The sequence below is a fragment of the Pituophis catenifer genome, unplaced genomic scaffold (assembly GCF_029215685.1).
Source record: "Pituophis catenifer annectens isolate HBS135680 unplaced genomic scaffold, rPitCat1.0.hap2 SCAF_5, whole genome shotgun sequence".
Lineage (NCBI taxonomy): Eukaryota > Metazoa > Chordata > Lepidosauria > Squamata > Colubridae > Pituophis > Pituophis catenifer.
The window spans coordinates 10,662,266-10,734,354 of NW_027256885.1; the positions used below are offsets into that span (position 1 = coordinate 10,662,266).

The 72,089-nt window shown below is 45.8% G+C and overlaps 1 protein-coding gene across 1 annotated transcript; it reads right to left on the bottom strand.

Annotated features, from left to right (window-relative positions):
* Positions 1 to 23,547: 23,547 nt before the first annotated feature.
* RPL18 (ribosomal protein L18) lies at positions 23,548 to 42,382 on the bottom strand. Its single transcript, XM_070944357.1, has 7 exons — positions 42,312 to 42,382; positions 35,811 to 35,897; positions 34,690 to 34,797; positions 34,102 to 34,200; positions 33,015 to 33,138; positions 32,834 to 32,903; positions 23,548 to 23,685 (listed from the first exon to the last, which is right to left on the bottom strand). The coding sequence occupies exons 1-7, from the start codon at positions 42,312 to 42,314 to the stop codon at positions 23,610 to 23,612; spliced, it is 567 nt and encodes a 188-aa protein (XP_070800458.1). The 5' UTR covers positions 42,315 to 42,382; the 3' UTR covers positions 23,548 to 23,609.
* Between the last annotated feature and the right edge of the window lie 29,707 nt (positions 42,383 to 72,089).

Below are 72,089 nucleotides of genomic sequence, written 5' to 3' on the forward strand. Positions count from 1 at the left end.
ACAAAGCATTGCAAGTACTGATGCTAACCCTCATCAAGGAAGAAGGTTGTTAAAGAAACAAATCGCTTTAAGGATAAGGAAAATCCCATGCAATAGAGGACGATGGACTTCAAAGGAAAGGATAACCCTCTCACTTGCACAGCTATTGAAATCTGATCCTTTATTAATAGATCTACTCAGATATGAAAAACTTCCCCAGCATAGCAATTGTGTTTAACTAATACTGCATTTTGACAGCAATACTATACCGAACGCTGTAATGAAAAGAAAAGGATCCCTGCTCAGATTTGAAGTCATTCCTGCAAGAGTCTTCTCGAGTGGGCCTATTAAACCACTTTTACAAGGACTTAACCAAACATCAAAAATGGTACCTAGGAACCACTCTGCTACCTCCAGGGTCTTTCCTCCAGAATCCGGAGAAACTATGGAGGCAGGCCAGATCAGGGAGGTCCCACATATGAAGGCAAGCACTGACAAACCAGAGGATGTTATAATCAGCGAATTTGTCTCCTTGTCTCCAAAGGAGCAAAGGTCGATGTTAATTGAATTTGATTTATTAAGATCTTCGCTAGCAGAAGCCTGTAGTTCAACGAGAAGGCTATCCAAGTCGGAAGAACGGGGAAAGCATGTGCAGACAAGGCCTAAAGTCGTTAAGTCCGTCCAGCGGGATAGAAGGGAAGGCAAAAGTCTTTTCAAAGAAACAAAGACCATGAACGTAGCGGCAGAAGTTCACCCTTCCCCAACAGTGCAACTGCCCTCACCTGTCTCATCTTCCTTAAGAACGGAGGAGGCACTTCCGCAACAAACAGAGGCCACTTTTGACTCCTTTGGCACTCCAGAGAAGGCGGTGGTAGTAATTCCGGACCCCTCCACCAGAAGGGTGGAGGAAGAGACACAAGGAGTAGTGCCTCGGGGTGACTGACTAGACAACAAATGGCCAACAACTAGGGTATCTTATATCCCTAGCCTTTCCCTCCTGTCCTGGAATATAGCGGGCTGGAAAGGCATTGCAAACCGGATGGATTTTATAAAATTGATTTCAACACATCATCTCATCCTCCTTCAAGAAACCTGGCTGACTACTAATGATCCACAGATCAGCTTACCGGGTTTTGCCTCATGGCATAAACCGGCAGGCAAAGTCAATTTAAGAGGGAGGGCAATTGGGGGCTTAACCACGTTGGTCAAAAGGGATACGGGATGGAAGGGTGAAGAAATTTCTTTAGATCCTCAATTCCAATATATTCTGCCTATTAGATGTACGTTCAGGGGGATGGACTTAATCTTGATTAATGTATATATCGCTCCATTTTCATTCCACCTTCTAGGAAGGGATTTGTGGGATGAATTAGATTCAGTATTAGCTACCTTAAAGGGACGCTTTCCCCAAGCAAAAATTATATTAGCTGGAGATACTAATGCAAGACTAGGTCCCTCAATGAAGAGCTATGCTAACCGAGGCCTGGTACCAACTGGTTACTTTTATAATGAATTCACTTGGTCCTCAATGGACAAGAGGACCAATAAATATGCCCAGAGGTTAATTTCCCTGCTGTTTATGAATGATATGCAAGTACTTAGTGGCTCGAGTGATGGGTATATATATCCCTATACTTTCTCGTCCAACAAAACCTCAACCTCTATCGATTATATCTGCACTTCCTCTAGTTTAGTACACCATTTTTCAGAAGTAAGAGCTATATTTAGAGAGGAAAGTGACCACTTTCCCATCACGGCTCTGGTTTGACTCTCTTCAGAAGTTAGGCCTCATTCAAGAGAGGAAATTGACACCTTAGCAAACGCCCGGGTTTATAACTATAAAAGGTTATATTGGCACAGACTTGATGTCAAATCTGTCACCACTTATTTGGGCTCAGATGAAGCCAGACACCTAGCAAGGGAAATCTCCCAATCTAAGCCCGGAGACAACACCCCAATGCCAGTTTATACAGAGCTAACTTCTACTCTTAAGAACTTAATGATCCAGAACGATAGAAAAGTAGATGGGATCTCTAGAAAGTGGTTTGATGATGATTGCCATAACTTGAGGTCAAATCTAAGAGCCGCAGTTAAGAAAGTTAACCGATCCAGACAGGATGGTGATTATTCAAATATGGTTCAACTCAGGAGAGCATACAAATCCCTACTGAAAAACAAGAAAAGTAGCTATAACACCAGGATGTGGAAAGAGGTAGAAATGGCAGCGAAATCCCAATTCCCTACGATCTTTTGGCATAAGATAGCCGGTATATTAAAACAACGTTCCCCATTTATGGACACTGATATATCAGCAGTAAAATGGGAGAAGCACTATCTTGCTTTATTTGATGGTAACAATACAACAAATGTCTTGCAATTGGATATCCTCCAGCAAGAATTAAGGAAATGTCTGGAATGGACACCAGTTACCCCTACCAAAGTTAAGAATATAATTCAATCCTTAAAGGCCGGGAAGGCCCCTGGAGAGGACTTGTTGCCTCCTGAACTCTTTAGGTCCAACATTGACTTTTGGGTACCGGTGCTGGTAGCACTGTTTACTTATATCGATAAAGTAGGGATAATCCCTGAAGGGTGGAGGTTAGCTTTAGTTTTTCCAATTTTCAAAAAAGGTGACAGAGCCGCCCCATCCAACTACCGCCCCATCAGTCTTCTTAATATAATTTCAAAAATGTATACGAAACATCTCCTAAATAAAATAGAGGACTGGTGCTTGGATAAGGAAATTCTGGCAAATGAGCAGGCAGGTTTTAGATCAGGTAGGTCTACCATAGACAATTGTTTTGTCCTTTCCCACTTAATTAATAAATACAAGACCCAGGGGAAAAAGCTGTATACCGCCTTTATTGACCTTACTGCTGCTTTTGATTCTATAGATAGGAACCACTTGTGGAGGAAACTACAAGTTATGGGGATGGACCCCAGACTTATTTTGTTGATCAGGATTCTCTATACTAATATGGCAATTAGAGTCAGATATGCAGCAAATGGGGCCTCAACAAACAGCATACCGACAACTAGAGGAGTGAGGCAGGGCTGCCTGCTGGCCCTACTCTTTTTAACCTTTATATAAATGATATCCCAGCACAGCTGGATGATCTTCTGACGCACAGCTCCCAAATAGGCTCTAGATTTATTAACGTATTAATGTATGCCGATGACTTAGTGTTGTTTTCTAGAACCCAAATAGGAATGAGGAGACTTCTTGACAAGCTCACACGTTACTGTACTGCAAACCACTTGACTATAAATGTAGCTAAATCGAAAGTTTTAGTCTTTGGCAATAAGAATAAAAAGCACAATTGGCAGATTAATGACACAAAAATTGAGCAAGTTACCCAATATACTTATCTCAGAATTGTTTTTTCCAGTGCAGGAGGTTGGACTCCGCACCATCAATACCTTTCTCAAAAGGTCAGAGCAGGAGCAAGCCTTGTATCCAAATTAAGTAAACGAATCCAACCAACCTCCATTTTACCTCTTCGTAAAGTCTTTCAGGCTAAACTTGTTCCGATCATGCTCTATGGTGCTGAAATTTGGGGTCTTACAGAGGCCCCCATATTAGAGAGAACTCAAAATAATTTGTTAAGGAGGATGCTTGGGGTAAACAATTCCACTTCAGCTGCAGCCGTCAGAGCTGAATTGGGACATTTCTCACTGTACACCTATACAATCACTAGGGCAGTAGCCTACTGGCTAAAAATGACCCAGATGGATGCCAGCAGACTCCCTAAAATATGTCTAGAGGAACAGCAGATTTCAAATCCTCAAAGGTATTCCTGGCTAACCCGGCTGTCAGAAATATTGAACCGATATGGCGTAGGGTTCCCGTTGTGTGACACACTGAACCAAGTTAAACAATGGATTAAAGATATACATGGGCAAATGGACATGGCAACCCTTTCAACTAATCATTCCCTTAAACTGCTGACAGCAGTTAAAACAACTTTCACTCTGGAAAAGTATTTACATTTAGAAATGCCATCAGTGGAGAGACAGTTATTTGTTAAGTTTAGATTCGAACTTCTAGATACCAACGTTAGATTCGGCCGCTATCGGAAAATCCCGTATGACAAAAGAATATGCATATGTGGGGTAAACGTCGTGGAAGACACGGCGCATATAATATTCGAATGTAGTCTCTATCAAGAAGTAAGAAAACAATATCTGTCCCCAATTATAAATAAATTTCCCCACTGGAATATAAGCCAAAAATTAGCATTTCTGTTGAGGGCTGACTCTCCTCCCCTGGTAAGAGCGATCACTCGATACCTTAAAAGAATGACGGCAATACGAGCCAGTTATATCAAAAAACATTTTATCGATTGTAAGGAAGATGAGCTCAGTTAGAGAGGAGCTATCCTATTTGGGTTATCTAGTCTTGGCAACTTAGCTATTGAAATTTGATATTGTAAAATTTTAATGTCAACTATCATATATTTTTAGATTGCTATTTTTGTAACTGTTTTATCTTTTTCCCTTTTTCTTTTCTGTTTTGTTTGAAAAGGCCTTTGGGCTATTCAATAAACTATACTATACTCTTCAAAGAAAAAAATGATGGAACTATGAGATTGTGTGTGGACTTTTGAGATATCAATGCCGTGTGTGTACACAATCTATACCCCCTCCCCCTCATGAAGGACATATTATCTCACCTGGCCAAAGGAAAGGTCTTCACCAAACTAGACCTCAGAGAAGCATACTACCGAGTACGCATCAGGGAGGGAGATGAGTGGAAAACAGCATTCAACTGCCCCCTAGGGAGCTTCCAATTCAAAGTGAATTTCGGACTGCAGGGAGCTCCAGCGATGTTCATGCAATTAATAAATGAGGTGCTGCATGAGCACCTCTACAAGGGGGGTTCTTCACTACCTAGACAATATCCTCATTTACACTGAGACCATGGACGACCACATATCCCTTGTCCGCCAGGTACTGGAAAAACTTCTGGCAGCCAACCTGTATGTCAAGCTGTCAAAATGTGAATTCCACCATGCACGGCTAGACTACCTGGGTTATTGAGTGTCAAATGAGGGAATAGAGATGGATCCAGCCAAAGTGCAAGCCGTCCTAGGTTGACAACCCCCTCGCACCCGTAGACAGCTACAAAGCTTCCTAGGGTTTGCAAACTTCTACAGGCAATTCATCTCCTCCTTTGCGAAGATAGCCAAACCCATGATGGACCTCCTAAAGACAGGGAGCCCAGGAACAAAACCCTGTCCAGGACAACCTCTACAGTGGGACCTAACCTGCCAAGAGGCATTTGAAACACTAAAAGAAATGTTTGCGAAGGAACCAGTGTTGAAGCATCCTGACCCCGAACAACCCTTCATCATCCAAGCAGACTCCAGCGACGTGGCAGTTGGAGCAGTGCTACTCCAAAGAAATAGTCAAGGAAAACTACAACCCTGCGCCTACACCTCCCGCAAGCTCACGGACACAGATGATGGGCAGCATGGGAGAAGGAGGCGTTCGCGGTGAGATGGGCACTGCTAACCTGGCGACACCTGCTGGAAGGGGGCCAGAAACCATTTGAAGTCTGGACTGACCACAAAAACCTGGAGGCCCTCAGGACCCCGCAAAAACTATCACTCAAACAAGTCCGTTGGGCTCAATACTTCAACTGTTTCGACTTCGTGCTAAAGCACATTCCAGGGGGGAGGAACTTTCTAGCCGACGCCCTCTCCCGCATGCCCCAGTACAAATGCGAGCGGGAGCAGGTAGTGGAAACCATCGTTCCCCCTACCCAAATAGCAGCCCAAGTAACCACCAGACGACAACGCCGTGACCGGCACGACCAACCAACAAGCGATCTAATGGCAAAACTCAAAATTGAACTGCTGGCAGACCCCTGGTTCTGAGACAATCAAAACATCCTGACAAAAAGGGATGACCTCACATGGAAGGGGACGAAGCTCTACGTCCTGGAATCCCTATGCACCCTGATCCTCCAGAGGAGCCACGATGTTAAACTGGCAGGCCACTTCAGATTCCTAAAGACTTTACAATTAGCATGGAGGCAGTTCTGGTGGCCCAGCATAAAGAAAGATGTGGACAGTTATGTGAAAAGTTGCACCATCTGCACCACAATGTAGAAATGACCAGGAAAACCCCCCCAGACTGCTACAATCAGTAGCAGAGCCAACAAGACCATGGGAGGAGATTGCAATGGACTTTATAGTGGAGTTGCCGAAAAATGGGGGAAACACGGTGATCTGGACTGTAATAGATATATTTTCCAAACAGGTGCACTTCATACCCTGCAGCGGACTACCGTCAGCCCACCAGTTGGCCAAACTGTTCCTGAAACACATCTACCGCCTGCATGGAGTACCAAGAAGAATTATCTCAGACAGAGGGGTCCAATTCACAGCTAAGTTCTGGAGGGAGTTCCTACGGGCCATTGGGTCATCCCAGGGCCTTAGCTCAGCCTTTCATCTGAGCACCAATGGGAGTGGGGGGCAGAGAGGCTGAATGCCATGGTGCTATGTGAACTATCAGCAGTCCAATTGGGCGGACCTCCTGTCTTTCGCTGAGGTCGCGTATAATAATGCTGTTCACAGTAGCACAGGGCTAACCCCATCCAAGGTAGTGAGCGGCATGGACTTCGTCCCAATGCCTGAGTACCAGGAGTGAAATCTAAAATTTGTTACTACCGGTTCTGTGGGCGTGGCTTGGTGGGGGGGGGGGGTAATGTGACTGGGTGGGCGTGGCCAACTTTTTTTTTTTTTTACTTTTAAAAGCATTTTTTCTACAACCTTAAGATGTTGCAGGAAAAAATGCTTTTACAAACCTCTGACGATCCCAGCTGAGCCACACGATCATCAGAGGCTTTTTTTTTTACTTTTAAAAGCATTTTTTCGTCCAAAGAGCCTCTGATGATCGCGGGCTCAGATGGGCATGGGGGGGGATTTTTGCTACCGGTTCTCCGAACCACCCGCCACCATCACTACCGGATCGGGTGATCCGGTCTGAACCGGGAGCATTTCACCCCTGCTGAGTACCCAAGGGAGCCCCCTTCCTCAGTCAGCTTGACTGATTGGATGGCGACACTGAAAGCAACCTGGGTGTCGAGTCCCAGCCGGGTCTCGCCACTCACAGAACTGGAGGGGAGGAGGTTACCAGCTGTTCAAAAGGTCCACATGCGAGGTGGCTTGTCACATGGTCTCGGGGTGTCGCAGCACAGCACAGAGGACAGCGCGGAGCAAAGACCGAGGGCACGGTGCTCTCCTATGACATCAGGGAAGCTCCGGCTTTTTCACCGCCGAACTGCTGTTGGGAGGGGTTTTGCCTTTAACTGCCGGATGGTGGTTAGAGTGGGGAGAGATGTATAAATAGCGCCACACAGTGGCCGCGTGTAGCGCTGACTTTACACTTATGATCCGGCTTGTTCTTTTCTGCTGGCTGTGTTGCTGAAATGACCAAAAGTAAAAAGCATTGCGAATCGCTCTTTCGTCTGGTTCTTTTGGTGCAATCCGGGCTGGCTGGGTGATGAGCTGAGACTGGGAGAATGTCAAGAAAGCACTAGCTAAAGCAGCACAAACCTATAAGAAACAGGCAGACTGTTAAAGCGAAAATCTACCTCGATACTCCCCTGGGATAACTGCACTTAATTAGAGGCAGATGGATCTTGTTTTCCATGCTGTATCCTTTAAAGAAAGAAAACCTGAATATATTCTAATAAATATTTTATTATAAAAGAAAACAAACGTACCAACTATATCTTTACCGGCAGCTTATCACATAGACGAACAGAGACATGCGCAACAGCTCAAAAAAACATCACAAGGCTAGTGTTATATCTGTTGCTAAAAGGAATGTAATAAAGGTCTCTGGCAGGCTACCGTAAATCTTAGAACAGATGCTCGGCTGAGAAACACATAACGCAGTGACAACCCCTTCTTTGTCAGTTGAGCGGATGTCAGGTAAGGCACATCAGGTAAGGCACATCTTCTTACGCAGATACTCGTGCTGAGCTGCTGGAAGTGGTTTGTTGAGCATATCAGTGATCTGATCATGTGTAGGCACATACTGCAATTTAACAAAACCTTGTTTCACTAATTGTTTTATATTTTTATAACGGATGTCAATGTGTCTGGACCTAGAACCCGTGAAACGGGTTTCAGAAATATAAACCACAGATTCGTTGTCTTCCATCACGGTGATAGGTCGGATCAGGTGTGTCCAGATATCTGTGACTAAAGCATCAAACCACGTTAAAGAATTACATGCATCTGAAACACAAGCATATTCCATTTCAGTAGATGAACAAGAAATAAAATTCTGTTTACGTACATACCAGTAAACAGGACATCCATTTAAAAGCATCATATAACCTGAGGTACTTTTACGTGATTTCTTATCACTCGCCCAATCGGAATCTGTATAACAACACAAGTCTGCATAATCAGTATGTGTCGGTTCCAACAATAAGCTCATATTTTTAGTGTGCTTTAGGTATTTCAATAATTTCTTAACACATGTCCAATGAAACTGTTTTGCCTTACCTATGTGTCGAGACAAGAGATTAACACTAAGTGCAATATCAGGTCTAGTCCAACTACTAATATACAGCAGTGACCCAATAACTGAATGATAAAGTGTTTGATCCTCGAACTCAGGACTTGGTTCATGTGCCAAGTTGTGAAAAACTGTTTGCAAGGGTATACGTACTGCATTAGCATCCTTCATGTTGCACTGATGCAAAAGTTGCTCAATTTTATCCTCTTGTGAGAGACTAAACCCATTCTGAATTTTGGCAACTTTAACACCTAAATAAGTGTTAACATAACCTAAAGATTTCAATGTGAAATATCTCTGCAAAGCTTTAGCAAACTTCTCACTCATCTGCTCATTTGGACCAATATAAACAATATCATCAACATAAACAAGAATTATCTCATATATATTGTTAGATCTTTTTGTAAACACGCATTCATCAGTTTCGGACTTAATAAAGCCCATTGAATTTAGTTTGTCAGTAAGACGTAAGTACCACATTAAACCAGACTGTTTCAGACCATAAAGGCTTTTGTGTAGAAACCAGGTATCCCCTTCTTGCTGTCGGAACCCTGGAGGACCTTTTACGTAAATCTCCTCATCTAGGTCAGCATGTAAATAAGCCGTTTCAACATCGAACTGGAAAGCTTCTAAACCAAGGATAGTGGCAGTGGCTAAAGCAATTTTTACACTCTTAGTCCGGACTGTCGGTGAGTAGGTATTTGTGTAGTCCTCAGGATAACGTTGAGCGAAACACTGAGCTACAAGTCTAGCCTTGTACAATGACTCACCATTTGGCTTCTTTTTGATTCTGTAGACCCATCGAGTGCCAATGACTGTTTTGTTTGCTGGAGGGTTTGCAGGCGTAAACACCTTAAGTTTCTTTATACTGTCCAGTTCAGCCTGCATTGCCTCATACCATTTCTCTTGTTCTGAGTCAGGAAGATGCTTGATTTGTGCGAACTTATCAGGAGGAAGTATAACAGTACAAATCAAAGGCAAAGGTGCTTTTGTCAGTTGCCACAAATATCGTTTTGGAGGGATCCCCTTTGTGGCCCTCTTGGAATGCCTCGGAACAACCGTCCATTCTTCTTCCATTTCATCCTCGTCTTCATCATCGTCGCTAGCGTCAGCATCGGCAACTTGCGAAGACAGAACATCAGGTTGAGAAGAACTAGTGGATGGAACATTTGCCTGTGAATCTTGAGCATCAGGCTGCGAGACATCAGCAGCATCATCTCTAGGAAAATAAACTCCAGGATCATTGGAATGAATCCTGGACCAGTCAGCATCTTCTTCAAAAATAGTGGATTGGGAAATCACTATTACATGTGTGGAGTCTACAAATTTGCTCCATTTTGAATTATCATCAAAACCCATAAATCTCATCCTCTTTGCTGCTGGACCTCCTTTCTTTCTTTGAGCTAGGGGAATGTTCACCATAGCGTATGAACCAAAAATATGAAGGTTTTTGAGATCGGGCTTGTACCCATACAACATGAAGAAAGGAGACTGATTTATTACACTACTCCAAGTACGGTTGACAATATAATTTGCATATTTAATAGCTTCACCCCAGTATGGGATACTGAGGTTGGCGTCTTCTAGGAGACAACGCATCATGGTTTGCAGAACCCTGTTTCGCCTTTCTACCACCCCATTCTCAGCCGGCATATAAGGGGCTGAGGTTTGGTGCAGAATTCCATTTTTACGCATCCAGTCCTGAAACCGGTGAGACATGAATTCAGCACCACGATCACTTTGAATTCTGGCGATGCAAACTTCGTGTTGGTTATAAACAAGAGCGGCAAAGTCTTTAAAGATCTGAAAGGTCTCAGATTTTTCTTTCATAGGAACTACATATCCATATCTAGAGTAATTATCAACAATTGTTATAAAATATTTTTTACCACCAAGTGTTGGTTCAAAAGGACCTACTATGTCAGTGTGTACCAAATCAAAAATGCATGTTGACAGGCATGTAGTGTGTTTTGGAATGGCTGCTGCTTTCGATTTGGACTTTTTGCAGACAGCACAATCCAAAAACACCTTACACCCCTTTAGATCCAAACCTCTCGTGATCTCCGGCATCTTCCTGAGAACACGGAAACTGACATGCCCCAATCATCTATGCCACTTATGGATACACCTGTAATGCAAAGGTTTACCTATTAGTGAATGTTCAACATTAACAATTTTATCAGGAACCTCAGGCTTGCTCTGAGCAACCTGTTTCTTAATTTTCTTTTTGTTGGCTTTAAGAGCCTTTGGAGTAGCAACAGGATCTCTCTCTGGGACATCTCTTTCTGGGCCTGTGCTCTCCTCCTTTGGAGTTTGTATACTTGCCTGTGCTTGCGGTTTAGACTTTGGCTTTATGTAATAAATGCCACCAATTAACATGGTTTCAGAAACAATAACCCCATTTTTAACTATATAACTTGCTTTTTCGAAGTGATGGACCTGGAACTTTGATACTCTTGACAAGTTACTCTGACTAAGCAAACTACTATTTGCTGTTGGTATATAATAAACATCAGGAATAAATGCATCGAGCTCTTCAACATAAACAGTTCCTTTTCCCATGACCTGACAAGGATGATTTGAAAAAGAATAAAGTTCATGTAGTTCAGGTTCAGGCTCGTGCATCTCTGTATAAAGTTCCTTTCTGTAGGTAACATGCAACGCTGCGCCACTATCCAAAGTCCACAGAGGTCGTCTGTCATACTCTGGATGAGGTTGTGAATCGTTGGTTACAGCCAATGTGGCGAGTGGAGCTTGCGGACCACGCCTGGGACCACGACGACCTTGTCTTCCACCACTGCCTCTGCCTCCTCTGGAGTCTGTTCCTCTGGGTTTGTCACTGCGTTTTTTGTGTTTGCCAGCTGTGCTTGAATTCTAAGACTTACGGTAGATGCTGAGCACCTTATCTCTAAGCTACTGCGCATGTACACATTTTTTCACTTCTTCTAACTTTTCTTTGTTCACCTGCCAAGAGGTAAGGCAGAAACGCTGCCAAGATGTAATTAATAGCTAGTAAGTTTGTTTTTTACTTCTTTATAATAAAATGTGTTTTATTAGAATGTATCTCGGGTTTATTTTCTTAAATTATACTTCAAGGAAAAGCCAGGGTCTGTCTCTAATTAAGTGCAATTACCCCCCGGGGGGAACGGGATTAATTGCCACCCTGACAGGGTTGGTACGTGGCGGGAGCTGTAAATCGTTGGGGACAATCCCGGGTGACATGTCCCACACGTTTACAGATGTACTGTAGCATCTTGGCATCCTTGGAACATAGGCTCTTCCTCAGAAGGGACGCCTCGCTGGAGCTCTTGATGCAGGTGGTCCTCTCAAATGTGGCGTGGCTAGCATAAGTGCCTCTTCTTCAGTCAACATTCTGCATACATGATCCACTGTGCGCTGGGCAATAGGCACTTGATTAATCTTTGTAATGGCATCTTTCCATTCGTAATGCAATGAATTAATAAAAATGCTAATCATTTGAAAATCATCAATAGGATAGCCTCTTTTGCCCAATTCTTTTCTCATTCCCTTCATTTTAGTTAAATGTTCTCCAATATATTCACCAGGTTTTAATCTTAACCCATGGAACTCAGACAAGAGCAAACATGTAGATTCGATCGAAACAGGCCGGTAGCATGTTTCTAATTGAACCCAAATTTGTTGGGCGGTTGCATCAGGTGGAAAAGTGACCTGCAGTTCAGTATCCATGGACATCAATAATGTTGTGCATGCTTTAGTATCTAAGTCTCTTATTTCAGGAGCCCATGGCTGGTCAGGAGGATTAAAAACCATGCAATGGGTACCTTCTCTATGGAGCAAAAGTCCAACCTCACTGACCCATGCCTTATAATTATGTCCTGACCGCTTTAATTTCGAATCACCAGCCAGTGGAACAATAGAAGATGCCTGTTGAGGAACATGCAATTGAGGTGCTAGCTGTGCAAGCTGTGCTAGCTGTGCAGGTAAAGGCGCTTGTGGTACTTGTGGTGCTTGTGCTCGTGCCGGTGCTGGAACAGGCACTGGCACTGGTTGTGCAGGTTGTGCAGCTGAAGGCGCTTGCGCGTGCACTTGAACCTGCGGCTGTTGTACTTGAACTTGCGGCTGCTGTACTACAGCTGCCACTGGTGCTTGAGCTGGAATATTAACATGGCCTGCTGGAGGCGCTGGCACTTGTATTTGCTGCATTAAACGTTGCTGTACTCCATCAAAAGTAGGAAAAGCGTCACCAGCACCACCAGGGGGTGCTAAAAATTGAGCCTGTGGAGGCACGGGTGGCACTGCAGCCTGAAGAAATGATTGAGTTAGAGACATTGTTGAAAGAGTTTGCTGTAAAGTTTGTAAATGCTCTTGCAGCATGTAGAGCAATTCTTTTTTATCTCGTAAATTACTTTCGCCAGCAGATGGTGCTGCAACATTAGTTGTAGACATCGCAGAAGGCTCTGCTACTTTAGCAGCATCATGTATAATCTGAGAAGTCACAACATCACGAGGCACGACATCACGAGGCAATTGTGACGTAGACATAACTTTCTGTTTTCCTGACGCGATACCCATGTGTGGGAGTGCCTTTGGCTTTGAATAAGAAGGCAAAATGGAGGACTCAGGGATTTGAAAAACACCAGAGTCCCTCTTATCTAGCTTAAGCAAGGAAGCAAACGCTTTCGCCTGGTGCAGCCCATGTTCTAGAACCTCTATTTGATCAAAATAACTTTGCACAGCCGTCTCATGCAGGGTTTGTTCAGGGCTAAGCGGGGAATAATGAATTTCACCTCTCCCTTTGGGGGAGGAATGCCCAGCCGCTTGTGGAGCTTTAGGTTTGGCACCAAGCCTTTCCCATTCCCGAACTTCTTTAGGAATTGGTTGAGGGCATGTAAAAACAGAGGAGGGCGTCACTAACCTCGGTAGCACATCATCTTCAAGAACAGCTTCCCCAACAACACCTTCCTCGAGCCTGGTTGCTGAAGCAAGTGGAGTTTGTAAAGTTGAAAGCCTTCATAAGATCCTTTCCACTGCTTCATCAGAGAGGTTCATATCTTCAGCAGACTGTGCCCTGCATCTGGTTTTCTTTCTTGGCATATTTGCAGTAATTAATCAGCGTTCCTCGGTCGCCGAACTAACTATCTGACTAATAGCCTATACGCTTATCAGCAGAGCAACAACAAAGAAAACCAGTATACAGTAAATAAACCATCGTCTGCTACCACTGTTAAAGTTAAAATCTACCTCGATACACCCCTGGGATAATTGCACTTAATTAGAGGCAGATGGATCTTGTTTTCCATGCTGTATGCTTTAAAGAAAGAAAACCTGAATATATTCTAATAAACATTTTATTGTAAAAGAAAACAAACGTACCAACTATATCTTTACCGGCAGCTTATCACAGAGACATGTGCAACAGCTCAAAAAAACATCACAAGGCTAGTCTTATATCTGTTGCTAAAAGGAACGTAATAAAGGTCTCTGGCAGGCTACCGTAAATCTTAGAACAGATGCTTGGCTGACAAACACATAACGCAGTGACAAACACTGAGCTCCCCAATGGCCATTTCAATTGGGGGAGAAAGTTTACCTCTCCACAAAATATTTGAGGTAAAAACTCCCTAGCAAGAAACTGGGGCCAAAGTTTATGGGACCATTCCGCATAGTAAAGATAATCAACCCGGTCACGGTGCAATTGAAATTGCCCTGACTGCTAGGGAAGATACACCCGGTATTCCATAGTAGCCTCTTAAAACCCGTGGTCGGATCGACCCTGAGGCCACTACCCCGTGAGCCCCCAGACCCTGTGGTCATAGGGGGCCAGACCCATTATGAGGTGCAGCGAATCCTCAATTCGAGGTGGCACAGGAGACAACTCCAATATTTAATCAAGTGGAAGGGTTACCCCTTATCAGAGGCATCTCGGGTAAAGAGTCAAAACATCCAGGCTGATCGCCTTATAGCCAAATTTCACACAGAAAACCCAAACAAGCCGGGTGGGGGGGGTCGCATCCCTAAACTCTACATCTGTACTCAAAATTGTTTTGCTTTGCGCAGGTCGCCCTTGGGAAGTGAGGGGAGCCAAATGTCAACTTGCAAAGCTTTCAAGTTGCCATGAGAAGGAAGGAGGGAGAACTGATGGAGCTGATTGATTTCCCTAACTGAAATTACATTCCACAGATGCTTTTCTACCGCAATCAGTAGGAGAGTTTTGGGTTTCACAGCCTGCCAAAGTGGTTAATTGGAGAATGTGATTTATGACATGGCCAGGGAGGAGGGGAGAGACAGGGTCATAGGGGAATGTAAATCTATGTAGGATTAGTTTTAATTGCATCCGAATATTGCCGAAATGGTGCTCCTAATAAATTACTGTATTTCTTTTGAAGTTTGGCTTGTGGCTCATGAATTAATTAGGGCATCTTTCGGAAACTTCACATAGGGTTAGAGATAAGCTCGGAGCCCTTTGATTTATAGCATTCCATGTAGGATTTGCTGTGTATCATTGGACCCCATTGCAATGGCTTGTTAATACAAGTGTATTAATGCTATTATATCTTTTATATCTATTCATTTCTTATGTTCCAAATTATTAGAAACAATAAAGCTCTGATCTTAAAGTAAGAATTATTGCTTGTGTTGTTGTCTTTGTTTCCTATTGGAATTTTCTTATGACAGCACAAAGTCAATTTGTGACTTTCTGAATGTCACTGATTATTTTCCTGGACAGCATATGTTCTTTCCTGGATCAGGGTCCCTATCATATTTATCCAGAAGCATCAGATGGAGGAAGGCTTAGACAAGACTTTCATCTCAGCAATTGGGGCATTGAAGACAGAATCTCATTCCAATTGTGAACAGTTTCCTAAATCACAAATCACAAATTCACAAATCATACTAGTGATTCACTATAGCTTGCAAACTATTTGGTTGTAAGTAGTATCTGATCAAAACTAGAATAAGACTTGGCTTAACAAGGACTATATTCCAAAAAACTAGCAGGGCCAAAACAAAACTTTTAATTAAATGTAAATAATACTCCCATACTGTATATTTGTTTATCCCTTTATCAAATTAAACCAGTGTTCTTCAAACTTGGCACATTTAAGAGGTGTGGGCTTCAACTGTTGATTTTAATTCAATTCAACTGTTAAAGAGTTGAAGTCCACACCTCTTAAAGTTGCCAAGTTTGGAAAACACTGGATTAATCTTTAGGGTGCAGCAGCAGCAACAACAAAAGGAGGAGTTTCGTGGCCCTCTCAACCCCCATTCTGGGGGACAAAAATAACCCCAAAGCAATGGTTTTACCATTGTGGGAACAGGAGGCTAGACTTTTTAGTTGAATCTCAACAATTGTTCATGTTGCTAACCATCCAGTTTAGCTCATACACTGCCTCCCCACTATCTTTTTTTATTATTATTATTATTTGTTCAACTTGTATGCCGCCTTTCTCCGAAGACTCAAGGCGGCTTACAATGCATTTAAAAACCATATATAAAAACATTAAAAATTAAAACATTAAAAACAATTAAAACCCATTCACACCATTCATGGCCGGATCTCGCCAGATGGCAACAGCAAGATCAACGGCCCCAGGCCTGCCGGAAAAGCCAGGTCTTCACCGCTTTTCGGAAGGCCATTAGGGTGGGGATGGTCCGGATCTCAGGAGGTAACTGTTTCCAGAGAGCTGGGGCAGCCACAGAGAAGGCCCTCCCCCGCAGGCCCGCCAGCCGGCATTGTTTAGCTGATGGGACCCGGAGGAGATCAACTCTGTGGGATCTTACCGGTCGCTGGGAGCTATGCAGTAGAAGGCGGTCTCGAAGATAACCTGGCCCTGAGCCATGTAGGGCTTTAAAGGTAATAACCAACACCTTGAATTGTGACCGGAGACCAATAGGGAGCCAGTGCAGCTTGCGGAGAATTGGTCTAATGTGGGTGTACCTAGGTGCATCCACGACAGCTCACGCAGCTGTGTTCTGGACCAACTGTAGTCTCCGAACACTTTTCAAGGGTAGCCCCATGTAGAGCGCGTTGTAATAATCGAACCGTGAGGTGACAAGGGCATGAGTGACTGTGAGGAGAGCCTCCTGATCCAAGTAGGGTCGCAATTGGTGCACCAGGCGAACCTGTGCAAAGGTCCCCCTAGCCACAGTTGACAGATGTTGCTCTAATCTTAGCTGTGAGTCTATGAGGACACCCAAACTGCGAGCCCATTCTGAGGGGGACAATTTCTCCCCCCCCCCCCAGAACCAAGGATGGACAATCAACATAGTCTTTAGGAGGCAATACCCACAGCCACTCGATCTTGTCTGGGTTAAGTCTGAGTCTGTTGACTCCCATCCAGACCCTCACGGCCTCCAGGCACCGGCACATCACATCCACCACCTCTGAATTGATGCGGGGTAGAGATATACAGCTGGGTATCATCAGCGTATTGCTGATACCTCACCCCGTATCGTCGGATGATCTCACCCAGTGGCATATAGATGTTAAATAGGAGGGGAGAGAGGACCGAGCCCTGAGGCACCCCGCAAACGAGGGGCCTAGGGGTCGACCTCTGTCCTCCTACCAACACCGACTGTGACTTTTTGCCTATAGATACCTATTTAATCTGTGGGCCTACAACAAATGAGTTTTTTCTCACCACTGGCAGGTTCCAGTTGCCTTCAGCCAGCGCTACATAGATGCCTTCAAGCCACAACAGCAACTTCGACATCACAACATGGTGCTGGTGGCTCTGGACTGCTCAGAGCTTTTTTTCGTAGCCCAAGGATGAACACGAGGCAAACAAGATGGCTCCCAGAGTCCTCGAGCCCACTATTCAATCCATGAGTCCACTTTGGCCGCACCTAGCAGCTTCCTCACTTTCAGCGCAGGAACGGGCCATGAGTTGCCCACACTGCCTCCATTCCTGCAGGCGGGACCCATGGAGCTGACAGCTCAGCAAGAGTTTGCCAAGAGGCAGGTACTGAGTTTACATAGCCTGACAGACAAGGCTTCCGTTTCCTGCGCCTGGTTCACCCTCAGAATATGGAAGACCAAGTGAGAAGGGCCTGGATCATCTCCTGTTACTTGTCCTGTCTGCTGCATGAACCTATGGGTCTAACCTTGTAACAGTAACAGAGTTGGAAGGGACCTTGGAGGTCATCTAGTCCAACCCCCTGCTCACGCAGGAGACCTATACTAGGGATTTGAACCGCCAAACTTTCTGAGTGAAAAGCTCAGCGTCTTAGCCACTGAGCCACCTAGCTAGGCTAAGGACACCTACCTAGAGCAAGGATTCCTATATCATCAGCACATTATTTTAATAATCATCTCACTTTTAACATTTTGATCACAGGACTGTTCAGAGAAGATGAATTCCTCTTTGGAGCTGCTTTCCTTGATCATGGATAAAACAAAGGCAACAATCACATATTACCTACCCAGTCCAGCAATCCAATAATTTTATTTCAAAACCTTCCCCAAATTGCTTTCCTGAATTGCTAACATTTGTGATGCTTTCCAGTTTCCTTCCTAGAAATTTTTGGGGACTGGCTTGGTTTTTTTCTCCCCCTTTCCTTTTTTGTCAATTTTAACTATTGGTAACTGCCTGGACAAATCCCTAAGGTTTTCTTTGCAACGTTTTCAGTAGTCTGACACTGCATTTTTCCTAGGGCTGAGAGAGTAGCTGGTCCCAGGTTACCAGCTAGCTTTCTATCCAAGACAGGACTAGAACTCAGTCTTGTTTCTAGCCTGGTACCTTAACCAGTATTCCAAACTGGTTCTCTGGGTCTTTTTATCATCTTGTTCTTTTTAAAGCAAACAGTTTTAGCTTCCCGGTTCAAGCGTGGTAAATTTCATTCCTTTTTTTTTTCCAGTCTGTTCTCTCACACCGAGTTTCAGATACTGCCTTGTGAAAGGAATGAATCAAGATTAAAACTAGGTAGGCCTCAAATTGAATTGCCATGTATTAACAGTGCAAGCTAGAAAGATTTCGCAAGGATAAAGCAATATTTGTAATCAGCTGCGTTGGCATAAGTTAATCTTAAATTTGCTAAGTAGATAGTGTCAGAAGCTATTTTGAACCAAGGAAAATTAAGAAACATTCAGAAATAAAGGAAGTAACAATAACAGATGGCAAAAGATTTCACATGTTCATGTGAACATGTGTTAAACTGATGGTCAGTATTGGGAACACGGAACTGATTCAGCAAGAAATCAGGCTATTGCTTAACGCATTGTAAGCTGCCCTGAGTCTCCGGAGAAGGGCGGCATATAAATAAAATTTTTTAAAAAATAAAAATACATCTGCTGAGGACTGTTAGAAATAAGGTATAAAAGAAGGAGATGAGGTCTAGTTCATGGACATTGGCTGTAGCTACTCCTTGCCGGATTTAGCTGCCGTCTCTGGACCTCATTGCAATGGGCTTTTAATGTAAGTTGTATTCTGTATGATGGCTTCCTCATGTTCAAATTGCTCATGAAAATAAACCTCTGATCTTAAAGTGTCAGCGTTCCAGAAAAAAAACCCCTCTCCAAGTAAAGACACGGAAGCAAGCATTTTCCAAAGTCCTCTTTACTAGAATAGGCAAACTGGCACATCTGGGGAATCCCAAATCTGAAAAGCTCGGGCTTTCCTTCAGTAATTCAAAGCTCCCCAAACTATCCCATTTCTCCCCAGTCGGTCACATGCTCCAATCAACCCACCTCGACTCAGCCCCTGACCTTGACCGATAGGAAGAATGCTATTATGTCTACTAATTCTCCTCTCCTAAATCCCCCCTCCTACTTTCCCACACACGAGGAGATGGCAGCATTGAAGCTTCCAGCCTAATATGGCTTCCAAGGCTGACAGGCATCCCCCCCGGCAGAAAAACCACATCCTAAAATAAAACAAACACAAAAGAAGGGGTTAACGCTAGCACCAATCCCTTCAACCCCCCTCCCTCCCCCAGGAGGACCTTTCAGTTTGTCAGGAAATTTGTCATGAAACTGTTTCACGAGCGCATCAGCTTTCACTTCCCAACTTTTAACCCAAGTAGCTTCAGCCAAAGGGTAGCCTTTCCAGTGCACCAAATATTGTAATCGCCCCCTGTAGAGTCTAGAGTCTAGGATTTTCTTCACCTCATAATGAGTCTCCCCTTGTACTACTAAAGGAGGGGGCGGAGCAGCTGGCAAAGGTCTGAGGGTAGATTCTCTGACCGGTTTCAATAAGCTACTGTGGAAAACGGGGTGTATTTTCCCTAATATGCGAGGGAGTCTAAGTTGGACAGTCACTGGATTAATCACTTTCACTATAGGAAAGGGACCAATGAATTTGGGTTCAAACTTCTTGCTAGGCAACCTCAATCTTAGGTACTTGGTTGACAAATACACCTTATCACCTATTCTGAAAGGTGGTTGGAGACCCTGGTGTTTGTCAGCCTGGGCCTTATACTTTTCTGCTGACTCCGCTAAAGCTTTTTTTGTATTCTCCCAACCCTTTTTCAACGAGGTCATCCAGTCCGTCAAGGACACGGAAGTAGGCGGCTCTCTAGGCAACTCAGGCATCGGCACAAAATCCATGCCCGTAGTTATCTGAAAAGGAGTCAACCCAGTACTGCTGTGTACTGCATTATTATAAGCAACTTCTGTGAACGGTAGCAAGTCCGCCCAGTTCTCTTGTTGATAATTCACATAACACCTAATGTACTGCTCCATCATTGAGTTCAATTTTTCAGCCGATCCGTTAGTCGAAGGGTGAAAAGCCGAGCTAAGTCCCTGGGACAACCCAATGGATCGTAGGAACTCCCTCCAGAACTTACCGGTAAACTGGACCCCGCGGTCCGATATTATTCTTTTTGGGACTCCATGTAGCCTGTAGATGTGTTTCACAAATAGCTTTGCCAGTTTTTTGGCCAAGGGTAGTCCACTGCAGGCAGTGAAGTGGGCTTGCTTGGAGAATAAATCAATGACAGTCCAAATGACCCGGTTGCCCCCACTGTCCGAGAGCTCAACTATGAAGTCCATTGCAATCTCCTCCCACGGCTTTGTGGGTTCGGCTACAGCCTGGAGAAGTCCAGGGGGCTTCCCTGGTCGGTATTTCATGGTGGCGCAGGTGGCACAGCTCCTCACGTAGTCTTCCACATCAGCTTTCATCTTTGGCCACCAGAATTGCCTCCTAGTCAAATGGAGGGTTTTTAAAAACCCAAAGTGACCCCCTAGGCGAGAATCATGACTTCTCTTTAGTACCAGGAGCCGCAGGCTGCGGGGCACATAAAGTTTAGTCCCCTTCCAGGCCAACTCGTTCCTTAGGGTTAGGTCCGCCTGGTTTTCTTTGAACCAGGAATCATTAGAGCGTGCTGCTTTTAGCTCCGCTTTCAACTTGTCTTTGAGGAGATTTGAACCCTGACGCGTTGCGCTCCGGTGCGGGCTTGGGTGGCTGGCTGAGTCTCTGAGATCATGGCGTGAACTACCTCTTCCCGTCGGCTGTCAAATTGTGGTTTGCGGGTGAGAGTGTCAGCCAGAAGGTTCTTACCCCCTGGGATATATTTCAGGTTAAAGTTAAAGCGTTTGAAATATTGAGCCCAACGGACCTGCTTTGGAGAGAGCTTCCTCAGGGTCTTCAGAGCGAGATTTTTGTGGTCAGTCCAAACCTCAAAAGGCTCATCCACCCCCTCCAGGAAGTGCCTCCAGGACAGGAGAGCCCATCGCACCGCAAACGCTTCTTTTTCCTATACCGTCCATCTGCACTCAGTGTCCGTTAACTTCCTGGATACATAAGCACACGGCATTAGATTGTTCTGGGGGTCCCTTTGTAGTAGAACAGCCACCACCGCCACATCACTTGCGTCCGCCTGAACCACGAAGGGTTTAGTTGGGTCAGGATGCTGTAGGATCGGCTCCACCGCAAATAGGCGTTTTAATCATTCAAAAGATGTTTGGCAGTCCATTGTCCAAGCTAAGGGCTGGCTAGGGTTTGGCTTGGTGGAAGATGGGCCGGTCTTTAGCAATTCTGTCGAAGGGAGTGCGACCTCAGCGAAGGAAGGGATGAATTGTCTGTAAAAGTTTGCAAATCCCAGGAAGCTCTGAAGCTGCTTACAGGTGCATGGGGGCTGCCAGTCCAGTACTGCCCTCACCTTACCCGGGTCCATTTCGATGCCCTTATTGGACACCCTGTATCCCAGATAGTCCAGGGCCTCCTTATGGAACTCGCATTTGGACAATTTTGCATAAAGTTTGGCTGCTAGTTTTTTCAGCACTTGCCTGACCAATTTGACGTGGTCTTCCATATTTTCGCTGAATATAAAAATGTCGAGATAAACAAGAACCCCCCGATATAAATGCTCATGCAAAATTTCGTTGATCAGTTGCATGAAGACCGCTGGGGCCCCCTGGAGTCCAAAAGGCATGACCTGGAATTAGAAGCTGCCCAAGGGGCAGTTAAAAGTGGTCTTGCATTCGTCTCCCTCCTTTATGTGAACTCGGTAGTAGGCTTCTCTTAGATCTAGCTTGGTGAAAATTTTCCCTTTCGATAGGTGGTTCAGTAAGTCTTTCATCAGTGGGAGGGGGTAGGTATTTTGTATGCAAATAGCGTTCATGGATCGAAAATCGATACACAATTTTAAGGTGCCATCTTTCTTTTCTTTAAATAATATTGGGGCGGTGTGAGAAATATAAGAATTATTCCTGTAAAAGCATAACCTGAGTTACGCCATTTTAAAATTATGTTAAGGCTTTATTTTACCTTGTATAACCTGATTATATAATTTAGCTGACATTTAAGAACATGAGAAAGGAACTGTGTAATTCCTGTGTTCTTGAGAATATGTTTATCTTGCAGGAAATATGCTCTTGGGTCAACTTGCCCTCATTAATTAAAGGAAGTACGCAATTGATGTTTTTGAGGGGTATTTCTGTTGGGAATTGGGGAATTTCCAGGGTGGATCATGTACTACATATGTTATATAAGATGTTATGTAAGATCTGAAACTGATTCCCAAGGGACTTTATTGACGTGTATTCTGATGTTCCTGAAGACTATAAAACTTGTGTAATGTGTTTTATTTCCATCTTTCCTCTCCTCCAGAGAGAAAGGCCCTTTGCAAAGAATAAACTCTGTCCCAGGATTATTTTAGTCTCTGTCTCTTTAAAACGGTAATGGGGTTTTCCTGTCAATCACAGGCGGCCATGGTGTATTTCGCAGGCTCGATGAACCCTCTGGCTAGGTTGGTGTCAATGTACTTCCTCAATTCAGTCATCTCAGCAGGTGTCATGGAGTACATTCTAGGCTTTGGATAATGTCAGCATTCCAGAAAAAAACCCCTCTCCAAGTAAAGGCATGGAAGCAAGCATTTTCCAAAGTCCTCTTTACTAGAATAGGCAAACTGGCACATCTGGGAAATCCCGAATCTGAAAAGCCCGGGCTTTCCTTCAGTAATTCAAAGCTCCCCAAACCATCCCATTTCTCCTCAGTCGGTCACATGCTCCAATCAACCCACCTCGACTCAGCCCCTGACCTTGACCGATAGGAAGAATGCTATTATGTCTACTAATTCTCCTCTCCTAAATCCCCCCTCCTACTTTCCCACACACGAGGAGATGGCAGCATTGAAGCTTCCGGCCTAATATGGCTTCCAAGGCTGACAGTAAGATTTATTGCTTGTGGTTTCCTCTTTGGGTTTTTTATTGGAATATTCTGACGACAGCGTCTAATTCTGGGTCACCAATGGCTACCAAATTAGTGCTTAAAGACTAGGTTGGGAAGCTATTTCTATTTTTATTTTATTTTTTTAAAATATCTTCCAAGGAAGTCTTTATGCTCTGAAATTTATTGCAATTTCAAAACATTTTTTGAACCACCAAAGTGCCACTTTTATCATGCTTATCTGGTCTTTAACTAGTCAACATTTATACTAAACCTCTTACAATAACTGCCTTTTTACTTACCATGTGAGTTATTAATTACAGAAGGTAAAGATTTATTGGGAGAAGAATGTATTTTAAAGTGAAAACTCGAATTCTGTTGTGACTCAACAGGACCTTTGCCTGCTGGACTCTGACCAAAGCAAAAAGATGCTGTCAGAATATTAATTTGAGCAAAAAAATTTAATTGACTTATATTTGCTTTTACATTTTTTTATGAAACATTCTAGTTTTTGTAGCCTCGACTGGCACGGCGACCTCGAGCTCGTTCAAATTTCCGTCCCTTGGATCGAACATATGGCCTGGAAAAAAAGAAGAGTGTGTGTGTGAGCAAGATAAATGGCCTATTGTTGCATCCCACTTTTACGCAGAGAACAAAAACACATGTGTTTTGAAATTCAAAAAAGGTCGCAAAATGTGGCTTCCCATTTCCATTCATTTTTCTTCAGCTCCCTAATCCAACAGGATTCTCTCTTAAGTGGAAAAACAAGTAACTATAGTTTCTAGCTTTTAAATTGTTTAATTTTTAGCCTTTAAAAATTCCTCTAATCCCAAGAATAAGTGTTCAGTGGGATTTTTTTTATTCCTACAACACTTAGCCAGTAGATCATGGGAAATTATGTAAGAATTGCAGCCTGAATTGCAGCCCAAACCTGTTAATAAGTTGAGATGGTTCAATGGCTGCAGATATTACAAAACACAATCCATTTTTCCACGTTAAGCTTGGGAAAAAAATCCCTTAATATATTACAGGAAACAAGTAATTGCCAAGTCATAGCTTTTCAATTCATGTTAAGCACCTCTTTTTAAAGTTACTGCAAAATATACACATGTAGGAACAGTGGTAAACATGTCATAAAGTTTCCTTCTTACTTTCCAGCAAAGCTGAAAGATTCACTAACATCTTCTGAGGTGATCTAAAAATATAGTGAGATTCAAAGATGAAGAGACAAAAATATCTCTTTCAACTTAGTTCTGAGCATGCCTATTCAGGTAGTAATCCCATAGAGTGCAAACATTTTCCCCCAAGAAAATGAACATTGGACTTACCTGAAGGTTCCTTCTCCTTGCGCTGTGTGAGAGTCCATTGACTGGGGCTATATCTTGTCCGACTGGTCCATGACTGAGCAATAATTTGAATAAACACGCCTCCTCTTCCTGCTTCTCCCCAGTTCGCCGGCGAAGTCCGGATCCCAAGAACCAAATGACTTGAGCGAAAGTGGAAGAGAGAAAAAAGGATAGACAAGGAAGGAATGACAATAGGGAGGGTATGGACTCTCACACAGTGCAAGGAGAAGGAACCTTCAGGTAAGTCCAATGTTCATTCTCCCTTGCGCTGTTTAGAGAGTCCATTGACTGGGATATACCCAAGCTAACTATCCCTAGGGCGGGAAGAAGAGGAGGCAGACGGATCTACAGGATCGAGGACCTGCTGAAGGACTCTACGACCAAAGGCGGCCTCGGCCGAGGCAAATTTATCTATTTTGTAATGCCGGATGAAGGATGTCGGGGAACTCCATGTTGCGGCCTTGCAGATCTCCAGAAGAGACGCCTGTGTGGCCCAAACCACGGTGGTAGCCACGCTGCGTGTCGAATGCACTGTGATACTGCCAGGGAGCGCCTTGTTCCTGCGTTCATAGGCCAATGCAATGCACGCTTTAAGCCAATGGGAGATGGTGGAAGAGGAAACTCGTGATCCGAGAGAGGTGGGTTGGAAAGACACAAACAACAATTCCGTTTTGCGGAAGGAGGCTGTCCTGTGGAGATACCTTTTGAGAGCCCGTCGTACATCCAGGGAGTGCCAACGTCGTTCAGTGGGATGGACCGGGTTAGGGCAAAAATCGGGTAGTACAATCTCCTGAGTTCTGTGGAACCATGAATTGATTTTTGGGAGGACGGTAGGGTCGTCGTAGGATCACTCGATCAGTATGGAAGATGCACAAGTCCCCTCGCGTAGATAGGGCCAATTCACCAACGCGATGAGCGGACGTAACTGCGATAAGGAAGGCTACTTTAAAGGTGAGAAACTTCAGGCAGATGGAGGATAGGGGTTTGAAGGGGGAATCCATAAGTACCTGCAGGACGAGGCTGAGGTCCCAGGAAGGGAATCTGTGGACTGTGGGACGTCGGAGATTTGACGCCCCTCTGAGAAAACCACGAACACGTGGGTGATGAGATAATGAACCGTGTTCCTGGCAGGGAATAATCATCGTCAAGGCTGAAACCTGCCGTCGCAGAGTGTTGACTGCAAGGCCGCCCTTGAGACCCGCCTGGAGGAATTCCAATATATGTGGAACGGAAGCGTGAGCCGGTTCTGCGTTAGAAAAGGCACACCATCTACAAAAAGAAGACCAGGTAGCATCATAAATCCGAATGGTGGATTTTCTGCGGGAAGCAAGCATAGTGGAAATCACCTCGGAAGAAAAGTGTTCATCCTTCAGGATCTGCCGTTCAACAGCCAGGCAGTTAGTTGTAACCACTGGGGTTCTGGATGGTGGACTGCCCCTTGAATGAGACATACCTGATCCGAGGGAATTCGCCAAGGCCTGACCTTCGAAAGCTCCCCGAGATCCGCGAACCAGGGGCGACGGGGCCAATACGGGGCTATGAGGATGACCTCTGCTTCCTCCTCCAGGATCTTCCGGATGACCCGAGGAATGAGAGGAATCGGAGGAAAAGCGTAGAGAAGGCCGGGCGGCCATTTGTAGCGGAGGGCGTTGGTTCCCTCTGCCTGCGGATTCCAGTACCTGGAGATAAATCGAGGCACCTGGGTATTGGTCGGAGTGGCAAACAGATCCATTTGAGGTTGGCTGAAGCGGAGTACCAGCTGACAGAATAGATCGGGATGTAATTGCCACTCTGCTGGGTCGATGGCTGTCCTGCTCAGCCAGTCCGCTTGAAGGTTCGAGGAGCCCACAATATGTTCCGCCTGTAGGGAAAGAAGGTGCCTCTCAGCCCAGGCTCCCAGCTCTGCGGCCTCAGTCATGAGGGCCCTGGACCGTGTCCCGCCCTGACGGCTGATATGGGCCTTGGTGATGACGTTGTCTGTCCTGAGTAGGATTTGCTGACCGGAGAGTTGGTGATGGAAGTGCCGTAGGGCAAAATGGGCCACTCGTAGTTCCAGCCAGCTGATGTCGTGTCGAAGGTCCACTGGCGTCCAACGACCCTGGGTGATCCAACCATTGAAATGCGCACCCCAGCTGAACAGGCTGGCGTCCGTTGTCAGGATCAGTCGCTGTGGATCGAGGAAGGAGGACCTTTTTTTTTTTAGGGCCGTGGATGTCCACCATTTGAGAGAAGAGACAACCTTCCGAGGAACCCTGATGCGGAAGGTGGAATTGCTGATGCCCGCCTTCTGGCTGGGAAGGAGGAGCCACTGGAGTTGACGGGAGTGGAGCCTTGCCCAAGGGACGATTGAGAGGCAGGAAATCATTTGGTCGAGCAGTTGGGAGAGGAGAAGAGGAACTTTGTGGAGTGATCTGACCTGTGTCACTGTGGCCCTGATGTTGTCCTGGCGTTCCTGTGATAGGAACATGAGGCCCGCTTTTGTGTCTATGCGCACTCCCAGATGAACCAGATCGGTGGACGGTAAAAGCTGGCTCTTTTCCCAATTCACGGTGAACCCGTGAAGGTGAAGGGCATCGATGGTGGTTTGAAGATCCAAATGAGCTAGTTGAAATGATGAAGACTGGATAAGAATATCATCGAGATAGCATTGAACTCTGATGGGTGAGGCCCGCAAATGTGCTGACACCACATCGAGAAGCTTAGTAAAAATACGGGGGGCGGAGGAGAGTCCAAAGGGAAGAGCCCTGTATTGGAAATGCCCCCCCCCGGTAACAAAACCTGAGGAACCGTCTGTGGGATGGTTGAATGGGAACATGTAGATAAGCTTCCCGCAGGTCTATGGATGCCAGATAGTCTCCAATTCTAATGCCTGCCAGGATAGAATGTAGGGAATGCATCTTGAAACACCTATATTTGATGTGAACGTTCAGGCGCTTCAAGTCCAAAATGGCCCTGTTACCCCCCAATTTTTTCTGAACTAAGAATAGAATAGAATAAAAACCAGTTCTGCGATGTTCTGGAGGAACCGGTTCAATGGCTCGAATTGAAAGGTGGTGTTGGATCTCGGCGTCCATTGCAGACCTTTTGGCCGGGTCAGAAGAAGTAGAACTCCTGATAAATCGTCGAGGGGGTGTGGAAACAAATTCTAAGGTGACACCTAGGGAAACTGTCTGTATGGCCCAAGCATCGGTGGTCGTGGAACGCCAGTTATGGGCAAAGAGGGCCAGACGACTACCAATGCAGTCCGGAGAGCTATGAGTTTCACTTTCTGCGATAGGGGCGAAAAGTGGAACCCCAAAAGGGCCGCTTGGATTGGGCCTGATGGTTGCGGTCCCTGAATTGTTGTCTGTCCTGAAATCTGTTGGCCATAGGGTTGAATGAACGGGAGGGGGCCGGAGAATGGAAACCTGGGTCTGTTGGCCGAAAGGTCTGCCTACGGTAAGGGAAGGCAGAGCATCTGTCTGAGCGCCTGGAAGAAAAGGGGAGAATCTTTTTCTTGTCCCTACCTTCCACCAATATGGGGTCCAATGCTTTGCCAAAAAGATTGTCACCCTTGAAGGGGGCCGTTGCAAGGCGCCACTTCGTCTTCATGTCTGCTTGCTAGTGGCGGAGCCAAAGGAGACGAGATGTTATGTTGGAAGCCATGGCTCTAGATGCGAACTTGGCAGAATTAAGGGTGGCATCTGCCATGTATTCCGTGGCGGCAATGAGCTTGCTGATATCTTGGTGCAGCCGTGTGTCCTCGGGGGACGCTCTACTTTGCATTTGGCAAAGCCAAATGAGTGATGTACGTGCAAAGAAGGAAGCTGCAGTGGACGACTTGATAGCCCAAGCGGTGGCTTGATGGGTCTTGTGAGTGGAAGTTTCTGCCCGCTTATCCTCTGCACGGAGACCCTCAGCTGCATCCAATGGAAGGAGACTGGAAGAGGTGAGACTGGCCATTGGGGCATCAATCGAAGGTAACTTAAGCAGTTCCTCGAATTCCTGTTCAGTGGAGTAAAGCTTCTTGTCTAAACCGCTTGGGGTGGAAATGGAGCCAGGTTGGGCCCATTGGCGTTGCACTGTGTCAAGAAATAATTTGGGTGAAGGAACAACTTCCTGGTGGCTCAGCAGACTGATAGCATTGTGATTAACACCAGCTGTCTGCAATTACTGTAAGTTCAAATCTCACCAGGCTCAAGGTTGACTCAGCCTTCCATCCTTTCTAAGGTAGGTAAATTGAGGACCCAGTTTGTGGGGGCAATAAACTGACTTTGTATAAATATACAAAAGTATGAAGGCTATTGCTTAACGCATTGTAAACCGCCCTGAGTCTCCGGAGAAGGGCGGCATATAAATCAAATAAAAAAAATAAAAAAATTAAAAAAAAACTTCCTGCTCTGTCACTGCTTCTGAAAATAGGTGAGTGTTGGAATCCTGTTGATCCGAAGCCGTCTTGGAACCAGAGGACGAAACGCCCATGTTTGCAGTGACTCTGGCTTTGTGTAGCAAGGTCTTGAATAGTTCATGTTTAAAGAGACCCGATGAGTGGGTTTTTTCAGGAAAGGACTCCTCCTTCTCCTCTCCTCCTCCTGAGACCTGCAGAGGTGTGAGTGAAAGTGGCTGGAGATGGAGAAGAAGAAACTTGAGCTTGCACAGGTGGAGTGACATCAGCTCCCTGAGCAAAGACCTCTCTAACAATGGACTGGTCATCCATAGCAGTGGTAGACCTGTTGGGAGACCAGGAAGAAACCTCCTGAGGTGGTTGGACAGAAATGGACTATTCCTGAGGGGAAGCAGACTGAATGAGCATGATGGCGGGTGGAGGATGAACAATGGCCTCTGTTTGTCGTTTGGCCTTGTCAAATTGCTTGTCTAAGGCCAGGTGCCTTCGCTTTGCATCCCTCTCTGCAGCTGCAGAAGAAGTGGAGGCAAGCTGGGAAGCTGGTCTCTTAGTGGAATGCTTGCCCTTGGAGCTTCCCTCCTTCTGAGAGGAGGGCTGAGAGCACTTTTTAGAACGGCTGCGATTAGGCATTCTGGAATACTGCCTGAAGACAAAAAAATATGAAGTTTAATTAAAAGGTGATACTGCTTGTAACATCAGAAGCGAGAAACAAATGTACCAAAGGAATAGTGGTCATGCAGTGATTCCTTGATAAGAAATAGCCTCAAGGGATGAGGGAGCCACCCCCCACCACCACAGGCAACAAAATGGCGCCGCTATGAGTCAGCAGTGGAGCGATTCAAAATGGCGGCCGCTATTGAGGCGATAGAGAAAGCGGCTGTAGTGGCAGAGAAAAATAATCAGTGAACATCCCACGTTGCAACCTTCAGCAGCCAAGTTCAGTATAATAATAAGGGCAGTAATCAGCTCCGGAACAGACAAACTGCTCCGTTGAGAGCTCCCCTCAGCTCCACCACAGTTATAGGGGCTAACAGAATAGTCCCAGTTAATGGCGGCTTGGACGAAGCGTGGGAGCTGGGCTACGTCAGAACGAAGCCTCCCCTCTATCCCCGCAGCGCAAGGACCAACGAAACGCCCCCCCCCCCCCCGCGCAGCCCGACAACTCACAGTAAAAAGGCTTGAAATTCAAAGTGTTCCAGTGGTTGTAAGTGCAAGGACCGCGGCTCAGCTGAGCAGCGGTAGAATCGGCTTCTCAGTTTTCCCCTAAATGGTCTAAAAATATCCTAAAAAGGAAAAATTAGCCAGCAGGGGAAAGGTTAGAGAATTTAGCAAGGTTTAGAGAGTCCAGAAATGAAGAGCGAAAGAAAGACAAGTTTCATGGATCGGACTGAGCAAAGAACTGGGGACAAGCAGGAAGAGGAGGCGTGTTTATTCAAATTATTGCTCAGTCATGGACCAATTGGACAAGATATAGCCCCAGTCAATGGTCTCTCTAAACAGCGCAAGGGAGAAATATGAGCAGAGGATTAAAGCTTTAGTTTATCTAATAATTTGGTATGGTAAATTTCAGTACCCGATGTTTTCTCAGGAATTTAAAGCAGATTTCTCCATTCTGGTACCTATTTTTTCTATCAACTGGGCAAAAATCCTCAGCTATCATTCTAAGAGCAAATTTCTCACTGATAACACTGTAAAAGACTTAACAAGATAAACAACTGTTATACACGTAGTCCTCAACTTATATTGGTTGCTGAATGACCATTTGAAATTACAAGTTTGTAAAGCACTTCTGGCTGTCATAAAACATCATGCCAACAGTCACATGACTGCATTTCTGGCACTCAATTTATTGCTGAAATTGGGACTGGATTTCCAGTCATAAGTCATTAGGATAGTCCCAAAGGTGCTTTTTTTCAAGAGGCAACTGGACTTTGAAGACGTTTCACTTCTCATCCAAGAAGCTTCTTCAGCTCTGACTGGATGATGGGGAATGGAAGGATTTATACTCCTTGCAGACAGCTGGACATTTGCATTATTTTAGCAAGTCATTAAGGTCACCTGGAGATTTAGCTGTCATTAGGGTCACCTGAGTGGTACAAATTGGTGTGGAGCCTTCTTGGAACTGTTGAAAGGACTGTGTTGTAGATTGGAGATAGATGATGTCTATCCCTTCCCCTCTGTTGTTCAATTGTGAAAGAGGGGTTAAAGATTCTATCTATGTCAAAACTGAACAGCCCTCTCTCAACAGAGGGGGAGGGATATGACATCTATCTCCAATCTACAACACAGTCCTTTCAACAGTTCCAAGAAGGCTCCACACCAATTTGCACCACTCAGGTGATCCTGATGACAGATAAACCTCCAGGTGACCTCAATGACTCTAAAAGAATGCAAATGACCAGCTGTCTGCAAGGAGTATAAATCCTTCCATTCCCCACCACCCAGTTAGAGCTGAAGAAGCTTCTTGGATGAGAAGTGAAATGTCGTTAAAGAAAACCCAAAAAGTCCAGTTACCTCTTGAAAGAAGCACCTTTGGGACAACCATGACCTGGATGACTGAGAATCTCCATAGACATTAAGTCATTAGGATGGTTAAGTTGAGGTGCCCAAGTGACTGGACACGATTTTACATCTTTTTGTGACAGTCATTAAGTGAATCTGCAGCTGTTATGCAAGCCTTTTGATCGTAAGTGTGAACCCATTCTTTTGAATGGACGTTTTTTTGGCCAGAAACTGGCAAAAAAATATAGCAAATCATGGTTGTGTGACTGGAACAGCGCAACCAGTCGTAAAGGCAAACTGACTGCCAAGCACTTGAAATGCAGTCACATGACCCTACGTGTATTGGCGCAACATCTTTTGACAGCCAGATGTGCTTTACAAATTTATAATTTCAAATGGTCATTCAGCAACCGGTTGTAAGTAGAGTACGACCTGTATATCCAAGACCTAAGAAATAACCTTCTACAGGGGTCAACTCGTGCAGTTTCTCAAATCTTCCCAGTATATTTAATCATTCAGGGAAACTTTGAAAATGCCTTCCAATTACAAAGCATCATCCTGGAGCATTAGGTTAATTGACCTTTCCAAGACAACCATTGGACTTGGAGCATTATGTGTGTTCAGATTTCCTTGAAAATCTGAAAATAGTACTTCACAAAGCATCCCTCCTTGAAACAGCCCTACCTTTCAGAATGCTCAACACAACTGACCCACAGTGGCTGTTCCTGGATGCGGTGTATGCACAGCTGTGTTATTGACTGTTCCAGAAGTATCATGAAGTTCGCAGATCCACAGGGAAAGACTTTGATATAGTTTCTTCCCCCCCCCCCCCCCCATTCCAGAAGGCACTGGCTGCTGCATGGCCTGGAAGACACTTACTTCTGCCTCCCCCCCTTTCCTGTGCGTCCCCTTTCAAACAAGGTGGATGCAAAGCATCAGAAAGAGTGTGAGCCAGATCAGGAGAAGCAAGCATTAGAGCTAGTCCTTGACTTACAACAATTTGTTTAGTGATCGTTCAGTTATAACAGCACTGAAAAAAGTGACTTATGACCAGTTTTCACATCACCATTGCAACATCCCCATGGTCAAATGATCACAATTTGGATGCTTGGCAACTGGCAGGTATTTATGAGGGTTGCAGTATCCCTGGGTCATGTGATCCCCTTTTGTGACAGTGACCAGCAAAATCAATGGGGAAGCCAGATTCACTTAACAGCTGTGGCAAGAAAGGTCGTAAAATGAGGCAAAACTCATTTAACAATTGTCTCGCTTAGCAAGGGAAATTTTGGGCTCAATTGTGATCATAAGTCAAGGACTACCTGTACACTTAGAAACCAAAAGTGCTAGTGCAGAAGAGTAAGTAATGAGCAAAAGCACAAATTCAGTCTTTTAAAAAGTGGTCATGATTTTGAACCACCGTATGTCTTTGAAAATCAGAGACAAAATAGGTAAGACCAAACTGCCCAGAAGAAAACCTAATGGTCTGGAATACTCACTTAGTGTGGCTGTGGGGGGTGCCAGGAGCCTTGCCAAAATGCTGATAAACTTGGCGGGCCTTTCTGGGTCCTGCAGAAGGTAAGTTCAGAGAGATCTTTCAGTCAGGCTGAGATATCAGCAGCACTAAGACCAATAAAAACTTCACAACTCTGGAAAGTGTAATGTCCTCTCCTGACTCACCAGAAAGTAAAATAGTTCCCTGGCCCTTAGGGGCAGCCATGGCTAACTGGTCAAAAGTCATGATCTGGCCTCCAGCTTTCAGGATGCGTCGGCGGGCTCCCTGTGTGACTCTGAGGGCACAAATCTGGGGAAGAGAAAAAAACCAATTTGCAACGTGAGAATCCTCAAAAATAAAAAAAAGCAAGCACAGGTAGCCCTTATTAGCCATGGGGGTCATTATTTTGATTTTTGTCCCAACTTTATTACTTTAATAATAACTCAAGGCACGAATATACCTAATACTCCTTCCTCCTCCGATTTTCCCCACAACAACAACTATGTGAGGTGGACTGAACTGAGAGTGAGTGACTCGCTCAGTGACTCAGCAGGCTTTCGTGCCTAAGGCAGGACTAAAACTCAGAGTCCTCTGGTTTCTAGCCTGGTGTCTTAACTGCTATACCAAACTGGCTAATCCACATTTGGAAAATATGAATGAGACCATGTTGCCTGCAGGAAAGGATTTTATGCATCCATAATTTTAGATTATTTTGCATATGGATAAAATGGCGGGCAAGCTTGTGAACATGTGTAGCAACATTTTTTGACTGTTTCCATTGTAGTAACAGATAGGAATTGAACCCACACAAATGAGAAAAGACATTTCTATTTACAATCTCACCTACATCTCAATTATTGTAACTAGGAATCAAATATACCTTTAATCAATTGACTACAATGAGACATGATTAGTCAGGAAGCTAAGGTTCAGAATATTAAAAATATTTTAAAGAAAAGCACTCATAAAAATTGCATTTCTCCTTTGGATAGAATCAGCAGCAATGCAGTTTATCTAAAAAACAAGCATTCTCTTTCTCGAGCACAAAGCTTTGATCAATGATTCATCAAACTCAATTCAGGTGTTCTTATGATGGGATAATGGATACTGTAAATATTTACTGAAGAGATACACCACATTTTTGCATACATTTCTGTATTTACTGTACACTCATATATAGTATTTTCCTCTAGTTTATGAAATCTGAGGTGTCAAGAAATCTGTCCCCTTGCTCTGTGTCTCCTCCCATCTGAATTCCACTAGTCAGGATACCTTCAGTTTGGGAATTTCCTGGATGCGAACATCATCCGTCACTGTGCCCACCACAACAGCAGTTTTGTTTTCCCGCCCTTGGAGCTTCATTTTACTGCTCTAGAGAGTAAAAGAGTGATCAAGTTAGCATGCAAGTCCTGACCAATTTGCCTTTATCAACAGAGGTTTTATTGGTCCTTTAGCAGCATTGCTTTTAGCTACAATCTATTCGAATCAGGAAGGGAATATTGCTGTGCTCTCTGAGCTTCGTTGTTTTCCTGCAGACATTTCTAGTTGGATAATGAAACGTCTGCAGGAAAACTGAGCTCAGAGAACACCAAGGACTCTTGAGTTACTAACATTCTCTTCTGTTGGAATATTACTACGGTTCTGCTCTTGAGCTCATCACTGATACCAACTTCCATCCTTCTTTTCTTTTTTCTCCATTTGGTCAAAACCACAGCAGAGGTGGCACCACCTGTTCCTTTAACAGGAAAAGAACAATGGCAACAACAAACCAAACAGAGAGAAAAAACTAAAACTGAGGGGTAACTGAAGGACCAAGAAGAAAGAGAAAAGTGATAAGAGAATTGAAGACTCTGCACTTACCAAGCGAGACACGGACAATGGAGGCCGGTTGGTGCGGCTCATGAACAGCCGTTTGAGTATCACCTTGTTGAATTTGGCATTGGTCCGGCGAGCCAGGAATCTGTAAAGCTGAGAAAGTGGAAATTAAACCTCCAAATATACGCCGTTATTCTCTCTCCCTGCCCCAAGGCACCTGGAAATTAGCCTCAAATCCAGAGCATTTTATAGCCCACTTTATTCAATATAAGACCTTTGCAAATGAAGCCCACCCTTTCCTCAAATATCACCACAAAGAACAGCCCACTATCTCCTAATATCGCCAGGATCATTATGAAAGGGGTCACTGCCCAGGCTACTCAATGGAATCAAGAGGCAAAACGCTGGACTGAGTGGAGATAAAGCTGAATTACTTAATTGCATAAACATACCCTTGGTTACCACCTGATTCAGCACAAGCAGCTTATTGGTGGTTGGATCTGCCTCCCAGAATACTGCCTATCAGCTGTTCCAGGCTGTGAAGATCACCACCGTTGCCACCTATCGCCACCTCCATGCACCCCATTTTTGGCCCATTCCAGGTGGCAGGGTTAGGTGGTGGCGGGGATCCCCACCGCCTGGAACGGGCCGAAAATGGGGCGCACGGAGGCCGAAAATGGGGCGCGTGGAGGTCACGATAGGCGGCAGCGGCAATGGGCGGTGGCGATCCCCACAGCCTGGAACAGCTGATAGGCGGTATTCTGGGAGGCAGATCGAACCACCAATCAGCTGCTCGTCCTAAATCAGGCTGTGCTGAAGCTGACCAGGCTGTTTGCTGCAAGGAGGCAAATTGCTGGGAGGCAGAGGCCAAAGGGTGGGGGCCGGCAGGTGGGCGGGGCTTCAGAATCATTAGCTGTATAAGACGCACAGACATTTCCACCCACTTATACACTGAAAAATATGGTACATTCAAGAAATGAACGGTCTAAAATTAAATCTAAATACTGCTAATGGATTCCCAGCAACTGAGAATATCGTGCAAAAGTGATCAATGATGACACCTAGAACCTTTATACATATAGCACACTGCTGTCAAGTATAACTCCCTCCCCCAATACCCATATGTCTTTACATTTCTTCATGGAAATGCAAAACGTGGCTCTCACCTTAACTAAGAGACGAAGATAAATATCCTGACTCTTGGGCTCCTTACGTCGAACCTTACGGTCCTTGTTGTGGCGAATATCAATTCCCTGGTGACAAACAAGAGAAATATTCAGGTTAGTGGAAATATCTCATATATGCCGTTTCCCTGACAAATAAAAAATTATCTTGTTTCTTTATACAGGTAGTCCCCGACTTACAACTGTTCATTTAGTGATCGTTCAGTTACGGCGGCAATGAAAGTTACTTATGACCATTTTTCACTTACGACCTTTGTATCATCCCCATGATCATGTGATCAAAATTCAGATGCTTGGCAACTGGTTCATATTTATGACTGTTGCTGTGCCCCAAGGTCATATGATCCCCTTTTGTGACCTTCTCATGAGCAAAGTCAATGGGGAAGCCAGATTCACTTAACAACTGTGTTACTAGCTTATCAACTGCAGTGATTCATTTAACAACCGTGACAAGAAAGGTCATAAAATGGGGCACAACTCACTTAACAAAGGTCTCACTTAACAGAAATTTTGGGCTCAATTGTGGTCATAAGTCGAGGACTACCTGTATTTTGGCATTATATTATATAAACTTCTGGTGTCAAATAAGAGTTTAGCTTGGACAAAATCAAAGTGCTCTAATTAAACTCTAATCAGGATCTGCAAAATATCAGGGACTACTGCTGGAGCAGGCATACTCCAAAACTTCTGATATGTTTGTATCAAAATCTAATCTCCAGTACAATAGCATCTAGTCCAGTGATGGCGAACCTTTTTGGCATTGCGTGCCAAAAATCTGAGCTGGCGAGCGCTGTTGCGCTCCCGCGTGCCGGAACCCATAATGCAATGCATGCTCCCATTTACGCATGCGTGCACGACACCCCCCACGCTCCCGCTACACATGCGCCCACACTGAGCATGCGTGCCCCCCCATGCGCCCCCCCACTTTTTCCAAGTGGGCCGGCATACCTCTTACCAGAGGACAACTAGGTACCAGCCCCGTTCCCTGGTGAGACAGCTGTTCCGCACCTGGCGCATGGCGCTGCCAAGATGGCTGGGCCGAGACTGCCCCCCGAGGAAGCTCCAAACGCGAGGCTTGCCTGGGCTCCTTCCCACTGGGAGCTGCAGGTCGAGCAGGTGGTGGACGGGGGACAGGCTGCACCTATCGCCACCTAAGTGGAAAGCCCAAAGATGCATATGCTGCCCTCAGCGCTTCCCCGACACCTACCTGCCTGCCGCCGCCACCGCGCCTTGCCTGTTTCCCCAGCTCTTCTCTAAATGAGCACTCGACAGCTGGGAAAAACAGGAGCCGCCACATTCGCTCTGCCCCACAATTCTGCTCAGCTCAAGTTCATGGAAATCATGTGGTGGCCCTTGAAACTTTAGGAGGGAACTGGCTCCGAGATTGGGAGGCAGCCTTTGGCAGAGCCAGCCCGATGGGAAACTGAAAAGAGAGGGTCTTTTCCCTTCTTCCGCCTCGCTCATGGGCTGTGGGGTTTGGGATGGCTCTAGAGCCGAAATTCTGATGAGCTTGGCTGATGATCAAGCAACACCAGAGCTTCCTGCTACACGTGTTCATTCTCTTGCCTGTCTTCTTTCCCTGTTTAAAAGAGCCGCACATGTACGGGGGAGAGATCTGACTAAAGAGCTGTCCTTTAGCTGTGCTAAAGAGCTGCCTCCTGCCTTCCACGATCTCCAAAGTTCCTCCCCCATCAAATCCTACTTTTCTCCTGCCTTCCAGATCTCCAAAGTTCCTCCCCCATCGAATCCTACTTTTCTCCTGCCTTCCAGATCTCCAAAGTTCCTCCCCCATCGAATCCTACTTTTCTCCTGCCTTCCACATCTCCAAAGTTCCTCCCCCATCGAATCCTACTTTTCTCCTGCCTTCCACGATCTCCAAAGTTCTTCCCCCATCGAATCCTACTTTTCTCCTGCCTTCCAAGATCTCCAAAGTTCCTCCCCATCGAATCCTACTTTTCTCCTGCCTTCCAGATCTCCAAAGTTCCTCCCCATCGAATCCTACTTTTCTCCTGCCTTCCAGATCTCCAAAGTTCCTCCCCCATCGAATCCTACTTTTCTCCTGCCTTCCAGATCTCCAAAGTTCCTCCCCCATCGAATCCTACTTTTCTCCTGCCTTCCACATCTCCAAAGTTCCTCCCCCATCGAATCCTACTTTTCTCCTGCCTTCCACGATCTCCAAAGTTCTTCCCCCATCGAATCCTACTTTTCTCCTGCCTTCCAAGATCTCCAAAGTTCCTCCCCATCGAATCCTACTTTTCTCCTGCCTTCCAGATCTCCAAAGTTCCTCCCCATCGAATCCTACTTTTCTCCTGCCTTCCAGATCTCCAAAGTTCCTCCCCCATCGAATCCTACTTTTCTCCTGCCTTCCAGATCTCCAAAGTTCCTCCCCCATCGAATCCTACTTTTCTCCTGCCTTCCACATCTCCAAAGTTCCTCCCCCATCGAATCCTACTTTTCTCCTGCCTTCCACGATCTCCAAAGTTCTTCCCCCATCGAATCCTACTTTTCTCCTGCCTTCCAGATCTCCAAAGTTCCTCCTCCATCGAATCCTACTTTTCTCCTGCCTTCCAGATCTCCAAAGTTCCTCCCCCATTGAGTGCCTCCTGCCTTCCAGTACTCCTCAGATCTTTGCAGTTTCTCCCCCCATCGCGTGTTAGCTTTCTCCTGGTTTCCTGCAGAGGCATCTGCAGAGGGTAGAACCTGCAGAGATCGGTGAACGCTCTGCTTTCGTGCATGCGCGGCATAGAACGGAAGACCAGCTGGCTGATGGGAGGTGCACGCATGTGCGGTGGACCTGGGCTGGGGCGACGGCTGCCGTGCCGGCAGAGAGGGCTCTGCATGCCACCTGTGGTACGCGTGCCATAGGTTCGCCATCACGGATCTAATCTATAAGGAATGCATTGGCTCACATGGTAAGGAGGCTGGGTTGACAAATTAAAAGGCCCATATTTGAAGCCAGAGCGTTGCTGTGTGACAGGGTAAGCCAATTCACTCTAGCTCCTGCCAACCTTAGCAGTTTGAAAGCATGAAAACACAAGTAAATAAATAGGTACCACTTTGGTGAGCTCATTAATGGGGACATGAAAGAAGTCCCAACTGGGATCCCCCAGGCCCGTGTTGGCGAACCTATGGCACGCGTGCCGGAAGTGGCACGCAGAGCCATATCGCCGGGCACGTGTCGCATCACCCATTCCTCATCCGGGTTTCCAGGGCACGCATGCGCACCAGCCAGCTAGTCTGCGGGTTACTGGTGTGCATGCGTGCATGACAATCAGCTGGCCAGGTGGAAGGGGGTGGAGGTGAGAAGGATCCGTTTTCTGGGTCTTCCCTGTCAGCACTGGAGCAGGCTGTCCAGGGAAAGAGATTGAATCCCGTGGCCATTCCTTCTGGCAGCGCAAGAACCGCCGCTGCCCAGTCAAAGGGGGTGGGGGTGAGAAGGATCCGTTTTCTGGGGCTTCCCTGTCAGCACCGGAGCAAGCTGTCCAGGGAAAGAGATTGAATCCCGTGGCCATTCCTTCTGGCAGCGCAAGAACCGCCGCTGCCCAGTCAAAGGGGGTGGGGGTGAGAAGGATCCGTTTTCTGGGGCTTCCCTGTCAGCACTGGAGCAGGCTGTCCAGGGAAAGAGATTGAATCCTGTGGCCATTCCTTCTGGCAGCGCAAGAAGCCCCAGAAAAGGGATCCTTCCCACCCCCACCCCCTTTGACGTGGCAGCGGCGGTTCTTGCGCTGCCAGAAGGAATGGCCATGGGATTCAATCTCTTTCCCTGGACAGCCTGCTCCGGTGCTGACAGGGAAGCCCCAAACAATGGATCCTTCCCACCCCCACCCCCTTCAACCCGGCAGCGGCGGTTCTTGTGCTGCCAGAAGGAGCGGGCCGGGACTTCAATCCCTTCCCTTCTGAGGCCCAAAACAGGCCGCGGTGGGGGGGGGGAACAAAACGTATGTGGGGGACTGCGCATGCGCAATGCAGAATGCATGCGTGGAGGTGTGCGCAATACGGGGCGCATGCGTGGGGTGTCATGTGCGCATGCGCATGGGTGGGGTCCGCATTGCATTATGGGTGCTGGCACGCGCACGTGTTATCACGCACGTACACACACACTTCCGGCACGCAACGGGAAAAAGGTTCGCCATCACTGCCCCAGGCAATGGTGACGTCACTGGCTGATCCTGATCCAAAGCACTTTGGTGCTTCTGACATGGAAGGTTAGTATAGTATCTAGCCTATAAAAAATCTCAAGACTCTGAGAGCATTAGTTTGCTTCCCTATACGGGTAGGCCTCGACTTATGACCATAACTGAGCCCAAAAGTTCTGTGGCAAAGTGAGATAGTTGTTATGTTTGGCTCCATTTTATGACCTTTCTTGCCATTGCCGTTAAGTGAATCACTGCTGTTAGGTTAGTAACACAGTTGTAAGTGAATCTGACTTCCCCATTGTCTTTGTCAGAAGGTCGCAAAAGGGGATCACATGACCCCAGGACACTGTAACTATCATAAATATGAATCAGTTGCCAAGCATCTGAATTTTGATCACTTGGCCACAGGATGCTGCAACAGTCATTAAGTGTGAAAAATGGTCATAAATCACATAAGTCACATGCTGTAACTTTGAACAGTCACTAAATGAACTGTTGTAAAGTCGAGAACTATCTGTAATTATAAGATATTCTGTGTAAGCATTTATAAAATTGCACTGTGAATGACAATCTCCCTCTCAAATAGTTTTCCACCTGTAAGGGTTAGAGTCAGATATGTATGTAAAAATCATGTGAACAAAATGTAAAATACATTAGAATGATATATGGCACAACAGCAACAGACATCCAGTCATGTTGCACCATACTATTATGCTGTTTCACATAAGTAGCAGTTATTATCCTTTTTAGACAACTGTCACAGTTATTCAGACTTATATCCATTACTATCTGACCCAGTGTTTCTCAACCTCAAGAACTTTTCAGATGCATGGATTTCAACTTCCAAAATACCCTAGTCAAATGCTATCTGGGGAATTCTGGGAGCTGAAGTCCACCCATCTTAAAATTGTTGAGCTTGAGAAACACCAATTTCACTCATCTGCTCTGTCTCAATGAATACAGCCAGGTACCACAACATACCAATAAGGACTTTTTTTTCACAGACAAGCTAGTCAGTTTTATTTCAATTTTTAAATAAGTTATTCACATTTAGGTTTTGCAGTTCCATTTAGTATTGTTAGATTTCAATAGTTTGATAATTGCATTTTTTAAAAAAATTACTCTGAATTTAGTGTAGTGGTTCATGCATTAGGATAGTAATCTGGAAAATGGGGAGATCCAGTCTTGCTTTAGGTACAAAGTGATTTAGCCTTGTCATTCTTCAGCCTAGGAAGCACACAGAGGTAAGTAGGTGACTGCAATAAACTAAACTGAACTACAGGTAGTCCTCAATTTACAAGTTTGCTTAGTGACCATTCAAAGTTACAACAGCACAGAAAAAAGTGACTTATGACCTTTTTTACCCTTATGACCTTTGCAGCATCCCCATGCTCACATGATTTACATTCGGATGCTTGACAACTGACTCACATTTATGACGGTTGCAGTGTCCTGGGGTCACCTTTTTGCAACCTGACAAGCAAGTCAATGGGGAAACCAGATTCATTTCATCTTCCAATCCCTCCAAGTCATTCAACCGAGAATGATCTTTTCCCTTTGTGTGTTCCTCTCAAATTATAGACTGTATTCTCTACTGTATTCTCTTTGTGCATCACCGTCCTTCACATTTATCTACATTTCATGACGAAAGGACCTATCCCCTATCTTTGTTTTCTCTTTAGTACCGATATCAGGTTCACCATCTCATTTTCAATGAGTTTTCTCTTGTTCTATACTGTTATTTATTCCCATATCCAGAAAAGTGTCTTGATGCCTACTGCTACTATGCTGTGTATATCAGATCTCGTTGAATGACATCTACGGATCCTATGCCTCATCCTATGCCTCTCAGTTTGCTCAAACAACAAGAATAGACAAATAACAAAAAAAAACCAGAAGCCCTTTATTCTATCACTATTTTATAATAGTCACATGGCACCAAAACACTTTTCCAAAATAACGTCGTGCTTTAGAGGATATGTGAAGTAAACTTTTGTGACACTAGACTCCCCATTTTTCATCTAACGTTATTTTATTACAACCAAAATAATTAGATGAAATTTAAGAATTTAACCCAGGCTTGTCGCGCGCACGCGTGTTCGGGCCTCTTTCTCTGCCCGATCTTTAGGAGCGCCCGCAAACTGGGAGCTTTCTTAGGCCCGAACCCCATCCTGCAACAACCGCCCTCTGCGGGCAGGCCTCCCTAGTATCGGGGTTCAATCCTGGGCCTCCAGGACTTGTATGCTTCCTTCTTTACCAGCACAACACAACCTGCTCCCCAGGCGGCTTCCCCGGAGAAGATTACAACCGATTCAACAGCCCCACGCCCTTCCCTCTCAACCCTTACCATGGTGGCGTCGGCACCGCCGGAAAAAAAGAGGCCGGAAGATGCCGCCGACGCGCAAAGAGCTATGGGAACGAAAGGATGAGCCCGGCAAAGGGAAACCCGGGTAATTCTATATCTCTATGGTGATGTTAAGACCGCGCACGTAACGTAAGACAGATGTAGAGCGACGTCCGTTGTCAAGAAATCAAAATTCCGGTTTAACCATGATTTACATCTCGTTAGAGAGATAAGTAACTGTTCGATACAGATGAAACTTTGTTTTTGGAAAAGCAACTTAATCAAAAAAGCAGAAACGGTATAAGATATAGTAACCCGCCATCCCCCCACCCCCAACTAAAGCAAGAAAAGGAAAGGGGGATAAATAGTGTTGGAAGAAATATTCATCTGGTTCAGTTCCAAGTGGGGAGAAAGACACTGGAAACATGGAGCCTGCTTGGAAGGATGGTTTAATGGTTTGAGGTCCTGGGCAGCTGACCACATGGAGTGGAGAGTGAGTGTTATTTATACCCTCTCTTGGGCTTTGACCTTGAGCTTCCTATTCCTGTGGCAAGGGCATGTATCCTATTGGTTGCAGACTCCCATGTGGACTCATGTTTGTCTGAATCAAGTTTCGTTGAACCTTGCTGGCTGATGTAATGAAGGGGCTTGGTTGCACCATGTGCTGAGCTCTGCTGATAGATAATCCTATTATGTCCTGGAGGGTCATCTCTTAATCCCATCACCCTGGAGCTGGAGGCCTTTTGTTTTGTAGATAGGCTGGCCCAGTCTTAATGTGCACCAAATATCTGCTAGGGGCAGAGAGCTGCAGGGAGCTGCTCTTTGTCTTTAAAAACCTGTTTCTCCTTTTCTCATCCAGGGAAATATAATATTCTGCCTTTTTAATATTTCCTAAAATATTTCATTCTTCTAAGAGGGGTGGGTGCTAACTTTCTTCAATAGTTAAAATCTATTTTTCTTTCTTCTATATTTTCATTGTAAGAGAACAACTGTTACTTTACTATAGCAAAAATCAAAATGGATTTTCAGACAAATTTTCTAAAAAAATGTGTTTGGAGGAAACGCTCCCCAGTTGGGCTCTTTCAGCCAGGATACCGCTGTTGGCGCTTGAAGAACAAAATTGAACAGAGAAGCAAGCTGCAGGAAAGAAGAATTTATTTTGGAGGCCAAAGATGAGTGACAATTCAGCAAAGGACCCCAGCTAGCTAGAAAGAAGGACTTCCAAGAAATGAGTTTTTCTAAGTACTCTCCCCTCAATGCTAGCAGCCGTCGCTGCCCCCTTCTCCCTCTCCGTTCCCACTGCTGGGTGATCCCGTGCAAAGAAGGGAACAGCAGCGTTAGCACACAGAAACAGCAGCACGCAGGAACGCCGCCCTCTCCTCCCTCTCTGTTCCCACTGCTGGGTGATCCCGTGCGAAGAAGGGAGCTAGCAGACAGGGGAGAGTGCGAGGTTGCTGCTTCTGGGACTTGGGGGCTCGGAAAACGTCTGAGTCCAGCTCACCCGGCTTCTCTTCCTCTCACAGCCAGCTTTTCCAGTCTAGCTTGACGCAGGCTTCCTCCCCAGGCCGTTTCCCCCCCAACAGCCAGACAAAGCTAGGCAAAAAGCCAGCCCTCACCGGCGCCCAGCTTCACTGACAGCAATGGGGGGCAGAGGTCGACCCCGAGGCCCCTTGTATGTGGGGTGCCACAGGGGTTGGTCCTCTCGCCCCTTCTTTTCAACATTTATGTGAAGCCGCTGGGTGAGATCATCCGTGGTTTCGGGGTGAAGTACCATCACTACGCTGATGACACTCAGCTGTACATCTCCACCCCGGATCACCCCAATGATGCCCTTGAAGTGATGTCCCGATGCCTGGAGGCTGTACGGATCTGGATGGGGAGAAACAGACTCAGGCTCAACCCATCCAAGACCGAGTGGCTGTGGTTTCTGACGTCCCAATATAGTCAGTTGGTGCCATCACGGAGGAGGAGGGAAGCCAGGCAAAGGGGCAAGTGAGGGGCATCTGCAGCATGCTGGGCTTCACAGACTTTCTAAGCCTGCCTAAAGCAGGGGGAGAGAGAGAGAGATCCGATCTAATTTCTCTGTACGTGTGTGTGTGTGTGTGTGTGTGTGTGAGAGAGAGAGAGAGACAGAGAGATCCGATCCAATCTCGGAGAGTTATATCAGGGCTGGCGGTGGTGTGCTCTCTCTCTCACACCCACACACCCCCACACCCACGCACACCCACCCACCCACACACACACACATACAAACAGGTTGGATCTTTCTTTCCTCCCACCCACCCCCACCCCACCCCACCCACCAGAGAACCCTGGATTCCCTCCCCAACCCTGCCTGTCTCATATAGGCACCACCCACATGAGTGACGTAGAGTTGGCCATGCCCACTCAGTCAAATGACCATCCCCAGCCACGCCCACCAGGTCATTAGGAAGAACTTGTTAAATTATTTGAATCCCACCACTGGTAGTAAAACCTTATTATTCAGGTTAAATTGCCGTGTTGGCACTTTGCGATAAATAAGTGGGTTTTGGGTTGCAGTTTGGGCACTCGATCCCTAAAAGGTTTGCCATCACTGCACTAGACCAAACTGTCTCTCATTAGACATGTTCATTAAATACAGCTATCTGTCTTTCTTTCAACACTGATTATTTGCAACAGGACCCATAATGCCCACAAATTTTCTACCACCACAGTCTTTTAAGTATTAGTGGTGATATATGAGTATTATGCCTTTAAGAAGAGTTCTTAGTCAGCAGTTGCCTGTTCCATCACCTGACCTTTAATACACCTGATTTCTGTTGTCTGTCTTGACAATATATCTTTCCGTCGATCGATCGATCTTGTGCCAGGGTTTCCAAGGAGGTGGTGTTGATATCCAGCTGTTTGGGGATGCGGTGATCTGGCATCTTTGTGACATGGCCTGCCCAGTGTGTCTGGGCTTTGATCAGTAGGGTGTGAACTGATGGCAGGCCTGCTCTGAAGAGGACTTTTGTGTCTGGCACCTTGTCCTGCCACAGGATCCTCAGAAGTCTTCAGAAGCAGGTCATGTGGAAGTGGTTCAATTGCCTAGCGTGCCTCCTGTATACAGTCCAAGTCTCACTGGCATACATCAGGGTAGTTAGCACTACTGCTCGGTAGACTTTGAGCTTTGTAACAAGGCTTATTCCATGGCGGTTCCACACATTGGTCAGTAGTCTGCCAAATGCAGACCTGCAGTTGACCTCGATGTCCATTGTCACTGCACGGGAAAGGGTGCTGCCAAGGTATGTAAATTGGTCCACTGCTTGCAGCTTTTATCCTTTCACTGTGGTGGTGGACTCTTGGTGTTTGTTGTGGCCCGCCAGTGACCAGCAGAGCTGACAGCAGATTCGGACAGTGAGGAGGTTGGGGAGGAACATGGGCCAGTCCTGGAGTCTGGGGAAGGCTCGGACGATGGCTCTGAGTTGGAGGCAGAGAGGGGGCCAAGGCCATCTGGTAGTCTAGGCTGGGGCATCTAGGCTGTAGTTGATATCCGCCTGGGGCATTCTGTCAGTTGCCTCGTTATTGATGGAAGATGGGTGGTTCAGTACAGATTGGAAGTGCTCAGCCCAACGCTGTAGAATCAGAGTCTTCTCAGCAATATGAGTTGCACCATCTGAGTCCAGTAGAGGGGAGCTCCCTGAGGGCTGAGGTCCATACAAATATTTGAGGACTTCGTAGAACCATTTAGCATTGTTTCTATCAGCAAACTTCTGAATTTCATCTGCTTTGGCACTCAACCAGGAGTCCTGCATCTTGCGAAGCTTGCTCTGTACGGTCCTGCGAGTGTTGTTGAAGGCGTTTTTCTTAGCTGTTGATGACTGGTCGTTCTGATGTGCACAATGAAGGCGGTGCTTTTCAGCAAGTAGGGCCTTTATCTCTTCATCATTTTTGTCAAACCAGTCCTGCTGTTTCCTGTGTAAGGGTCCAAGAACCTTTAGTGCAGAAGAGTGCACAATATCCCGGAAGCGTTCCCAGTCCTTCTCAGCATTTTCCACGTTGATCCACCAAGGCTGCCAAACATTTGAAGACAGGACAACCATAGCACAAGAGAAGCGAGCACTCCGCAAAGCCAGAGCTGCAAATGCTGCAATAGTGGTGCCCACACATCTGCCCGATGTGTGGCAGAACATTCCGTGCCCATATAGGCCTTATCAGCCACCTGTGGACACACCGTGGACAGCCCACAACTTGTTAGATGTCAAGGTCCTCTTCATAAACTATGGACGAACATCATATCTTTCCGTAGGTGCTCAGTGTTGTTTTAGGTGCCATTGTTGCTATGTGCATGTATAACTGACTTCTATGAATAGAAGCAGAGGTGGGATACAGCCGGTTCGGACCGGTTCAGGGGCACCAGTTGTTAAAATTCTGCCCAGTTTGGCGAACTGGCTATTCCCACCACTGGCTGCCCCCCCGGCCTGTTTTTCGGCTGTTTTGGGGCTGTTTTCGGCCCTTTTTGGGGGGCCGTTTTCCAGGCTGTTTTGGATGTTCAGTAGTAGTAAATAGAGAGGGAAATTGAGTCAAAGGCCTCAACAAGGTATGATTTCCCTCTCTATTTATTTACTACTACTGAACATCCAAAACGGCCTGAAAAACAGCCTGAAAATGGCCAAAATAGAGCCTTGGTGGCACAGCAGACTAAAGCACTGTTAAGTAACACCAGCTGCCTGCAATTACTGTAAGTTCAAATCTCACCAGGCTCAAGGTTGACTCAGCCTTCCATCCTTTCGAGGTAGGTAAAATGAGGACCCGGATTGTGGGGGCAATAAACTGACTTTGTATAAAAAAGAACACCGCTTTGGGGGGGGGCGAAAGCCCTACTAAGAAGGTATATACAAAAGTATGAAGGCTATTGCTTAACGCATTGTAAGCCGCCCTGAGTCTCCGGAAAAGGGCGGCATATAAATCGAAACAATAAATAAATAAATAAATAAAAAACAGCCCGGAAAACTGGCCGAAAAATTAAGATTTCAAATCTTCAATTACTTCTCTTGAAGCTGTACAACAATCTGGATTTGAAAGGGGAAGAGGAATTTGTAGCTTGTGTGGGCACACACTTCAGACCTCTCAATACCTCACATCCATTGTGCTTTTTCCTGCACCACTGCACAAATCTTTTAACCATTTGCTGGCAAACACAAAGTGAGCCTTCATCCCAAAGCATATTCCCCGTTCTGAATTTGGATTATTACACAACCATATGAAATAGTATAAAATTGCACTACTAATCACAGTAACATCTGGACTATAGCAAAACTTTGTGAAAAAAATTGATATAAGTTCCCATACCCCATATATAGATTATGTTGAACAAATGTAATTTGTTTGGGTTGATTTAAAGCCAAGATATGAAAATAAGGAAAACAAATAAACTTCATCAAAAACTTCAATTGCCATAATGTTGTCTTCCTAAAGTCCCCTGCTTACTTCTTTGCTCCAATTACAATTTCTGTACTAACAAACTTTATGTCCAGTTTTAGAACCAATTCTGAGAAAATAAGCTTGAAAGAGGGTCAAAAATCCTTCCACCCACTTGGACCTTTTCCTCATATCAGTACATCAGTAATGGGGTGGAGTAGGGAAGGAATCTTAAGTATCAGTGTAAAAGTCCCTTTTTTCCAATGATAACAGTTCTAGGATAAATCAGATCAATAATAATGTCTGTCCATGTATCTCTCCTGCTCAGCTTTTCCTCATTATATGACTATTCCAGAATATAAATAAAGACAGAGGAGGACAGTTATATGATTGGGAGAACCTTGTGTCTATTTTTAGGGTCCCATACTATAAAGAGAATGGAGGACAATTCTTGTGATTGAGAGAACTTTGTGTCTAATTTTTGGGCCAGAATGATCACAGTTCAATGACAGAGCATAGATATTGCATATTCAGGCAAAGCAGAGCTGAGGAAAACGTCTGTTGAGATCATTGCGAACTTCTCATAAATTATGGTCCATGAACGTGGGGAGATTAGTGATCCTTAGATGCCTTTCTATATTTTTATGCATAAAGCATGTTTCTATTAGAGTCTTCCTTCATAGTTATGCTGCTCAGGATAATCTGTAATATGTTTTTTTTTAAAAAAAAAAGGAGACCAAAGCACAGATCGCTAAAAAGGATCTTAATTTGCCCATTTTTGACAGGGTTTTTCAAACTTGCAATCCTAAAATGTGTGGACTTCCAGAATTGCCAGGACAGAGTTCTGGAAGTTGAAGTCTACACATCTTAAAAGTTGCCAAATTTGAAAAACACTGATCTATCAGAACATCTAGCTCAGGGGTATCCAACCTTGGCAACTTTTAAGACTTGTGGATTTCAAAACGAGTCAAAAAACGGGCGGGGGAAGGGCCAGCCAGTGGTGGGATTAGCCCGAACTGGTCCAAACCGGCTGAATCCCACCTCTGCCTTTGATGCGAGTGGCTGGGTGGTGGGGCTGGGTGTGATAAGTGACGTTGAGTTGGCCACGCCTACCCAGTCACATGACCACCCTACCCAGCCAGTCATTAGGGCAGAGAACCAGTTGTTAAATTATTTGAATCCCACTGAATAGATGATTTATTTACCATCCGGAATTACTTGATTGTGAATTCATCAGGCTAGATAATGGGATAGATATGTATTCTAGTCCCACCTTAGGTACAAATGAGCTGAGTAAGATTGGGCTAGTCATTTTCTCTCATTTCTAGGAAGCAGGCAAGGGCAAGCCACTTTTGAAAAACCTTGCCAAAAAAACTGCAGGGACTTGTCCAGGAAGTCTCTGAGATTTGGGCACAGTTGAACAGAAGAAGAAAAAAGGTTATGGGCCCTCCAGTTTACTAAGCCTATATATTTTAGTTGTGATCTTATACTGTATTATACAAATTGTGGATGTTTTACAAGTGATGTATCAATGTTATTGAGGTATTTTTATTTTGTGTTGCACATACCATAGTTATATAGGTACATGCAAAATAAAAACATCTTATGGTACGAGTCTGTTAATACATTGAATACAGAAGTGTCTTTTTATTCATGCAGGCCTGTTAATCAGGTATAAAAGAAATATATAGAATTATATTTCTCCTAAAGTGTGGACTATATCTTCCTTTGAAGTAGTGAATAGCCTAGTGTTTCTAGAAAAACTTCAAAGTCTAAATTGCTTTCAGCAGATTATTTTTGGTTTTAATACTTTTATAGGTATACAGGTAGTCCTCATTTAGCGACTGTTCAGCTACAACAGCGATGAAAAGTAATTTTGCAATCAGTCCTCATATTTGCAATCTTTGTAGGTCTGTAAAACAAGGGAAAGCTGAAATAAAATGAAAGGGAAACAATAATAAGGATATAATAAATAATACTAGAATATGATATACTGGTATACTAGATTCTGTAACCATTAGGTTCCTGTAATACATATATGCCTTTGTATTTGTATCATACATATTATTCCTTTCTATTTGTATCTCCTGTTACAAACATATTGTTATTAGGCCTCTGTAATGTATCTGGTATTTGTCAAACGTATGTCCCTGCCATTTGACCTAAACTCATATCAATCTATCTAAAAACATGGTACGTATCTCAGTTGAAACTACAGCCATCAACAAAGGGATAATTTACACCTCAGCCCTAATTTATGTTTGATCTGGATAAACTCCTGCTTTCCAGAGCCAGGGGGCCAAAGTGGCCAATTGAGTAAACAAATGCTTAAGATAAGACTAATTGGGGAAGTTTCTATTCCCCCTTGCAGGGCAACAAGGAATACACAAACCTAAATTAGGAGGCCAGAATTGGGTACTAAGCTAACGTCTCTGAGGGTATAAAAGGACACCATACCTTCCCCAAGGTGTGGCTATTTCCTCGCATGCATTGTATCTGTATGTTCTGGATATAGTTGTAGGAAGTTAGCACCCACCCCTTTCCTGGAAGAGTGAAATATTTTAGGAAATATGAAAAAGGCAGAATATTATATTTCCCTGGATGAGAAATATGAGAAGCATATTTTACAGACAAAGCAGCTCCCACCTTCCTGCCCCCCCCCCCCCTTTTGTCAATGGGCCATTAAGGCCTGGGCCAGTCTCTTCTACATAACAAAGATCTGCCTCCTTCAGGCAGAGCCATAGTAGGAATTGCCAAAGATAGGATTAGCCCTCTACACAATAGCAGCAGAAACTCACCACATGTGACCTGGGAAGCACATGTGACCATCAGCCAGCAAGGCCCCCACCCCCTGGGAGTCTGACAACCAATCAGGATACTCTTGGGGCCCCAAGAAATGCAGAGCCAGAGAGAGCATAAAAACCCGAGGATTTACTGTATCGGCCCTTTTCTGTTCAGGAACTCAAGCCATGTGATCCTGTCCACCATTAAACCATCTTTCCAAGCAGTCTCCATGTTTCCAGTGTCTGTTTTCCCCACTTGGAGCAGAACCCAGAAGGATATTTCTTCCAACACTTTAATTCAGGAAGGCAAGAAAAGTAGTGACACAGCTCTACTGTGTTCTTGGCTTGCAAGCAGAGTGGCATGATAAGTGTATGGGTTTTTATACCCATTTTCCCTTTGCAGTTTGTGTAGTTTGATGAGATTTTGTGTGTGCCTTTAGTTAAGGTGATTGCTCTGAATTCTGTCTTCCTGCCTTAATGGGTCAATCCTGTTCCTGGGGCTTTGTCTTTCCTATCCTGGGGGTTAATTCTGCCAGGAAAGAGGACAAGGGAAGTTCCAGGTGAGTTATTTTTAGCCTGGTTCCCCTTAATTGCTCTACTTAAGTGTTCCTTTCAGCTGGTGCTTTTGCCTGGGGTTTTCTTAAAGGGGGAAGGGCTGGCTTGAGTTTCTTGGCACTGTTTTCTGAGGTTTCTGGTGTGTAGGAAGTTAAAACCCACCCCTCGTGCTATTGTTGCAGAAAAATAAAGAGATGAATTTCAAAATCAAGAGAAACTTTATTTTTGGCCAAAAGGTTCAGACAGCTTAATATAAATTCTAACATCTGAACAATGTTCTGTTATTAACACACATTTTTATACCCTTCAATAGTAGAAAAACAGGAAGTATTTGTGAAATAAACCTACGTGCTAGGCTCACCCCCCTCCCTTCACGCTGATCCATGTGGTTTAGTTTTGCATTTTAACATGGTACCTCTGCGGTTTGACTTCTTGAACTCTGCAACTGTAGAAAGTGAGTTAACTCTGTGGTTTGACTTTTTGAACCCAGCAACTGTCTCTTATAATGACTAGTTAAAGGACCTTTAGAGATCATTCAGGCTGACCCCGTATTATTTCACTCTTATATTCTGTTGGAAGAAACATCCTTCTAGGTTCTGCTCCAAGTGGGGAAAACAGACACTGGAAACATGGAGACTGCTTGGAAAGATGGTTTAATGGTGGACAGGATCACATGGCTTGAGTTCCTGAACAGAAAAAGGGGCAGATACAGTAAATCCTCCGGTTTTTATGCTCTCTCTGGCTCTGCATTTCTTGGGGCCCCAAAAGAGTATCCTGATTGGTTGTCAGACTCCCAGGGGGTGGGGGCCTTGCTGGCTGATGGTCACATGTGCTTCCCAGGTCACATGTGGTGAGTTTCTGCTGCTATTGTGTAGAGGGCTAATCCTATCTTTGGCAATTCCTACTATGGCTCTGCCTGAAGGAGGCAGATCTTTGTTATGTAGAATAGACTGGCCCAGGCCTTAATGGCCCATTGACAAAGGGGGGGGGGGGCAGGAAGGTGGGAGCTGCTTTGTCTGTAAAATATGCTTCTCATATTTCTCATCCAGGGAAATATAATATTCTGCCTTTTTCATATTTCCTAAAATATTTCACTCTTCCAGGAAAGGGGTGGGTGCTAACTTCCTACAATTCAAATTTCACTTTATGCCCTACTTTATTCCCCCCTTTAAGACTCTATTTTACTTAGTTACAATTTAGTCTTACCTATTACAGAGCTTAAATCAGCAATGCAAGCATATAACATTTGGCATAACATAATCAATTCAGGATAAGATTCATAATAATGCAAAGGAAAAGACAAGTAATACATATGATTTTCAAATCTTATTCTCTGAAGCACTTTCTCTAATTACCCGGTTGAGAGTTGTACATATGTTCCTGCATCAGAAACTTCATTTTCATCAAAGAGATCAGGGTCAATTTTACGGTCTATAAGGCTTTCCATCAAAATCAACTCTTTCTCAATTCTTATCTCCTTTACTGTTCTCATAGCTAGTTGTCTGAACAGAGGTATTGCACAAGGAATAAAAGCCAGGCCTGTCACAACAGAAATAACATCTGTCTAATCCAGCCACAGTATACGGGCCCTTCCACCTAGGCATTAAACTTTCTCCTTTCCAGTGTTTTACCCATACAATCCTCCAAATCACAACTTAATCCTTTTTACTTTCACCACCATATACCATTAAAGGTATTTCAATTGTTACAGTTTATACTTACTCATATTTCTAAAAAAAGAAAAACTTATCATTGTCTAGATTTCAAAAATACAAAGGCATACTCCAATTATTATTCATTTCATTTTTTTTTACAATCATGTTTTCCCATTTATTTCGTAGTACTATTTGAATATTATAACTAGAGGTGGTCAAAAAATGGTGGGCTAAGGGACACACAGTATTGTTGGATTTCTTGTATTTGCTTATTTAATTCTCCCACCATCTGATTCACCCACTTAGTTCTTATCTGGCTTAGATCTCCTATATGATTTTCAAGTATTTCAAAAGGAGATAATCTAATTCCTTTACGTGGAGTACATTGCACAGACCAAAGTGCTAGTGGTAATGCATCTACCCACTTAAGGTGATTTTCAAGGCACACCTTTGTCACCTTTTCTCTTATAGTCCAGTTCATTCTTTCAGCCTTTTCATTCAAAAGCAAATAATTTCTGACTATCCTTTCTTTCATGTCTTCTTGGTGGTAAGGCTGGATTAAAGCATTTGTTCGTTTCAGGGTCACTCGTGGGTTCTGAGTGAGGAGAGCTTGATGCTTGTAAATTCTGGAGTTTGTCATCCATAAATGGCCCTTTGTCTCTAAAACTCCTTGAATCGCATGGCTGGTGTAAATGGTTCTGCAATTCGACAGACAGCTTCCTTCCTCGCATGTCCTGGTGGGTTATCTTCTGCCCATAACTCCGGTACTTCAGACTCCTGCCAGGTATTGGGGATTTGACCCTCTTGAGCCAACATTTTTCATCTGGGGGGTGCCTCTTTTAAGAATGGTAAATTATCAGAATCTTTATAACACTGCAGTATTTCTTTTCTCCTACTCTGGGTTCCTCCTACCACACATAACAGCATAAACTAACCATATCTTCTTTGGTCAGCCCAAAGATTCATCTTACCGTATGGTGGGGCTTCTCAAGTTCTAAATATTTTTCCTTTAAGGACTAGTCGGGTCTATTTGCAGTTTAGGATTCTTTCTAATTGTTTTAGTGAACTTCTCACTTTTTTTTTTCTCAGTTACATCCATTGTTCTATCTCCTCAAGCACTGGAGTGTCTCTGCCCTGGGGATGTTCTGTCTAGCTCTTTCTAGCTTGGATCTCCCAGCCAACGCTGGCCTATTTTTAAAGATCCAAAATGTATAGAGACTTTTGTTCACACATCATTTGCATTTAGCCAGGGCTCTCATGAGCAAGTTTGAACTCCACTTTTCTTTTAAGGACCTTTATTTAGCCAAATTGGTTTTCCTGTGTCATCCCTCAGCAAAGCCCATTTCCTACATCTGTTTTCCTCTCTTCTTCAGGCTGGCCAGGACAGGCATCTGCCTCTCGTCCTATGCCTCAAACAAGTTTCCTGAAGGGGGTATCTACCACCCTCGGGCTGCAACTTCCCATGTTTCCCCTTTCGATGTTGTTGTGGAAAATGAGAGTCTGAAACACATTCCTGGGTCAGACAGATACATTTATTTGCGCAAAGGTTCAGTGCTGTGTTTGGTTCTTAGCAAAACTGAACAAGGATTAATTATGATTTCACAATTTAAATATGTTTTCAAGACAAAGAGTTCTATGAGCCCTTCCAGCTTCCATATATGGTTACATTAAAAATACATTATACTTACATTACACTTTACTAATTACCAAACCATTACATACTAGTTAATAAAATTATTGTGGCTACACATTTTCACTACTCCATCAATTACTAATTATTAAACTATTACAACTTTTACTAACCCATCACTTTATAATTTATAACTGTCCTTTAAGTGCTGTAATGTTTAAATGCAGATATTATGGCTATACTTTAAACAATAAGTAACCTTCTGTCTCCCATGTATATCCGTTCAGATGTTCACATATATCTGAATTTCCGTAGTTTTTGATTCTATTAAGAAGATGTATAGAATCAGTGTGTTTGACACAGGGCCATAGGTCAAGTAATTATGGGGACATCCATGAACTAATTGCTTAGTTTCTTTTCTTTATCCAAGTCAGTCATTCACCAGAACCCCACTCTTAGCTTTCCTGATGGATGACAGCTGGGCCTCATCAGAAGATATATTTACCAATAATGGAGTTCAGCTGCCTTTAACCAGCACGTATACTTAATGTGAATAGAGAGGTTCTCTCAAAGTTTATTCAGAGTTCATAGATTTGATCTGACTTTATGTACCTGACTTGGTATGATTATTTCTTTTATTCACCTTATTTCTTATTGGCTATAATTACCTCAATGTGGGGTTTTACACTTTGGTTCAGCCGGGCTACACAACATCAGTTCTGCCACTGATTTTCAGACCCCTCTTATAATGGAAATCTGGGAGGACCTGGTGCCCCAACACTTCACAGCTTCACAATTTCCTAAAAATCCTGGGGTTTGCTTTTGGGATTTTCACAGGAAAAAAAAGGAACAACAAATTTTCTTTTTTCACTTGCATGGGCACATAGTGAGTGGAGGCATTCGATGTAAGCTATGCACTGAAGTGCTTCTGCTTTTGAATATCTGGGGCTCAGTCCCCTTGGCATTTGCAATGCTACACAAGCTGTCATTTCAGGGCGGTCTCTCCTCTTCATAGGTTGCAGTCTTTAAGATAGGTTTCTTTTCAGGGTGACTCTGACCTGACATTTGGGATTTCCTCTCACTCGAGCCACACAGACTTGCATGACTTCTACTTGGCATTTGTGAAGTCAGTCAGGGTTCTGTTTCACTACTATTTGCCACCCATTTTCTAAGACACTGCCACTGACCTACGGCGCCGGACGTTCCAACGGTCACCAATAGGAACTGCAATGGCTAAACCACCCACACAATTCTAGAGTCTCATTAGGATACGCCGGTTCCGTTAGGAAGGGACGTTCCCAGACCCAGGGAGGGGATCAGGCTCCCTCTTTCACTCTCAAGGAGTGGGCCTACAATTCCCACAATACTTGCCTGCAGGCGTCTTCTTTTTTCTTTTTCAGCCAGCGTTATTGGTTAGCTTGTCTTGATTTCATAAGGTTCTTGGGTCGGTTGGAGCCATTGAGTACCCAGAGGGGCCGTCTGCTTCCTTCCAGAGAAAAACTCTCAGTGGTGCCTGAAGTTTGGGCAAGACGGTCTCACCTGGGCACTAACTGGTCCGTTCCATCCCTTAGTGAAATCTCGCTTCATCTCCTGGCTGGCTCGCCAAAAATGTTGCAGAAAAATAAAGAGATGAATTTCGAAATCAAGAGAAACTTTATTTTTAGCCAAAAGGTTCAGACAGCTTAATATAAATTTTAACATCTGCTCTTTAACATTATGAAGCCGCTGGGTGAGATCATTCGTGGTTTCAGGGTGCGGTATCATCAGTACGCTGATGATACCCATCTTTACATCTCCACCCCGGACCAACCCAGGGATGCCCTTTCCGTGATGCCTAAGTGCCTGGAGGCGGTACGGGTCTGGATGGGTAGGAACAGGCTCAGGCTCAACCCCTCCAAGACTGAGTGGCTGTGGATACCGGCATCCCATGATCTAGCTCCCCCATCACTGTTGATGGGAGGGGAGTGTCTTGCTCCCTCGGAAAGGGTTTGTAATCTTGGCGTCGTCCTTGATTCACAGCTGTCTTTAGTGGACCATCTAACGGCCATGACAAGGGGGGCATTTGCACAGGTTCGCCTGGTGCGCCAGTTACACCCTTTTCTAGACCGGGACACCCTCCGTACGGTCACTCATGCTCTCATCTCTTGGTTGGATTACTGCAATGCCCTTTACATGGGGCTGCCCTTGGGGTGCACCCGGAGGCTCCAACTGGTCCAGAATGCGGCTGCGCGAGTACTTACGGGTGCGTCCTGCTACTCCCATATAACACCACTATTGCGCAAGCTGCACTGGTTGCCGGTGGTCCTCCGGATCCGCTTCAAGGTGCTGGTACTCACCTATAAAGCCCTTCATGGCATGGGCCCGGGGTATTTGCAGGATCACCTCCTACCGGCCTCCCACCGCCCAGTGCGCTCACATAGGGCTGCCCTCCTCCGGGTCCCCTCGGCCAGACAGTGTTGGCTGGCGGTCCCCAGGATGAGGGCGTTCTCTGTGGTCGCACCGACCCTCTGGAATGGGTTGCCCACCGGGCTCCGGATGGCCCCCGACCTCCGCACCTTCCGCGCCGACCTAAAGACATGGCTCTTTCAGCAACTTCCCTGATCTGCTGTGGATTTTAACTTGGGGATTTGGGGATTTTAAATTGGTTTTTAATATTACTTAATCTTTATCTATTGTCGAGTTGTTTTATTGTTGTGAGCCGCCCCGAGTCCTATGGGAGAAGGGCGGCATAAAAATCTGACAAATAAATAAACATCTGAACAACGTTCTGTTATTAACACACATTTTTATACCCTTCAATAGTAGAAAAACAGGAAGTATTTGTGAAATAAACCTACGTGCTAGGCTCACCCCCCTCCCTTCACGCTGATCCATGTGGTTTAGTTTTGCATTTTAACATGGTACCTCTGCGGTTTGACTTCTTGAACTCTGCAACTGTAGAAAGTGAGTTAACTCTGTGGTTTGACTTTTTGAACCCAGCAACTGTCTCTTATAATGACTAGTTAAAGGACCTTTAGAGATCATTCAGGCTGACCCCGTATTATTTCACTCTTACATTCAAATTTCACTTTACGTCCTACTTTACTGTGAGGTTTCTGGAACTGTCCTTTTGGGGTTGTGAGAAATAAAGATTATTCCTGTAAAAAGTATAGCCTAAGCTATGCCATTTTAAAATCATGTTAAGGCTTTATTTTACCTTGTATAACCTGATTATATAATTTAGCTGACACTTAAGAACATGAGAAAGGAACTGTGTAATTCCTGTGTTCTTGAGAATATGTTTATCTTGCAGGAAATATGCTTTTGGGTCAACTTGTCCTCATTAATTAGGGGAAGTACGCATATGCTGATATCACACGTATAAGCAATATTTTTAAGTGGGGTATTTTTATACTGGAAATGTGGGGACTTTCCACAGGGGCAAAACATGTGCTAAACTTGTTATATAAGATCTGAAATTGTACTCCAGGGACATGCTTGTATCCTGTACAATGTAACCTGAAAACTGTATATAAGATGGTAAGGAAGAAACCATAATTTGCCTTCTCTCTTTCTGAGAAGGACCTTTGCAAAGAATAAAACTAATCTTGTCTATCAACTCTGTGACGAAATGGGGTTGAGGGGTACCCCAGACCGTGAACCAGCTCATGAGTAAACACACTGAGACTGAAATAATTCTGACAGAGGCGTCTTGTGTAAAAATATAATTTACTTTAAAACATTTAAAAAGCACTATGTCTAAGAAAACACATTAAAAACAAAGTCTTATCTGGGTATGTGAAGCAAGGCTATCTCCCTAGATCCCTCTCCACAATACCGAAACAGTTCACAAAAGAATAAAGCTAGCATGAAGGTAAGCAGCTTCGGCGTCGATACATCATCAAGGCCATCATAATGGGAGCAGCACAAGCTTCACAGCTGAAAGTCACCTGAAGTAAAAACAGTTCATACAGCAAACATTGCTTGAAGCTTGTGGGAGGAAGAAGGTCCAGCAACAGCAGTCCCGATGATAGCTTGCGTGCCACAAAACAGCAAAAGGCAAGCATCCGTGGGAGTCTCTCTGTAGCAACGTCTGGAGTCCTTATCTGCATTCTTCACCCATCTGCGGCATTGCACCAAGCTTCCTGCAGGAGCTGTGCATTTAGGCCTAAAAGACTAGGCCCGAGTAGCAAGCAAAAGGTCCTTGCTTATATAGGGAGTTAACCTGCAATTAACTAGGGCGGGGAAGGCTTGCAGGTAATTGGCAACAGTAGATGGCTTGATTAAAACCATACTGTTCGTGAGTAGGCAGATAGCCACAGCAATCCTGGAAACACTCGTGACAAACTCTGTCGTTATTTTGAAGGTAACAGGTTTTTCCTGTGTATCACAGGGGTATACATCCTACATGTATATTGCATACCACTTTTCTAGTTTCTGTTGAGAGTGTAACAATATGAATAGGTATGACGTGGAGACTATATATTGTATATAATTAATTATATGCCAATTTCAGAGTGAAAGTCTTCCCATAAGCGGCTCTCTTTAGTATCAAAGCTGAAAGCAGCCAATCAAGGTGCCACGTTTTGCCCATATCCAAAATGGATGACGCTACGTGACGCATGCAGAAGTTTCCCTGACTTAGGGAATGGGCTGTGAAATATGAAATTGCCCTGATCCAAAATGGCCGCCACCGCATCCCTCTTCTCGAGACAGACTATTAAAGACGGCAGTTCTGGAGGAAGTTGGAAATTTCACTCTCCCTTGACGTTGCCCGAAGCTCAAATTTCGTTTTTAAGAACTCAACATTCTTTTGCAACTTGAACCCCTTCGTTGGCGCCCTTCCCTTAAATAAAATGGCCGCTTTGCTGCTTTATACCCGTGCTGTCATCAAAGATGGCAAAACCACCCACCAATGTCCGAGGAGGGGGCCGTTGAGGGCGGGACTGCCATGGTTTGGTGACCTCTGATCGGGCGGGAGAAAGCTTTCCCCACCCCATTGCTCATCCTTCCCCAGGTAGAAAAGAACACTTCCCGGTGTAGTATGCAAGGCAGTGTGCAGCTGAGGAGCTCAGCGCAGAGGCGAGAACTGGGCTTGAGAAGCGGGAAGAAGAGCTGGGGCTGAGCAAAGAGGGGGATGGCGTGGAAAGAAGTGTGGGAGAGGTCCTGAAGACTGGAGGTTGTCAGAGGTGGGGAGACCTTGAGAAGTGCCCGGGAGCTTCTCCTCCTTTCCCCCTCTCCTCCCCACTGATTCCTTTGTAAGATCATCTGGCTTTTTGGAGAAAGCGTGCCCGGTGAGGGGAATAGTCCTTTCTGGGGGGTGTATCTCAAACGTCGTTCCGCATCCCAGCATAAATGTATATTTGTGTGTGTGCATAACAATGACTGGCTCTGTTGCCCTCCACTATTTTTTTTATAAATAGCTTTGTAAGAGATTTCCCTGTTCTCCCCTTTTATGATGACACTCTCTTGCAAACATTTGTGAGAAACTTTTTTTCTAAACCTCGGGGTTGAAAACAGTTGTGCTAAATCGGCAAACGGGGGGTGCCTTAAGTACTTTATTTCCGCTTGCTGCTAGTTGAAGGGTAGGATGATGTCCCTACATTCTCTTTCCAAATTCAACTTTTCTCCTTTTTTTGTATTTTTCTTTCTCTTTCATTCCCGAATGTCTCCTAAATAGGTCAATATTTTGTTTGTTTACTGAAGTTTTGGGGAAGCAGACTTCTAAAAAAAATTGACACAAAGGTTCTTGCTCAATAAGAGCAATTAACTCTGGAAAATGCTTAAGAAGCTGTAGTGAGGAAGCAAGTTTCTTGATGAAAGAAAGTTGCATTGGCTGCCTAACTGACCTAAGGAATATCTGCGCTAATGGAAAGGTTTTAAATCCTGCTTTTCAAAACTTGGGTGCTGGGAGAAGTGATGAAAAAGGTTAAGTAGTGGTGGATTGGAACCAGCTGATTGACAGATATAAAGCACAACTGTAAAGCCGGCATGACAAGTTTCATGACAAGATGAACCTTGTACTGAAGCCTTGTCAAGAAGGTTCCAAGGCCATCCTGCATGGGGAGTTTGGAGCCTACCCCCCTAAGGGGATCCGCTATGCCCTCAGCCTCACCCGGACTGAATTGCATATCCAGCACCTAGTACCTAAGCTGGACACTGATCAATGGACTGTGATATGGCTGATAGATGTGGTGGGTTGCTACACGCCGCGCAGCCATACAGTAGCAAACAGTAGTGGGCTCAGGATGGGCCCGGCAATGGATTGCAAAGACCTTTCAAGTGGACGGGGCAGAGCACTACAAGGACAACCAAGCTGTGGGTGAAAAATGGGCAGTTGCCATCAAGTGCCTAGTGCTGAGGGATTCCAATTTCCAGTGAAACAGGTAAGGGGGTGCCCTGTATTGGGGAATATTGCTTCTCACCTGGACAGATGGCAGATGCTATCTGTTTATCCAGTGGCATTCCTTAAACTGTATTGTGGACTGCAAGTCTTGTGTGTGCTTGTGTGTTTATCAGTCTTTTTTTAAAAAAATCAGCTTATTGGGAGACAGTCTATAACAAGTTCTTATCCTGATAGGATGATTTTCTGGATGATAAAGAATAAAGGTGTGTGTGTGTGTTTTAAATGTAGGAGAGCCCCCAGAATGGTTCAGCAGTGAGATGGGTGGCATATAAATTTAATAAATACAGTATTGTTGTGCAGGCCTGCCACATAATTTTATGAGATATCTGAAAAACTGAACATCAGCTTGGAGTATGCCTGCCGGCAGATGTGTCCATCTTTAGTTAAAGTAGTCTAATTAATACAAGCTCTCATGAACTAGGGAATATAAATCTATTTCTGTTGTCTTAGAACATTTTGCTAATCCTTTTCCTTCAATTCCTTTCTAAATTGTCTTTGCATCATACTTGCCACAAGATTATTAATTATCAATATTTTTAATCTTATTGTAATCTTACTTTCAAATTGCTGAGATTACAGAGTAGATTAATCTCCCGATCTACAAATCCATGATGTTGGATTGCCCTGGAAAGATGCAAACTTGCATTCCGGGGTGTTGCTAGCTTTTGAAATGTTTGGTAATTGAGATGGAAGCAAGTTGTTGCTTTTCTAATAAGTACAGCATATTTCCGTGATGGCGAACCTATGGCATGCGTGCCAGAGGTGGCACGCGGAACCTTCTCTGCTGGCATGAATGCCATCGCCCCAGGTCAGATCTCCGTGGCATTTCTTTTGGGAGCTTTTGTTTCCCTGCAAACAAAGAAATAGAAGCTCACGAAAGAAAAAGATCTTGCCTCTTGCCGCAGTGCCGGTGATGGGATGCCCCACCTCCCACCAGCCAGCTGGTCTTCGGGTCTCTGTGCATGCGCGCATGTCCTTGCATGTGCTCGTGCATGTCTGTGCATGCATGCACACACGTCCATGCATGTCCATGAGGACCCAGATTGTTGGGGGCAATATGCTGACTCTGTAAACCTCTTAGAGAGGGCTGTAAAAGCACTATGAAGTCTAAGTGCTATTGCTATGTGCGCGTTCATGCATACCTTTCAGTTTGGGCATGCGCGCACACAGTTTGGGCACTCAGTGTCTAAAAGGATCGCCATCACTGGCATATTTGAATAAAATTATTGTTGCGTTGACCTGCCTTTATATAATGGAAGGCAACTCCCATCAGAATTCAAAGGTGGTGAAGCTGAACCCTCCTCAGATTACATTGTATTAGACCTGTCTTCCCCAGAGCCCGTGATGGCGAACCTATGGCATGCATGCCAGAGGTGGCACACAGAGCCCTCTCTCTGGGCATGCGTGGTTGCCACCTGTTCTTCTGGGTTCCGGAGCGCGCATGCGCGCCAGCCAGCTAGTCTTTGCACGCACGGGACTACCAGAAACAGGAAGATCAGCTGTCCGGTGCATGCATGCACACCGGACAGCTGCTCTTCTGGTTTTCGACGCTCCCGCGTGTGTGTAGACCAGTTTCCAGCACACGCACACGGGATCATCCAGCAGTGGGAACGGAGACGGAGGAGGGGGTGGTGTTCCTGCATTCTGCTGTTTCTGTGTGGCACTCTCCCCTCAATGCTAGCGGCCGTCGCTGCCCCCTTCTCCCTCTCCGTTCCCACTGCTGGGTGATCCTGTGCGAAGAAGGGGGCTAGCAGAGAGGGGACAGTGCGAGGTGCTGCTTCTGGGACTCAGGGACTCGGGAAGTGTCTGGGTCCAGCTCATCTGGCTTCTCTTTCTCTCGCAGGCAGCTTTCCCAATCTAGCTCTCGGCTTGTCCACCCAACCGCTCTGGAAGCAAACAATGGGTGTCGGATGGGCTTGACACTAGCTTGACGCAGGCTTCCTCCCAAGGCCCCTGTCCGTTTTCCTCCTGACAGCCAGAAAAAGCTAGGCAAAAAGCCAGCCCTCACTGGCGCCCAGCTTCACCAACAGCAATGTGAGCTGCAGTGCAGTGCCACCTGCGTCAAGCTAGACTGGGGAGGGAGAATGTGAGTGAGCACTGAGGAGACAGTGGAGGAAGGAAGCCAGGCAAAGGGGCAAGTGAGGGGCGTCCACAGCATGCCGGGCCTGGCAGACTTTCTAAGCCTGCCTAAAGCAGGGAGGGAGAGAGAGAGATCCGATCTAACTTATGTGTATGTGTGTGTGAGAGAGAAATCCAATCCAATCTCAGAGAGTTATATCAGGGCTGAGGGCAGTGTGCTCTCTCTTTCTCTCTCACACACACACGCACACACGCACACATAAATAGGTTGGATCTTTCTTTCCTCCCACACACATCCCCACCCACCAGAGACCCCTGGATTCCCTCCCCAACCCTGCCTGTCTCATACAGGCACCACCCACATGAGTGATGTAGAGTTGGCCACGCCCACTCAGTCACATGACCACCCCCAGCCACACCCGCCAGGTCATTAGGAAGAACCTGTTTTTAAATTATTTGAATCCCACCACTGGTAGTAAAACATTATTCAGGTTAAATTGCCGTGTTGGCACTTTGTGATAAATAAGTGGGTTTTGGGTTGCAGTTTGGGCACTTGGTCCCTAAAAGGTTCGCCATCACTGGCCTAAAGGCATGTTTTGCCAACTGAATGAACTTTCTGTTTAACATATGAGCACAAATGTCCTGGGAAGTATGGAGTCAAATGTTGCAATGGCTACACATCCCACACTCAAATGTGTTTAACTTGCAATTCATATAAATGGAAAATGGAAGAAGATCCATTTATGTTGAACAACTTGCTTACAAGCTGCAACTCTGAACTCTTTTTTGTATTTTTTTTTAAATTTTTATTTCTTATACACATAATGTAAATGTACATTCTCTTATACATAAATGATCATACATATACATATTTTTCTTAAAGCATAAAATAAGGCATTTTAATTACATTCGGGGTTGCTCTTCTTTCTTTTCCCTCATTTCGCAACAACCCTTCTTCTCCTTCTTCCTTTCCCTTCCCTCCCTCCTCTCCTACTTCCTCTTTCCTACTTCCCCTTCCTTTTCCCCACTCCTCCCCTCTTTTCCCCCTTTCTCACCTTCTCTCGTACTCCTGTCCCCTGTCCTTTCTTCATCTCCTTTCCCCTTTCTTCCATTCCTCTCTCTCCCTATCCTCTTCTTACCCTCTCCTCCTCTCTCCTTTCTTTCTCCTTTGTCTTCCCCATGTCTTGAAATATACCTGGGGAGGGCTTTATGCCCCCCGGAGCATCTCGGTTGGAGCTGGGGAGCTGGCGGTTGATGGGGCCCTGCGGAGCGCCGCTGCGGAGCACCGTGGAGATAATGGCAGCGGCAGCGGTGAGGGAGGCGATGGCTTAACTCGGCTGCAGCAACTTTCCTGGCTGCAGCTTTTGATGACAACAGAAACGAGGGGGCTCGGAGGGGGATGGCGACTCTGGTGGCATCGCGAGAAGTCGAGGGGCGATTCCCCCTCCCCCTCCCCCCACTCAAAGTGGCGGAGCCGAGGTGGCGATGGCGGCAGAGGCCAGCTGACGACGCTGGCGTTGGACCCCCCCCCCCCGGACCCACAGACGTGGTTATCCTGGAGTATGCTGGGATCACTAGGACTGTTGAGTTATGGGGGTGTGGTGGGGCGGTGCTGGCACCGTCGATGGCGCCTGTCGCAGGATGCTGCTACAGTGGACATTAGCTGAGGTGTGAGGGAAGAAGAGGTGAGGGTGGCCAGGACTTTTAAATCGGCGGAGGAGGAGATGTTATCCTCCTCTGGGCCCTATTGCCGGAGAAGGGGGGCTTGCTAGAGGGTGAAAACTGAGAGGAGCATAACGGACTGGAGAAGAAAGACCCCCTCCCGGGATATCTTGGCAGCTGTAGAGGACCTGGAGGCCCCCTGTGACATCCAATGGAGGCTGGGGTTTGGATTTGTTATCCCGGAAGAACTGAACTATCTGAGGAATGTAGGGCTGGGGGTGACGGAGGAGTTTTCCGTCACATAGATACCAGCCCTTTTCTCCTCCCCCTCCCAGGTACTGTGTCTGCCTAAATGGGCTTATTATTCGCCCTAATTGAGGGAATTTTCTCTCTCCCCCCTCCCCTTTTCTTCCCCTCTTCCTTCTTCCCCTTCCCTTCTTTCCCTTTTTCATCGGGACTTACTCGAATATGATCTTGAGTATAAGACTTTGCCAAGGATTTTCCATCTTCGCCCCTGGCGTGACTTATAGACTGACTGATAGACTGATAAATCTTTCTTCCGACCATGGTCAGCCAAACTGATGCAACTGTTGAGGGGTCCTCTATTACATCATGACTCTTGTCTGTGGGAGAACTTTTTCAATCTACGGCCCCGTGGGGTTCCGCCGTGAGAGGGCGGGCCGGAGGTCGCCCCCATTGGAGGAGATAATTTAGGACCCTCCTGCTGTTGTGGGAGGACAGTTGAGATACCAACAGCACATCGATGAACAATTGGCTGTGTTACATCTTTTGTGAAGTCCCCTGTCTGAGCTTTGGGCCTCCATCGCTGCATTTTGGAGATGTATACGACTGCAGATCTTCTTGCGCTGCGAGATTCCCCCTTCTCGCAGATGTGGCCCTCCTCACTATCGAGGGCCCACCTCAAGGAAGGGTTTTGGGACCCAGAGAGGTGGCATGTGAAAACGAGGGGATTGAGGGGTTTTCTAACAAAATTTTTAGTCAAATTTTTAAGGGGTCCTAGGGAGGGGGAGGGTCAGATTGGAATTCGGGCTGTGGGTATGGGGGATAACCCACAAGGGGGAGGGTCGGGTCTGGCAGTGAAGCGTGGCGTGGCGTGGGGGATGGGGGATCCGGGATCGAGGGGGGGGTTAGAGCTTGTCCGGATAGTTTTTTGAACATCAGTACTGTAGGTGGGAGGGGTAGATATGGTGGGAGCAGGGGGCCATATCGTATTAGGGGAGTGCGCACTCGCTGTCTACGAGCGGTGGCGTGCTCCGGCCCCCAAGGCTCTACTCGCTCCTCAGGTTGCATAGACCCTCAGGACCCAGGCCTTCGGCTGATGCTGTGCAATGCCAGGTCCGTAGTAAATAAAGCCCCCCTCATCTGTGATCTTGTTCAGGAGGGGGGTGCAGACCTGGCAGGTATTACGGAGACCTGGTTGGGCCAGGAGGGGGGGGTTCCCCTCGTTGAAATGTGCCCGCCAGGTTTCCAAGCATTCCATCAGCCGAGGTCACAGGGGAGGGGCGGGGGGGGTAGCGGTTATCATTAAAGAAGGTCTGAGACCGAGGGAGGCCACTGTTCCTCAGACGGCCGGCTGTGAATCCCTTTTTGTGAAATGGGGTCATGGGGTTCAGATGGGTTTGCTGATCACGTACCTGGCTCCCTGCCACGTGGCAACAGCCCTGCCCGAGCTACTCAACGTCATCGCCGCGGTGGTGGTTGATACCCCTAAGCTTATGGTCATGGGGGATTTCAACCTGCCGTCCGTGGGTGAGACGTCAGAGATGGCTCGGGAGTTCACGGCTTCCATGACAGCTATGGACCTGACCCAGTTAATGCATGGCCCTACCCACACAGGGGGAAACACGCTGGATCTGTTTTTTGTCTCTGGACAGTGGTTGAGGGATCTTGATATAGGGGATATAGTTACTGAACCCTTGTCATGGTCAGATCACTCTCTCCTTCGTCTCGACTTTCGAACCGCTGCACCCCGCCGCAGGGAGGCAGAGCCGGTAAGATGGTTCCGCCCCAGGCGCCTGATGGAACCTGACAGATTCCAGACGGAGCTTGGGCCATTTCCTGAGGTTCTGGCACACGCCTCGACTGGAGACCTGGTGGCCGCCTGGGATAGGGCGGCTGCTGGTGCTCTGGATCGGGTCGTGCCTTTGCGGCCTCTGACCCGGCGCCGATCTCAATTGGCTCCTTGGTTTACCGAGGAGCTGAGGGAGTTGAAGCGCCGGAAAAGACGCCTAGAGAGTAGTTGGAGGGCCAGTCTTCTTGAATCTGACCGGACACTAGTAAGATCCCACATTAGGAATTACTTAGTGGCGATAAAAGCAGCGAAATGTAGTTATTTTGCTGCTCTTATTGCGTCATCAGATAATCGCCCGGCCGCCCTCTTTAGGGTGACCCGCTCCCTGCTCCACCAGGAAGCGCGGGAGGACCCCTTGGAGGGTAGAGCCGAGGATTTTGTTCAGTATCTGTATGACAAAATCACTCAGATTCGGGAAGATTTGGACTCCGACTGGGTAGTCTCAGGGGGAGAGACAGGGGCAGGTCTTGAGAATGTTATCTGGGATGAGTTTGATTCTGTGACCCCTGAGGACGTGGACAGGATTCTGGGTAGACTGAACGCGACCACTTGTTTATTGGACCCGTGTCCTTCCTGGTTAGTACTGGCTTCCCGGGAAGTGACACGAGGCTGGCTCCAGGGGATTATAAACGCTTCGCTGAGTGAGGGTGACTTTCCCGCCGCCTTGAAAGAGGCGGTGGTGAGGTCTCTCCTCAAGAAGCCTTCCCTGGACCCGGCAATGTTGGTAAATTATCGTCCGGTCTCCAACCTTCGCTTTGTTGCGAAGGTTGTTGAGAGTGTGGTCGCGCAACAGCTCCCCCAGCACTTGGATGAAACGACGTATCTGGATCCGTTCCAGTCGGGCTTCAGGCCCGGGTACAGCACGGAAACGGCATTGGTCGCGTTGGTTGATGATCTCTGGAGGGCTCGGGACAGGGGGTGCTCCTCTGTCCTGGTCCTGTTAGATCTCTCAGCGGCTTTTGATACCATCGACCATGGTATCATGCTGCACCGGTTGGAAGAGTTGGGGGTGGGAGGCACTGTGTTGCGGTGGTTCTCCTCCTTTCTCTCTGACCGGTCGCAGTCTGTGTTGACAGGGGGACAGAGGTCGACCCCGAGGCCCCTCATATGTGGGGTGCCGCAAGGGTCGGTCCTCTCGCCTCTCCTGTTCAACATTTATGTGAAGCCGCTGGGCGAGATCATCCGTGGTTTCGGGGTGGAGTACCATCAGTACGCTGACGACACCCAGCTGTACATCTCCACCCCGGATCACCCCAACGATGCCCTTGATGTGATGTCTCGCTGCCTGGAGGCCGTGCGGGTCTGGATGGGGAGGAACAGGTTCAGGCTCAACCCATCCAAGACTGAGTGGCTGTGGTTTCCGACGTCCCGATATAGTCAGCTGGTGCCACCGCTGACTATTGGGGGTGAATCTCTGCCCCCCACAGAGAGGCCTCGCAATCTGGGTGTCCTCCTGGACGCACGGCTGTCTTTAGAAGAGCATATGATGGGCGTGGCCAGGGGGGCTTTCTATCAGGTTTGTGCGTTCGTGCGTGAGCTGCACTGGCTCCCAGTGGTCTTCCGGGTGCGATTCAAGTTGCTGGTCACCACCTTTAAAGCCCTCCATGGCATAGGACCCGGGTACCTTCGAGACCGACTTCTGCCACCAATAGCCTGCCACCGGCCAGTCCGCTCCCACAGAGAGGGTCTCCTCAGGGTGCCATCGGCCAAGTTATGTCGGCTGGCGACACCCAGGGGGAGGGCCTTCTCTGTGGAAGCCCCTGCCCTGTGGAATGAACTGCCTCCGGAAATGCGTAAGATCTCCGACCTCCGTGTATTTCACTGTGCCCTCAAGACCCTGCTGTTCCGCCAGGCCGGGCTATCAATGTAATGATTTTAAATTGGGTGTTTTAAATTTTTGGGATTTTAAATCTGAGCCGAAATTATTTAATAATTTTAATTATTTTTAATTGATGTCTGTCTTTGTACTTTTAATAGGCTGTACACCGCCCTGAGTCCTTCGGGAGAAGGGCGGTATAGAAATAAATTTATTTATTTATTTATTTATTTAATTGAGGCAAATATTTTGTAGTCTGCATTTAATAGTGAAATTGGTCTATAATTCTTTATTTGTTGTAAATCTGTTTCTTCTTTTGGTATAAGGGTTATATATGCCTTCATCCATGAGTTTGGAACCTTGGCTTCTATTAGTAAGTCATTAAATACTTGTAACAGTGTATTGCTTAGTACATCTTGCAACTTTTTATATAATTCTGCTGGTAGTCCATCTGGTCCCTGGGTTTTTCTATTCTTCTGCCTTTTAATTCCCTTCATCAATTCCATCATTGATATTCTTTCTTCTAATGCTTTTTTAAATTGTTCTGGTATTTAGGAGTCATTACTTTTTCCAAATATTGTTCTATTTTTCCTTCTGATATCTGCTCTTGTTGTCAACTCTGCATTGCGTGTCCGTGTGAAAAAGGAGAAAGGAGCACGCGTAGCCACGGCTTGCTGCAACTTCTTTATTGGCACAATCCTTCACACGCTGCACGGCAAAGCTGACGGTATGCATTTACACAAAGTCGGCGTTGGGAGCGGCTGCCTCCCAATGCCTTTTAAACCGCGCTAGCGAGGTATTAATGACCACCGCCCTTCCGGGTCTACTGCGCATGCGCTGCCGGGCTGCCGTCCTTGAACCCATTACAGCGAGAAGGCAAACAGTAATCCCTCTCCCCGGCCGCCACCGTGTCCGAACGCCTATGTTACATAAATCACCCCCACCACCGTGTAGCAGCGTAGACAGTCTCCAACACTCCCATCGCTAAACCCCCCCCCCCGGTTGCTGTTGACCGTAGCGGCTGAATCCTCGATCGTAGCAGCGAGGTGAGGTGTCGAGTGGATCGCGACAGGCGGCTCCCCCTACCAGGGGCCCTCCTGGAAGACACAAAGAGACATGTTAGCTGTAAGTCAGGGTTTTAAGTCCGCACTCCGGGGCCCCGGCTTATGGGGATACCTTCTATGGAACTGACTGAGCAAGCGATTAGCCTCTATATCGGTAGCGGCTACCCATGACGCCTCTTCAAAAGGATATCCCTTCCACTTAAGCAAATATTTGAGCTTCCCCCTACTAAGTTTGGAATCTAGGACTTGTTCCACCTCATACCGGTTGTCCCTTACTGGGCCGGGCTTGCTCACTGGTTCCTGAACTACATCTACGGGCTTCAATAGGCTACTATGGAACACAGGGTGGACCTTACCGAGTAACGGCGGCAATTTGAGCTCCACTGTGACTGGATTAATGACCTTTATAACAGGGAATGGGCCTAAATATTTAGGACTCAATTTACGATTTGGTGTTCGTAGTTTTAGGTATTTGGTGGAAAGGTATACTCTGTCTCCAACTACAAATGGCTTATGGTCTGCTCTCCGCCTGTCAGCTTGGTGTTTTTGCACTAGTGTTGATTTCTCCAAAGCCTTTTTTATATGAGGCCACCCCCTCCCGATGTGGCCGGCCCAGGTACCAGGTGCCAGCTGGTCTTGGGATTGCACATCGAGTTCTGGGATGGCGGAAAATTCTTTACCAGAGACTGCATGGAACGGGGTAACCCCTGTACTCCCATGAACCGTATTATTGTAAGCAACTTCGGCGAAAGGGAGTAACTCTGACCAATCTGTCTGTTGGTATGAGACATAACACCGTAAATAGCGTTCTATCATAGCATTCGCTCGTTCCGCTGCACCATTGGTACTCGGGTGGAACCCAGAACTTAATCCCTGTGATGAACCGATCATGGTCACGAAGGTACGCCAGAATTTCGAGGTGAACTGGACACCCCTATCTGAGATAATACGGCGAGGTGCACCATGTAACCGGTAAATGTGTACTAGGAACATTTTGGATAGTTTACAGGCAGAAGGTAACCCACGACATGGTATGAAGTGGGCCTGTTTTGAGAAGAGATCTATTACAGTCCATATAACGTTATATCCGTTGCTTTCTGGGAGATCCACTATGAAATCCATAGCGATCTCCTCCCATGGTCGATTTGGTTCTGCCACGGATTGTAGAAGGCCAAGAGGCTTTCCAGGCCGGGGTTTAGCACTCGCGCACACTTTACAACTTTTTACATAGTCCTCGATCTCCTTTCTCATACGGGGCCACCAAAATTGACGTCGTACTAGGTGGAGTGTTTTGAGGAAGCCGAAGTGACCAGCGGTTTTCACATCATGACACTTGTGTAGTATGTTCAATCGCAGAGCTAGGGGAACGTACATTTTGCTTCCCATCCAGGCAAAACCGTTCCTATGTGTTAAAGCTTGCTTATGTGCTGCCAGCCATGTATCTGATGCTAGAGCATCCTTTAGTTCCTTCTCCCACTGGAGTGGTACATTATGGGACGTCCGACCTGCCTGTTGAACCCCCGGCATCAATGCTTATACGACTTGTTCCTTCTTACTCTTATATTGAGGGAGACGCGATAAAGCATCCGCCAAGAAGTTCTTACCCCCCGGGACATATTTGAGTTCAAAGTCGAAGCGTTGAAAGTATTGCGCCCACCTCACTTGTTTTGGTGATAGGCGTCTTGGGGTTTGCAGTGCTTCAAGGTTTTTATGGTCCGTCCACACCTCAAACCTTTTCCCACTACCCTCCAGTAGATGCCGCCAGGTGAGTAAAGCCCACCTAACAGCAAACGCCTCTTTTTCCCAAATAGCCCAACGCCTTTCTGTGGGGGTCAACTTACGAGACGTGTATGCACAAGGGACTAATCCAGTTGTTGTGGTTCTTTGCATAAGGACCGCCCCCACAGCTACATTGCTGGCATCGGCCTGCACCACGAATGGCAAAGTGGGATCTGGATGCCTAAGGATTGGAGCTTGTGAGAACAGAGTTTTTAATCCATCGAAAGCTTGCTGACACTCGGGACCAGGCTACCACTTGCCCTGGCCGTACTTTCTGGCCTGTGTCCTTTGTGCGGAGCAAGTTCGTTAATGGAAGAGCTATTTGCGCGAACGCTGGTATGAACTGGCGATAAAAGTTCGCAAAACTGAGAAAACTTTGTAATTGTTTTCGTGTTTTCGGTGCTTGCCAGTCCAGCACCGCCTGCACTTTCTTGGGGTCCATTTCTACTCCATCGCCAGAGATCCTATAACCTAAATAATCTAGCTTGGTGCGGTGGAATTCGCATTTCGACAGTTTTACAAATAGTTTTGCCTGTAACAGTTTCGTAAGCACCTGTCGTACCAATATTATATGTTCCTCCATAGTTTTGGTATAGATTAAAATGTCGTCCAAGTAGACGAGAACACCTCGATAGAGAAATTCATGCAGGACTTTGTTTATTACCTGCATGAAGACGGCTGGTGCCCCCTGTAAACCAAATGGCATTACCCTAAACTTATAACTGCCCAGGGGACAGTTAAAAGTAGTCTTCCATTCATCACCAGGCCTAATTCGGACTCGATAGTATGCCTCACGCAGGTCTAATTTTGTAAACACCTTTCCGGTCGACAGAGTAGCCAAAAGGTCTTTCATGAGAGGCAGGGGATATAGATGCTCAACACAGACAGCATTCAGGCCT

Excerpts from the sequence above, each read along its gene's own strand:
- RPL18 (XM_070944357.1), bottom strand. Across the intron at positions 34,201-34,689 it reads CATTGTCCGTGTCTCGCTTG|AGCAGTAAAATGAAGCTCCA; the intron begins GTAAGTGCAGAG and ends TTTACTCTCTAG. Across the intron at positions 23,686-32,833 it reads ACCCCCCACAGCCACACTAA|GCCATATGTTCGATCCAAGG; the intron begins GTGAGTATTCCA and ends CTTTTTTTCCAG.